The following is a 72,089-nucleotide window of genomic DNA, read 5'->3' as shown; positions in this document are numbered from 1 at the left end:
TCTCTCTGCCCAACAGAAGTTGGTCCAATACAAGATATTACCTTACACACCTTGTCTCTCTAATATCCTGGAACTGACACAGCTCCAGAGCACTTATCTTGTTTATGATTTTCTGAATGAGGGAACTTGGGAGAAACGCATACATCAGACTCTGACCCCAAAGTAATAGAAAGGCAGCCAACATGGAGTATGTCTCAGCCTGCTCCTGAGCAAAAATTCTGGCACTTCTTGTTATTGCTGGATGCAAATAGATGTCATCAAGTTCCCCCATAAACTGAAAAGCTGTGTTATTATGTCCTTCAAAAACCACTCATGCATCTGACATTTTGACCTGCTCTGATGGGCTGCAAAGGTGTTTTGCTCCCCTGCTACATTGATTGCCATTGGGTGAACGTCATGATCTATCCACCTTCCAAGGCTCTTCACCTCCGTGCATAACTGTAGAGAATGATTCCGCTCCTTGTTTGTTCAAATAACATAAACCAACATATTGTCTGTTCCTACCTGAACTACCTTGTGTTGGACCTCTGATCTGTGTTGGACCTGATTGCTCTCAGCTCTAATATGTTCATATAAAGACTAACACTATGATAAATGGATGATAAAAGGAACTAATTGGCTACAATTGGCTCTAGACACAGAGGCCGACACCTGAGAAGTTCTTTCTGTGGACTGTGTCACTGGACTTCTCAGAGTTGGAGGAAGACTATTTTTTTTTCTTGGTGGAACTATCTGGAGCTGATGATGGTCTGTGCATCGTCTCGGGACTCTATTCTCTGCCAGTTCCAGCTGTATTTGCCAACACCACTGCTAACAGAATTGCTTGTAGGCTACTCTGTCTCTTTCTTTGCTCTCAGTGTACATGTAGTGCAAACTGAACACTTGGAAGGTGAGTGTCCTGCACCTAAACATGACAGCCACCTAGCACATGTATCAGACACCAGAAAACCCCCAGACAAGATGCACATCTTTTGAAACCAGGTTTCTTCTTTTGGCTCCATTAAGTAACAATTATACTATTATAACTAACTGTAATACTAAACTATCTGCAGCCTGCTTAACAACTAAGATGTAAGCCAGCTAACTAATCATGAAACTGGGAGGATGCTGGAGCTCCACACAAATCACTCAGCCGGTCACAGTTAGAAGGAAGTGAGGTGACTGGATTGCCACGCCCCTTTTACATCTTCACGCTGGAACACTCTATGTTCGCTGAGGGGAGGGACATGCATGCGTGTGCTCCAATGGCTACTGCTAGCTAATGCTCTGCCCGTCAGGTTTCACCAATCTGGAGCATCCCAGGAATATACAAGGACACTTGATTTAAACACTGAAATCTCTTTTTTTTTTTAATTAATAAACTTATTCTTGTTTTATTATAAATTCATCTCAGTCCTGTCAGAGTCAGATGTGCATCCTCAGCTGAGTCAGACAGACAGACACATTCTGTCTCTTTGGAGACAGCTAACTTGGTAACTTCAGCAAGAGTCTAGGGAAAGGGGCTGGATACTGCAGAGGAACGCTCTTTGGGGTGTGTAGGGAACCGCAGAAGACTGTGTTACGGCCTAGCTAGGGTAGTTCCGCTTTCTCGGCGGCCGGTCACTGTAGGACACGGCACGCCAGTTATGACTTGCTTTTAACCGGTTAGGACCAGTTTGCATGGCCCTCGGCTAAAGGGCAGATGCCACCTGTGGAAAGTCCCTGGCCTTTGGCCAAGGGGCAGACACAGCCTGTGGAAAGCTCCTACTTGCTTATGTATGAGTTGTATTTGTATTCTGTATATATAGTTGCATGGTCCCAGTCCCGCCCTTGAACTCCATACCAGGCCGATCTTCAGTGCGCTGGGTTCCCCGCCTCTGTGACAGCAACGCCAGGAGTCCCCGTTGCGGGTGTGTCACTTTACCTTCATTAAAGCCAATAACTCACAGTGTGTGTGGGCCTCGTTCTTGCAGAGCACCCTGGGTAGGCCTGTAGCCTCCCAAGAACGTTACAGGGTGGTTCAAGAATTGGGGACACCAAGAGTTATCTCCAAGGCAAGGGACTTGCAGAGCCCTGAGATGTTTGTTGGGCTGGCAGCTGATGCGCAATATAGCAGCAGCAGCAAATCTCTCTCTAGCTGAGGCAGAGAGGTAAACAAGGTTACTCACCGTTCTAACGAAGTGTCGCAGCACCATTTGGGCTACTCGTGTCTTTTCATTCACTCAGAAAGCAGTGCTGCCCACCTTTCCTGGGTTATGCATGAAGAAAATTTCCTTATGATGAACCTAACCACCCCTGGATGTGGCTGGTGCTCCACATCAATTCAGCTGAAATACCCTTTATATTAAAACACTGACCCCCTCAGGGAAGCCAGTTTTATTAAGACATTAGGGTAGTTCAGCAAATCACACATTTGCAAACAATTTAATTAGAACTCCATCGTATGAGCAATATGTTAGAGCAACATCACATCCATAGAAGGAGAATGTTAATATCCAGGTATCTCTGTAAAGAGGGGAAGTAGGCAGGTGACAGAGGAAAATTATTTCCCCATGCTTATTCCCCCCAGCCCCCAGTTCCTCACTTCTTCTTGTCAATTGCTGGAAATGGGCCATTTTCATTACCACTACAAACAGTTCTTTTTCTCTCCTGCGCATAATAGCTCACCTTAACTGATCACTCTCCTTATAGTGTGTATGGTAACACCCATTGTTTCATGTTCTCTGTGTGTATATATTTCTACTGTATTTTCCACTGCATGCATCTGATGAAGTGGGCTGTAGCCCACGTAAGCTTATGCTCAAATAAATTGGTTAGTCTCTAAGGTGCCACAAGTACTCCTGTTCTTTTTTTAGAGGAACTTCAGCATACCAATATTCTATTCCCAGCTCAATCATTGACCCTTTGTGTGACTTGGGGAATGTTACAGCCTTCCAATGTCTCAATTATCCCCCTTTTACAGATGGAGAAACAATATTTACTCACCTTGGTAAAATGCTTTGCACAAACATCAATAGGTGAATATAGCTTTGAGCTCTAAGGATAAAAACCCTATATAAATGCTAAGTATTATTAGTTTAAGTTTGCATAGTTTATTGTACCTATTTGGAGGTGATCATATTTCCTGCTAGGTTACAGCTTTTTAAACAATATGCAGTTTTCAAGATGTTGCCTAAACAGGCACTATCCTGCACAAACATCAGTAGGTGAATATAGCACATTCTCTGCATGCTACATTTTCTTTTCATTTGGTTTCACCAAATTCGCAATTAAAGCAGGACACCTGATCACACTGACTGACCTTCCCATGATGAGAAAAACTTGTGATGTGCCTCAAGATTCATCAATAGAAGTTCTTAAGGGGACGTCCATCTCTAGCTGAGAAGAGAGCAACTATGTCAGTAACCATTCTGATGCCGCACTATGTGAAGATATGTAGACTAGACAGAGAATGATCTTGTGAGAAACAAAGATGGCTGAAACCAGAGATGCTGGAAAGTAACTTAGGCGTATGTAAGGCACAGGCGACAAGAGTAAATGGATGCAAGTCACACAATTTTTCCATTCGTGAGTGCCAATCGGAATATGGGCTATTTCTAGAAATGAACCACATATAAATTTTAAAAATGTTAGGTAATGAACCTTGCATTGGTCTGTATATTCATTTCCATAAATGAGGGAAATACCTTATCTACTTTTACCAACGCCTTATACACACAAGCTAGAGGATTGCACAGCAAATCAGCCTAGGTCAAATGAGAACAAAAACAACATTTCTTCTGTGATCTTCAGCATAAGATTGCATCACATTTTTCATAGACATGGAAGAGAATCTTAAGTTGGGTATTAAAATTCAAGGGCAGGTGCTGTCTGGCCTAGGGCATACATCAATTAGAGACATGAAAAGCAGCTGATCAGTTGTTGAAAATGCTTTGTTACAGCAAAGACACATCTGCATCTCTCTCACTGGTGCCATAATGGCTTTGAGGTCTCAGTAACTCCCATTAACATTAATGTGAGAACAACAGATGAGCAATCGAGATAAAGAGGTGGCAGTTATATGGCACCTTCCAGCCCCATCCATCTAGGTCCTTATCAGGCACTCTCCTCTGCAGTATCTGAGCTCCTCCAAAAAAAAAAAAAAAATAACACAAGGAAGGTTCCAACCAGTACTTTGAATTTCTCCTTCCTCCCTCAAAAGTTACTGGAATGTTTTGTCCCTTTTGTGTGTGTGCATGTGCATGTGCACATGTAAGAGAGAGAGTTGAACTCCTCCTCTTCCTCCACAGCCTTTTTTTCAGTAGCTCTTGCTGTCGTTTTGGACAAGTTAGGCTAAAGATGTGCATCCCAAAGGATCTCAGAGCAATTTACAAAACTGATTTTGGGAATGTGGACTTTGATTAGGTTGCAGGAATAGGCCCCATATTTTATCTTCTGCTGAAGTACAATCCACCATTAGGAAGACAGGGTGATTGTACAACACAACAGCTTAGAATAGGATGTAAACAATATTTTATCCAGTTTTAAACTATAAGGAGACATTTAGGCAAAATAGTACTTACTCAAAATGGAATGTTTCCTGGAAGCCAGTTTGATAAATTGTGTTGTGGAGGGATCTTTAACAAAAAATAATCAGGAACTTGCTTGTACATACCACCCACAAGACTACACCTCTGGTAATACAATGATCCATAGTACCGTGCTGTGGCCCTTCATTCCAGAGGGTCTCACATGGTGGAGTGTCAACCATCTCCATCACTAAAATCCAGACGCCTGCAGGAAGTGGTTTTCCTTTAAGATCTCTGATCCAAGTATTGACTCTTTGAGGCAGGGACCATCTTTGTCATGAGCTTGTACAGTGCCTAGAACAATGTGGCCCTGGGCCATGTCTAGAGCTCTTAGATGTTACCACAGTACAAATAATAAACAACTCAGCTTAATCTATGCCTATAGTATTGGTTAAGAACACAGTGAGGGGGAGTGACTGCAATGTTGTTTGCTAAAGATAAATGTTGATAGTTCTGTATAGATAGGAAGCAAAGTGGCCTCAAAAGTGGAACTATGAAATACAAATGAAGAACTTCTAGGGCTTCCTGTTGTGTGACTGGGCAAAACTCACAGAAGGAAGGGCCTAGGTGTGGCCATCTGACATATGGCAAACAGCTCTGTGAAGTGATGGTGTTGGATTCTGGAGATGAGTGGAGGTATTCTGACTTAACAAGATGACTTGTGGAATAAGTCAGCAGGATGTGACTTCTCAGCTGCTATGATGGAAGAGAGGTGGGCTTTCTATGCTTCTTTCATGGCCAGGACCAGCTGGAAAAAATTCCTTGTGCTGGAGCCTGTTTCTATCCATGATTTCCTCCACTGAGCCTCAAGTTTTTTTTTTCATTCCTACTTATGCTGTTACAGGTCTGAAAACAAAGGAGATCTGGGAGGCTGATAGGGAGGGAGCTGATGCTTTAATGCCAAAGAGTGGGAGTGGCAAATGAGCAATCATATTGATTTACTAGACCTTCTATTCCATGGCTGTTTGGTGGACTAGAAGGACTTGCAAGGAAGTTTTGGAATTTGACTGTATCTAGGAGATCCCAGGAGTAATCCATTGTTGTTGCTTTGTGCCTGAAGACCAGAAGGATTCTGATCTCATCCCACAGAAGAAGGGAAGTCCAGCATAGGGACCACAGTTGCCAACTTTCACATGGTAAATAAGCACCCCGACTTTCACAATAAGCCAAAAATCAAGCTAATCCCATTTCAAAACAAGCCAGTCCCTAAGAACTCCAACACTGTGTGTGAATAGATTCCCTCGGCGTGCAGTCTGGGACTGTGATGGGTCCGCTATGCACCCCAATTCTCTCTCCCCTAGCCCCCGCTTGACCCCACCTTGTCCCTGCTTGCCGGGAGCCGATCAAAAAAAAAAGAAGCAACAAGCTACAAGCCAAACAAGTGTAACCCTTCTGCCTCTCTGAGTTGGCAGCAACAAGGGCCGGGTTCAGTATCCAGGGGTTCCATTTCAATAACGCAATGCAAAACCGGCTTGAGCTCCCACCCAGTGACCTGGGACAATTACGTACCACCACCCCCAAGCGCCTCTAGGAGGCAATACTTCCCCTCTTGCAAGCATGGAGACTGAGTGTAGCAAAATCCTTTTAATAAAGGAGGGAAACAATGTGGCATTATGTTGGCGAAAACACCACAAACAGGATTCATAACACAAACCATGAGCAAAAGACCCACCTCCAAGTGAGTTTGGCAATGTCCTTTTCCCCTCAGGGTCTTAAGTCCAAATCACACCAAAGTCCAACAACCCAAAAGTCTCTGTCCCTGGTCAGTGCCGCCCCAGAGTTCAAAAGTTTATCTGCAGAGTTTTACCCCCCTAGCCTGGGTGGAATTGCAGGTGGGGCACATGGGTTGTTAAGGGGCGCCTTACATGGGCCAAGGCCGACTGCCCTGCCTCTCCGTGGAGTTATGCTGCAGCCTTCACCATGAACAGCTCTGCTCCACCAGCGGCTCCGCTCCTCCAGCCGTCCTGTGAGCCACTCCAGCCATCCCCGCCAACTGCTCCGCTCACTGTTCTGTGGGCCGCTCCAACTGTCCCACAAGCTGCTTCGCTCCGCCAGCTGCTCCATTCCACCAGCCGTCCCATGAACCACTCCAGCTGTCCCAGCAAACTGCTCAGCTCCACTGTGCTCCACTCACCACTCCAACCATTTTGCAAACTGCTCCGCTCTGCCAGCTACTTAGCGATATATCTTCAGGCTCCCCCGCTAGTTAAAACAGCACTCAGTGATCTCAGCTAAGTAATTTTAGCTCTTTTAGTGATTTCAGCTTGTAGTAGGGGAGCTCCAGTGCTGGTGCACCATTAGTCCAAAGCAAATTCAGCTCAGCAGCCTCAAGCTTGAGTTCTAATGGAATCAAAATTAGCTCTGCTATTCAACAGTGGAAAGAGGGAAGAAGGTGCAATTGGTGTGCCAAGCCCTCAAAAGGGGCCTATACCATCAGATATACACTCCTGTCCCCAACCTCTCTTAATTCACTGGGTTTTGGAACCCACATCCTTTGTCCAGCGAGTGATACCTAGTTGATGGTGAGACCCTCTGTAATAAAACAGTCTCATAGTCCTTCATTCATATAATCAGGGTAACAACACTTTATTCCTCCTACCCCAATAACCGAGAAATTGGGGATCCCACAGCTGTGAAAGTGACCATTTTGGGCTGCCGTGGGCTCATGCTAGGCGGAGTGGGTGTGCCTATGCAAACAAGATCAGTCCCCTAAGTTCTTTTCCACGCTTGCCATAATTCACCACCAGATGTCAGGATAGAGTTCATCCTGACTCTGCTTACACAAGCAACAGGCTACAAGCAAAAACTAGCCAACAAGCAACTCACAAGCCAATTAAGCCAAAAACAAGCCCAATTTCTGTGTTTTTTTCGTGGGTTTGGCATGTCTGATAGGGATGTGTTTCTTGCATTCCCTATATTTATATAAAAGCTGAAAAACTGGTTCAGAGTGAGCTCAGCTGCATGCCTATATCCAGAGACTAACTGGGAGAAACCTAGGGTGAGTATTGTGAAGAAGAAATTTTGGGTCATTGCATCAGAAATATTGTCAACCTGGATGCTGAAGGTTCCCAGGATAATGCATTTTAGTAACTTCACCACCATGCCAGACAGTATCACAATGTTCTCCCTTCCAGAACCCTTTGCTTTCTGCCATTCCATAAGTGAGCAGGATGCACATGTTGGACTTGTCTCTGGATTCAGAGTAGTTGAAAGTGCTCAAATGAATGTGCCTCCAAGTGTCCTTTCTTGCGTTCGAGTTTTTAGGGGTCTAGGTCTGAGATGCAGTGAGTAACCTGGCTGTCTGAGATGAGTTAGCACCAAGCCTGCAGCTCCCATCACATGGGCCAGGTTGAGGGGGGGGTTCTTTTGTGCTAAAGTTCTGAATAAGGGTCCTCCTAAGCACTGATCTTACTTTGCTCAGTAGGACCTTGAAATCCTGGTGTTTACGTGTCCCTGTTGCACACCTACATGAAGTAGTTGCTGCCTGACTGTATATGATTGGCCACAGGTGTCTAGTGATATGTGTTCCGAGTGCAGGTCTGCCCTTCCTAGGAGTGTTTATTCTGGATAAGACTGGGACTGTAGAGAAGTAGTGTTGGGTGAGAGTTAGTGTTTGGGAGTGTGCCAGGTGTGCATGGCTCAGTTAAGTACAGTTGATCTGAAAAGAGGTTGGTTTGGGGGGCATTCTACAGAAAAAATTGCTCCAAATGATAATTTTCATTAAAGTTCTCAGTGAAAAATTTTAACTTTTCAGCCAAAGGATTGAAAGTGAAACACTGGCTGAAAACTGAAATATTTCAATTCAGAATGGAATGTTATGAGCCCACAGTTCAGGTGCATTATGCTCCCATTCTCCTGTATGGGAGAAGCTCCCTGGCCAGATTGCATTCAAAAAATGAACATCTGTTAAACTCCATCTCAGAGGACCTAATCAAAAACCTCTTGAAGGCATGGAAAAGACTCTCATTGACTTCAGCAGCGTTTTGGATCTGACCCATGGTTTCCAGTGATGGCTGGAGCAGGTGTAGAGAAGATCCTAAGGGCAGACCTGCTTCCCTATAATTTATTATTTGAGCGTAAAAGTTTAATGTGCTTGCTTTAAAAATTAAAATGGGGGGTTTTTTTTGCCTTCTGAGAAGACAACAGCTCATAAATCAATAAATACTACAGCCTGCACCCCTGAAGTATATTTATTCATGAGCTGTTTGTCTCTGCATACACCCAGGAGGAAAAAGTGGCTTTAATAATAGACACCATTAAGAAAAGATTTTAAAGAAATTAGGAACATTGTACCAAAGTTTTTGGGCTTGTGGCATAAATTTGCTCATGGCTAGAAGCCTAATGTGTTTAAGACTGACTGATCCTACTTTAATGCAATTTTTTTTTATAAGGTTCTTGCGTTCCTGGTATAAAAACCTATGGTACCAATAATGATTTTAACATGCAGGCTTCCCCTTGGGATAAAGCTGATTTGGCTTTGCTATAATTTGTTTAGCATAACCTTTTGGATTTTTTTTTACACTGTATAACTAATGAGAATATGGGCGCAATGTCTGATTACATATGTCCTCAAAGAAAGAAAAGCAGGATTGTTGTTTTTAAAGAAGTAGTAGTTATAAGTAAGGAATTCCCACAGTTGAGTGTCTATGCCTTAAGTAGTACAAATTTTATTCCCTTGGGTGTTTGGTTGCTTATGTTTTACTTTGTGCATTTAGCCTTTCTGTATTATCCAATCCTAATATAAAATTTGAAAGAGAATGATCCAGGCTTAGTTGTTCTGAAAAAACAAAAACAAAAAAACCCCACAGCATACGTAGCCGCACTCTTCTTGGGCTAGTGTCACAATTTACCTTTCATTGTCATGCAGCTTCCAGACAAACAACCATGGCAACTGCATCTAGCAACAGATTTTAATTCAGCTTTACATATTCATTAACTTTCCATCTTAGTTGGGATTCCACAGTTTTGAAAGATTATGCCTTGCTGGATGGCGGTGGTTCCATTTTTTTCTTCTGAAACTGCCTGTGCAAACAGAGCATGTGGCATTTTTAAATTGGGAAGATCTTAGAGTAGTGTAAGTATGCTACACACATTAGACTGGAAAGAAGGGAATTTTGATGGCATGGTAAACCACTCTTGAGGGGAAGAAAAGACATTGGACCTTTCCTGTTCATGCAGGACAGATGAAAAAAAGTCAGTTCTAACTATGACAAAAAAGCACTGCACGGTTCCATGTTTTGTGTGTATCAAAGATTCCCAAATCAAGTGTGCTCAGTTTACAGAAAAAAGAGTTGTTTTCTCTGTCTACCAGCCCTATAACCTCACCCTGTGATCTGAGAGTCAAACTGGTTCCCCTTTCCTTCTCGCACACCATCAGCAGAAATGATTCTGCAAGCCAAATTAGACCTTCAGTTACACCTGTGTAACCCTAGAGCCCTCAGGTAAGCTTACATAAATATAACTGATTAGAACTTAGTAAACAATTATGTTACTGATGCAAAAAATATATCTATAAATCGTTAAATACATCATCTCATATTCTCTTAACTGTCAGCACTGCAGGGCTAACAGGTGTACAGAACAGTAAAAGGATGATTTAGGTCAGTGAAGATAGCAGCTATGCAGCATTGGTAACCCCATGCTCTCAAATTTCTTGAGTCAGAATAATTAGAATGTCTTAAAAATCATGAGATTTTAAAACAATAAATCTTCAATCTTTTATTTACCACTGGTATCTCAGTCTTTAAGGTTCACATTTTCTCTGCACTCATGATAGCTAGAAACTTGCTTTTCTTTTTCTGAAAAAGCTGATATTCTCACATATTAACTAACATGACTCCAAGAGCTGGGACTTTAAGAAACACATCAAATATCACAAGAGTCAAGTGTTGACAACACTGCCACTGCATACGCAGAGGGAACAGATCTGAGGAGTGAAAAGGTGCCATTTTTACACAGTCATTTTAGAGTAATTCTACGCAAAAAAGTGTCATCTAAAACAGTGGTTCTCAAAGCCGGTCCACCGCTTGTTCAGGGAAAGCCCCTGGCAGGCCAGGCCGGTTTATTTACCTGCCGCGACTGCTGGTTCAGCTGATCGCAGCTCCCACTGGCTGTGGTTCGCCGCTCCAGGCCAATGGGGGCTGTAGGAAAGGCAACCAGCACATCCCCCGGACCACACCGCTTCCCGCAGCCCCGATTGGCCTGGAGCGGCAAACCGCGGCCACTGGGAATCTGCGGATGCTGCAGGTAAACAAACCAGCCCGGCCCGCCAGGGGCTTTCCCTGAACAAGTGGCGGATTAGCTTTGAGAACCACTGATCTAAAAGACAAACAAAATAAGGGACATGCAGTTTTCTACCTACTGTAATTAAGAAGGATGACAGATAAGTCAGCCCTAGTGGGATTTGAACCTGTGACTCAAGGGAGCCTAGCTATTCCAAAGATGATACTTAGACTATTGTATTCTTATCTAACGTTACTGGTATTACTATTCATGTATCTCCAATATAAAAAAATCACTGTTCTCCCTTTCAGAATCCCTACAATTAAAGCCCTCTATCATAGTAAATCATTTTCTGATTTATAAGTTAGGGTCTAACACACTCCTAGTACTTGTGCAATATTTAACAGACAATCCATCACCCACCCATGCACTCCACCCCCACAACACTAAGGAAGAAGTCTGAGTCAATGGATGAGCCTTACACCATGTCCAGCTCTAGCTGACCAAGGAGAGGATCAAGTTTGAAAATCAAGGGCCCTGCACTACGGTTAGGATTGCCAGGTGTCCAGTTTTTTGATGACATTAAAATCCGGCTGTGGCTCTGCATGGCTCCTGGAAGCAGCGGCATGTCCCCACTCTGACTTCTATGCATAGGGGCAACCAGGGGGCTCTGCACGCTGGCCCCACCCCAAGCACCGGCTCTGAAGCTCCCATTGGCAGGCAACCACAGCTAATGGGAGCTGCAGGGGTGGTGCCTGCAGACGGGGCTGTGCGCAGAGCCACTTCTGCATAGGAGCTGGAGTGGAGACATGCCACTGCTTCACGGAGGTGCTTGAGGTAAATGATGCCTGGAGTCTGCACCCGTGACCTCCTCCTGCACCCCAACCCGAGACAGCCTGGTGAAAATGAGAGAGTGAGTGTGGGGAGAGCGAGCGACAGAAGGAGGGGGGAATGGAGTGAGTGGGGGCGGGGCCTCAGAGAAGGGGAAGGGTTGGAGTGGGGCAAGGATGTTAGGATTACCAACTTTCTACTCACACAAAATCAAACTATGGCCACTCTGCTTTCAGTCTCCAGCTATTTAGACCTACAGATTTTTGGCTCAAGAACCTCAGCTGATCTCAGCTTCTGAGACTACTCATAGGGTGATAAATCTGAAAAGATGGACAGATGTAAGCAAAATATGATATGGGAGAAATTCCACTTAGGAACTGTCCTTTAATAAAATTTCTAGGGAGAGGTCACTAACTCCTTAAAGCCACTGACCTGTAAATGGCATAGCTATGAACTGCATGGTACAAGAAAACAGTTTGTAATCCTCTATTAATCCTCGCCATCAGGGCACATGCAGTACAATTATAGACTGCGGCAAAATCATTTGAAGCCTTTATTCCACAGGGCCATAATTATATCCTGGCCATAATCCTTTAATGCATTAAAGACATACCATAGAACTAAATGAACAAATGAACTAAAACATGCTCTAAGTCAGCCACATAAAAGTGACAGCCGAGCCAGCAAAGCAGGATCTTAAACATGATGCATGGTTAATAAGGAATGGAAAATATGGTATAGAAATATCAAAATCCATAGTGTTAATCTGTATATTTGTCACATCGACAGTTGGGTTCCCTAAGTCCTGGGATGTACAGAATATTAACTGCAGAGCAAAACGTGCCAAACGGCCACCAGTCAATCACATCAAGCAGAGGGGCAGGAATAAATGTCTTGAGGCTGACAGATGTCTGAATAGAAGTTACATTAATTTGACTGCAGTAAATGCTGACCCACACCAAAGTGAAATAAAACTGCAACCAAGCATTTACCCTGAGGCCCCTGTGGATTAGAGTGCAGCCACATCTGTAATTTATATTCTCCATGCTATTGTCAACATCCTCCCACTTTTAGCTCAGTAAACTGAGGCTGACAAATCTTATGCCATTTCTGTAAATAAAAGAGCACAGCCTGTACTACAGAGAGTGAGATTTTGGTGCAATCCAGTATCTTTCATACAAGGTTACAGCACACTATTCACCCAGGGTGAAATTCACTCCTGTGCAGAAAGACAACAGTCTATTCTGCACCACTACAGTTCCACTGAAGCCCTATCAGTTGGATTGCACTGCACAGGCCTCGTGCTGGTTCTCAACATAGGTGTGAATTATAACCCAGACACAAATTCTCAATCTCCTACACAAAACTATAAATCACCATGGAAATTGAGATTAGGCTGCAGAGGGGGAAAAAAATCAATATCCATAATCCATATAAAAACCAAGCACCCGTTCACATCTGTGCAGACTTTTTTCCCCTTATAAAAGTAGCTGCCATTTTGCTGTTGTCCCCTAAGGTAGTGGGGAACCAACGACACACCAAAGCAGACATTAAGGATTATATCAGGGTTGACTCTCACCTTCCAGCTTTAAAAACTGCACCATCCGTTTGTCTATCAAAGTATGGTTTTCATGGCTGGAGAGTCACTTTTTTATTAAATGTTGTTGCAGAGAAGCACAACATGGTCTCCAAGACAGCTCAACATTGCAACGCTGAGAGGCTATCCCACCAATAAGTCATCACTCGCCACAAAGCAGTGTGATGTTGAAAAATTGCTTTTAGGGTCCAAATTAGTTCCTTCTCTCCTCCCATTTACACAGACAGAAGGGTTAAATGTCACTGATCATATTTATTATGACCACTTGAATTTGTCCTGAGTGTGGTAAAAGATCAGTTAAAAAGAAAATTTCCTTTACCCTTTGCAATATATGGGAGATTTTCCATTTTCTTGTTTAAGAATACCTATTAGATCATTAACTCTGTACCCCACACAACACAAAAAATCCAGCTTGCGCTCCTATACTTAGTGCAATGATAAAACTTACAATACCATTTGAGCACGGCACAAATCACACCCTCCCAGCAATTCTGCTCAGATTTGTTTGTATGAGAGGCCATACGTTTTGATTTATCTTCTCTTTTACTTTTACAATAACTGAAGGCAACGTATGTAGGTTCTTAGACTCAATCAGAAGACATTCATCTGACTGGAAGAATGCTGTAAGACATAACTGCCCTTTTAAAATGCTGTCTGTGTATTGGTGGATGGTGGAGTTTTCTCCTCTCACACAATAACGTGCCATAAATCAGTGGAGATTAGTAAAACTCACTTCCTACTGAATGGCATTATGTCCAGAATTCAACATAATATATATCATGGCTGCTGCTAGAGTATCTGGCATTTCCTGCAGTTTGTCAATTCTTCTGTCTCAACACATGCTTTACCTGTAGGAGAATAAGCTGCATTTTGTATGAGTCATTTTTAAACCGCAGACAAAAACTATAGTAAATTGTCACCCAAAAATATTGGACTTGCACTGAGCTAGAACAAAGCTGTGAAAACCAAAACAAGCCACCAAGTACATGTACACTTACAGCGGTGTGTGCAGTACAGACACTGCACACCCAGGAAATGCAGGTATAAATAGGAGGATGGATAGCTTAGTGGTTTGAGCATTGGCCTGCTAACCCCAGGGTTGTGAGCTCAATCCTTGAGGGGGCTATCTAGGGATCTGTGGCAAACAGCAGTGCTGGTGCTTTTTCCTGCCACAGTGAAAGGCTCCAGCAGCGGGGAAAGGCTCTCACATTAGGGAGCTGCCAGAGCCTTTCCCTGTCATGTGTAGCTACACATACCCAAAGCGCTGCTGTAAGTGTAGACAAGGCTACTGTAGGTTTTGAGGCATGAACTGAAAGCATTTCCTGGAATCGTTTTGAAGTAGAAGCAACATAACTCACTTGTCTTTGCAGAGTCACACTTTCCACATGTGGTGCAGTGATTTGAACATTTCTGTATTACCCTGTCTCCTCCCACAAGCCTCACTACACTAGTGCCTGCTCCACGACATATTACCCTACTATTATTGGGCTATGGCAGAAGCCCCAACCAAAATCAGAGACCCATTGTGCTGGGTACCATGTAAGTACATAGTAAGACAGTCCCTGTGCCTAAAGATCTTACCATCTATAAATAGATGAGATGTAACAGGGTCAATGCCCCCTCATGGCCATAGGATGGCCCCGCAAATGGCTCCCAGCCTCAGTTTCCCCTCTTTAAAGAAATCATCAGGATGACTCTTATTTTGTTCAGTAATGCGCCTTCTTGGGGCTAGATTAAAATAAATAAATCATTCTCACAATAAAGTACTCAAGTCCACCCTCCCAGTCTCCCACTGAGGGTCTCCCAGGCCTTCCCTGCCTAGAGTCAGAGTTCCCTGCTGGTGTCTACTCACTCCCAGCACTTTCCTTCATCTCTCTCAATCCCACCTGATACCTCGAGGTTCCCTGCTGCAGTCTGTCATTCCAGCTTCACTCTAATTGTCTCCCTCCCACCTCTGCAGCTCCATGATGTTCTTTATAGGCAAAGCACCCCATACATATCCATTTCTACTAATTAAGCCCCACACTCTGTTGTTCCAGACAAAAGGGTGGAAGGGGAATTGGAGGCATACAGAGGTGAAGAGACCTACCCACAGCCACACAGTATGTTGGAGGCAGAGTGAAACACACAAAACAACAGGGATATGCTCAAGACCATCACAGGGCTGATTCAAAGCCGAGTGGCAGGAACCGAGGCATGGGCAGTCAGGCCTACCAGTCGGAGCTGGAGTCAGGCATCAGAAAAGGAATGGGGTCAGAACAGAGTCAGAGGCCAAATGACCAAGCCAAGAGTCAAACTAGACTTAGAGCCAGGAATCAAGAGCCGAAAGTCAGAACGAGGATAACTGGAGTCAGGGAAGGCAGGAGCAGATCTGTGTCCAATGCAGGACCAAAGCTAGAAAAGCAAAGAAACAGAACCCAGTAACCAGACAAGGATGCAGGGACCGGGAATCAGAAGCGGGTGCAGGAACAAGGCAGCGTTTGTCTCAGCAGCAGGTCAGGGATCTGGCTTGTTGCACAGAGTTTCCTGGAATTCCCTCCATGCTTAAATAGTGCACATGGACCAACTGAAGGTCACAGGGAGTGTTGCTAATTGGGTCTTCTGCGGGCGGCACTTCCTTTGGTGTCCAGTCTCCCAGGGTTTACAGAACATTGATTGCAGGTCTGCCAGAGCTACCAACTGGTGGTGTGGAAGCACCAGTCACCCAGAGCCCTACAGACTCACACACGAGCCACCAGATCCTTACAATGAGAGTCTTTCCATTGTCTTTGGATTAGGCTCCGAACCAGGGGTGGGCAAACTATGGCACACAGGCCGGATCCGGCTAATGGGAGCTTCAAGAGAGGTACCCACAGGCAAGAGCAGCATGGAGCCCTCTATTTCCCCTCCCTCTGGGGCCAGGAGCAGAGTAGGGCAGAGTGGCGCAGGGCCAGGGCAGGCAGGGAGCCTGTCTAAGCCCCAGTGCATGCTGTTGCCACCCCGGAGCCGCTCCAGGTAAGCGGTGCCAGGCCACAACCCGCACCCTGAACCCCTCACCACAACACCCTGCTGCACCCCTCTTGCACCCAAACACGCTGCCCTTAAGCCGCCTGCCACAACCTTCCTGTACCCTCTCCTGCACCCCAACCCCCTGCCTTGAGTTCCCTGCTGCACCCCTCCTGCACCCCAACCCCTTGCCCTGAGCCCCCTCCTGCATCTCAACCCCCTGCCCTGAGCCCTCTCATACACCCTGCACCTCTCCTCCACGCAACCCTGGCCCTGAGCCCCTTCCTGCACACTGCACCCCCTCCCACACCCTGCACTCCCTCCTGCACCCCAACCCCCTGCCCCAGCTCTACATTCATGGCCCTGCATGCAATTTCCCCACCCAGATGTGGCCCTCAGGCCAGAAGTTTGCCCACCCCTGCCCTGAACCCTTGGAAGAATTGTCAGAGTTGAAACATTGACTAAAACAGACCACAGAACCAACAAATTGTCAATCTACAAGGATTGTGTTAGAGTCTAAACCTCTCAAATGTCACAAGCATTCTGTGTGGAAACTAAACACGTGGCAGTTTTTCTCCTTACCATTTCCCTTTCCCTGTTTAAAAATGCTATTACAAAAATCTGGCCATTCAAGAGTGACATAACTAGCTATAACTGTACCACGCAATTTTACCTCAGAGCCTCCATTTACCGTAATAATTTCACCACCGCTGCACATAATTTTAACATTATGTAATGCTCTTCAATTAGGCAGGAGATGATCTATTCCTGCTTGATATCACTAGCAGGTTTAAAGAAGCTTGATATATCATCCATCTCAGCTGCATGTTTGACACAACCATATTTTTTTCAAAATGAGAGAGGACACAGCAATCATAAAGAATGAATTATTTACAGACAGATTAGTACTTCGGGTCACATCAAGTCTTCCCTGATTGTATTTAATTGAAAGTACCACAGTGAGCATATGCACACTATTTGTTAGGTTCATAAAAAAACCTTCAGTGCTATTAAACACTTATAACTGGAAAAGGAGAAGGCTCAGGGGATTGGTAATGGGAGATGTTGCCTTCTGCCTTGAGGGTGCTGGCTCAAATCCAGCCTGAGCTGGATTAAACTAAAAACCATTAGCTGATAACTCTTTGGTGACTAAGTGAAATGGGCTGGTGGTCTCAATTCCTAATTGATAGTCAAATGACCACATTATAAACCACCATCAAAATCTGCACCTGTTAAACCTGTGAGGTATGCAGTGTTGTAGCCGTGTCAATCCTAGGATATTAGAGAGGTGGGTGAGGCAATATCACTTATTGGACCAATGTCTGTTGGTGAGAGAGAGAGAGACACAATCTCTCTCACCAATCTCTGTCTCTCAGTCTGCTCTACACAGCTCCAACTTCTGACAGCAATTCAGGTTGGTTTAAACACTAATACCTAGCTCTTGTAAACTACTACACATCAGTATGGCTCAAAGTGTTTTACAAAGGAGGTCAATATCATTACCGGCAACGGGAGCCCAGAGAGGTGAAATGACTTGCCTGAGGTCACCCAGCAGGCGAGCGGCACAGGGAGTGATAGAATGCAAGGCTCAGGTCCCAAACCAAAGCTCTATCTGCTAGCCCACTCTGCAACTTGTGTCCGTTAGTTTCAGATACACAAAGAACTGGAAACAGAACCAATTTGTCATTCCTAAAGGAGATTCTTCTACAGTTCAGCACTGAAACACATTTGGCAGGAGCAGTGTTTGTGAGTTTGCCTTGTCACTGTTCTTGGTCTTCCTTCTGTGGTTAGGAACCTTCCGTCTCCAGGACGGTGAACTAATTGTTTCTTTTCATAACCACTAAGTTCTCACACACAAAATAAACTTGCTCAAATGGCCAGATATATTTCCTAATTATTTTACCCTTCAGTTTGAGTACCATGTAGCTTTGTCTCAATACCAACTGGAGTTGGTCATTGCCCTTGGGTATGAGGTTCCAAAATAACTAGCATTTTGTGGGATTTTACAACCTGTTGAAAGGCAAAAATATCCAGTTTAATCCAGGCTGAACTCTTACAATGCATCTGTATTCATTTAAAAATGACTTGTAAAAACACCACACAGCTGATGTCTAATTAATGGTCTCTCTACTTTAACTGTCAACACCGGTTTTGTTCTATGAAATCCTATGTTTTATGTTTAGGCTCACTAATCTGCCCCATCACCTTCGTATTGGAGCACCTAACTAAGACTAAGTGTCCACCTCTATCCTCACCTTCCACCTCGGTAGAGACCAGCTGAAGAGACTTTGCTAATAACCTTTAGAATTCACATGTGGGGGCTGGAAGCAGGGCATTCTCAATGGGTTAATTTCAGGATTAATTTCCTCTGACTTTTTGACAGTTCTAATTCATTGACATTCAAGTTCTGGTTCCCAGGCTTTCCATTTACTCGGGTTTTTGCTTAAGGAGGTGACCTGAACTGGGTGGAATGGGAGTTTTTTGCCAAGTTCTTTGAGATTCTAGGTTGATACTTTATCATCATTCTATATCTGATTTAATGTAAGTCATTTAAATAATTACGTACTTACACCTACAGTTTGCAATAGGTGCATCATAAACATGGATAAACATATGGAAAGCTGTCCTGGGAATTATAAACACATCTTTGGCAAACATAAAACAGAGGTAAAGGAATTTATAAGTCAACTACAACAGTATTTGTAAAGACATTAACAGTTTTTATTTCACTGGTGCAAGGAAGCATTTCATACATCACTCACCAACACCAAAACAAAATTTAATTGTCTATAAAATAGCTTCAGAAAATTCAAACATAACAAAAAGTAATACATAGGCTGTAATAAATCTCAAACAATCCAGTAAACTGCTTAAAGTTCATGTCACTCAAACAAAATACCATTTTCTAGCACACGTGACAAAACAAAAAAAAGATTTTTTTTTGTTTTGGCACCAAGACACACCAGCACAAATCCAATACATGCCTCACAATTGGAAACTTATAACATCACTCCATGCCACGGATAGCTCTTTGTGCTTAGAACTGGTCATTTCACCCTCCCAACATCACAAAATTGAAAATAATGTGAAACCTACATTTGTATTCCAAGTTTAGAACATTTATGTACAAAGAAAGGCCCCAATCCCGCAATGTAATCTGTGCAGGTGGACACTTATACCCATGCAGAGTCCCACTGAAGTCAATAGTACTCCACACAGGCACAGTGATCCATCTATTGAGGTTGGATTGCAGGATCACAGCCTAAGTGGGAAAGGCTTAAATCCTTTTTCCTTTCCAGAGGCAGTAAGACAATGTTATAATCACCTAGACTGACTTCAGTACTGTTATGCACATTCTCCTAAATGGAGATTTGCCTGTTACCTAGAAGCTCAGATTTAGGAAGGAAAGAGGAATAGGCTTTAAAGGCAGTTGGCACATAATTGGCTTTCACTGAAATGGTTCTGGGCCACATGTGGTGTACTATGAGATCCAAAAGCTCCAAGAGATGAACGTCCACATCTTGCTTCAGTATTTACAATAACTGCTGCCTTCTTCCATTTCAGAAGAGTTTCTTCACCAGCAAGATATCTGACCTGTGACTTCCATTAGACAAGTGTTATGACATGACTCCAAAGACAGGATTATGATGACAAATACTAGGGCCATATTCTTCATAGTCCTTCTTGGTGTGACATACTTGGAAAAACTCTGGCTAAGAAAAAGCAAAAATAAATCAAAAACATAAAACTGCAGAAACCTGTCAATTAAACTGTACACCAGCAAAGGCTCATCTATGTAACTGTCTTTTTTCTGGATCACAGTGCTTGAAAAGGGTGCTATCCCCTTAAGAACAGAGCAAGCTAGGAACTCTTTGAGGAATCAAATGAAAGTTAATGAGTGGAAATCTGTCTGTGGAAGGGTCTAGTGAAGCCAGTATAAATTGTGCCCAATTTTCTTGTATTTGTTTCTCTTATGATTAATAAGATAGGATTAAGCCTTGAATCCCAAGAGTCTCTGCAATTCTTAAGCCCAAATTTATGGAATTCAGATGATCCCATGTTATAAATGTAAAATACAGGATAGTTCAAAAGTCGGTCAAATTCTGAAGTCCCTAATCAGATAAAACTCATCGGTTCAATGAGGGTTTTTCTCAATTAAAAACTGGGTAAAGATTCTAAGATTTGGCCCAATACGTTAAGTTTCAGTATAGCATGTACCATTTCACCAAAGTGAAAGCATATTAAACTGGGTATGCATATCAAACATAGATTCATAGACTCTAGGACTGGAAGGGACCTCGAGAGGTTATCGAGTCCAGTTCCTTGCCCTCATGGCAGGACCAAATACTGTCTAGACCATCCCTGATAGACATTTATCTAACCTACTCTTAACTATCTCCAGAGATGGAGATTCCACAACCTCCCTAGGCAATTTATTCCAGTGTTTAACTACCCTGACAGTTAGGAACTTTTTCCTAATGTCCAACCTAAATCTCCCTTGCTGCAGTTTAAGCCCATTGCTTCTTGTTCTATCATTAGGAGGCTAAGGTGAACAAGTTTTCTCCCTCCCCCTGATGACACCCTTTTAGATACCTGAAAACTGCTATCATGTCCCCTCTCAGTCTTCTCTTTTCCAAACTAAATAAACCCAATTCTTTCAGCCTTCCTTCATAGGTCATGTTCTCAAGACCTTCAATCATTCTTGTTGCTCTTCTCTGGACCCTCTCCAATTTCTCCACATCTTTATTGAAATGCGGTGCCCAGAACTGGACACAATACTTCAGTTGGGGCCTAACCAGCGCAGAGTAGAGCGGAAGAATGACTTCTCGTGTCTTGTTTACAACACACCTGTTAATGCATCCCAGAATCACGTTTGCTTTCTTTGCAACAGTATCACACTGTTGACTCATATTTAGCTTGTGGTCCACTATGGCAGATCCCTTTCTGCCATACTCCTTCCTAGACAGTCTCTTCCCATTCTGTATGTGTGAAACTGATTGTTCCTTCCTAAGTGGAGCACTTTGCATTTGTCTTTATTGAACTTTATCCAGTTTACCTCGGACCATTTCTCCAATTTGTCCAGATCATTTTGAATTTTGACCCTGTCCTCCAAAGCAGTTGCAATCCCTCCCAGTTTGGTATCGTCCGCAAACTTAATAAGCGTACTTTCTATGCCAACATCTAAGTCGTTGATGAAGATATTGAATAGAGCCGGTCCCAAAACAGACCCCTGCGGAACCCCACTTGTTAGACCTTTCCAGCAGGATTGGGAACCATAAATAACTACTCTCTGAGTACGGTTATCCAGCCGGTTATGCACCCACCTTATAGTAGCCCCATCTAAAATGTATTTGCTAGTTTATAGATAAGGATATCATGCGAGACCGTATCAAATGCCTTATTAAAATCTAGGTATACCACATCCACCGCTTCTCCCTTATCCACAAGGCTCATTATCCTATCAGAGAAAGCTATCAGATTGGTTTGAAACGATTTGTTCTTACAAATCCATGCTGGCTATTCCCTATCACCTTACCACCTTCCAATTGTTTGCAAATGATCTCTTTAATTACTTGCTCCATTATCTTCCCTGGCACAGAAGTTAAACTAACTGGTCTGTAGTTTCCTGGGTTGTTTTTATTTCCCTTCTTATAGATGGGCACTATATTTGCCCTTTTTCAGTCTTCTGGAATCTCTCCTGTCTCCCATGACTTTCCAAAGATAATAGCTAGAGGCTCAGATACCTCCTCTATTAACTCCTTGAGTATTCTAGGATGCATTTCATCGGGCCCTGGTGACTTGCAGGCATCTAACTTTTCTAAGTGATTTTTAACTTGCTCTTTTTTTATTTTATCTTCTAAACCTACCCTCTTTCCCATAAGCATTCACTATGTTAGACATTCCTTCAGACTTCTCAGTGAAGACCGAAACAAAGAATTCATTAAGCATCTCTGCCATTTCCAAATTTCCCTGTCCAATGGCAGAAAAATTGCACAGAAAGGACAATTCAGAAGGATTTTCATAAAGACATACTGTTGAAGCAAGCATGGAACCTCCAAACCAAACCGCATAGCGCATATGGTGTCTTATCACTTGAACTTCAACCAGTTTGGGCTAGAAAGTAAAATGGTTCAAATTTAGTCAGTCATATGATTTTATTTTGCTGGCAAGGGTCTCTTCTCTGAATGAGAGAGGCACACATCTTTACCCAGGGCTGGAAGCTCCCATGTTCCTCCACCCACACTGCAAAGCACACAATCCACACCTTGCTTCAGGAAAGCAGGTCTCAGCGCCTCCTCAGGATTTGTTAATGAATTTCCACGCCCTGAGTTATACCATACATTGAAGAGCATTGCAATGGACACACTCTTCCCCACTAGAGATTAAGTTCTATTATCACTCTGCACCTAGTTTCCATTGTCATTGAGAGAAGGGGCCCTTGAGGCTGCTTGCTAACTTAAGTCTCCTATAAAGCAATACAATAGGTTGCCACTGCACCACCAGGTGTATGGTTAATCACCTGTTTTAATGGTACATACAACGTAATTTTATTAATATGGTGCAGACGCAGCTGAACTCTACATCTGGTTACCCTCATATGTCCCATGCTCCCCAGGTTCTTATGCAAAAATGAAATCTATTAATTAACGCAATAGTTGCTTTAATGCATCCACATTCATTTCACTCACTAATGTAACTGACATATTTGAAATTCTTGTTCACCTTTATTGGACCACCACTGAGTTCTTCGCTAAGTTTCAATCTTGCATTCACTACTCTTTTCAAGTCTCTCTGTAGTCGACATCCAAAATCCCTGAACATTGTGGATCCTCCTGAAAGAACCACATTCTACAAGACAAAGACAACAAACTCTTCCTTGACATGCAAAAGTCAATTTCCCAACAAGAACTGTTCAGAAGCTGTCAAAATATACAAAATACCCCCTGGTTTGCACAGCAGGCCTGCAACTCTGTCTTACTTGGAAGCAAGTCAGTTTTATTGAATTGGTTTCTTTACATTTCACTTTATGCTTGACAAAAAAATGTTAAAAATACTAGCTTTGAACTACATTTCAGGGTTTTAAAACAAGTATGTGATTAAAAAGAGAAAAACAGACATTAAAATGGCATGTTGGAGCTCCACGTACATGCTTATTGGTAGCCATTTCTGCTTACTGTGTTTTTAAAGTTTTATTACCCTCATGCAAAAGCAATATAGCTGCATAAATAAAAGCACATGTATTCTATACTGCATCATCAGTGAAGTTACTGGAGATAATCCAGATAAGGAGTTTTGTTCTTGGTGTCATACCATGACAAACCTAAAGCTTTATTTGTTTTGGGAAATCATAACAACGACAAGTTACATATTTCATTAACCAATTGACCTTTTCAGACCCAGCCCTCCAAGTATAGTTACTGTTGAGTTTTGTGCCACTTCATGATTTCAAAGGTACCTGGCCAACAAACTCTACAACAGAGGGAAGTACAATATCCCAGACTTCCCTTTTCTTTAAGTGTCTTACTTCAGAGGGTCCCCACCTCTACCTGATTGTCTTGTACTGCCACAGGTTTTCAGGGCCCTATTGAAAGCCCACTAGTCTGGTCCTGTGCACTCCAATGGATTGTGTTAAGACACTAAATACAGGACATTTAAAAATCACATGTACATTCACTTACTGTCCTGCAACTCTGAGAATTAATGAAATTGTTTCAGTGCTTTAGAATTTGACAAACAGGACCCTGGAAACTTAAATCCTGTGTATCTAACACAGCCCAGGCAGTGGCACAGCAAGTACCTCTACAAGATGTCTAATCCCTTACTGAAGACATGCTCCATAAGGGTCAGAAAGAAACTCAGCCTGTGTCCATTCAAACTGCTGCAATTGCAAACCAAGGTGCCAATTAGCACTTACTACAATCATTTTTGTGGTGCGGACCACATCTACTAGGAACTTAACTAAATGTGATCAGGCACTCATTTCACGCAGACCAAGCTTCTATCAAATGGTAACAGTTTTTTGGCACCACAGACCTACACTGGAATTCAGCCCATGAACCAGAAGTGAAAGATTCCCTGTACCAATCCTTGGAACTATCTAATCCCCATGTCATTTTCTTTTTTTTAAATAAAGTCCTGGAGTCCATGACATCTGTAATAAACATTCATCTTGCAGGATGCAGAATTAACTGCTTGGGGTTATTTTAATAATGGATAGAAGAAAACCTTGTTTCCCCTTGTAAAATAAGAGAACAGCTTGCTTCTCTGTTTATGATGATAATCTGGGTATTTGTCATAAAATCCTGTTGACAGAAAAAGTGTGACTCGGGGGTTTAATAACATTAACAAAAAAAAGAATGCCATGGAGAAGAAGTCCTTAAAAAGCAAACATTAATAAAGAGTTTGTTTTTTTTTTAAAAAAGCTTGAATCTGCCATCAAAATCAGAACAGCTGCAGCAAATACAAAAATGAAGTGCAGAAAAATCAAGCAAGGTCTGTTCTCTGTCCAGAAGAGTTACTAGCTGCATGTTCAATATGCAAAAGGAAAACTGAGAGGTGGATTTTAAAAAAAAAAAAAAAAAAAGGACCACTGGAACTTATTTGATGACATGGCTATTAAGAAGATGCCATAAAAATCTATTGCTTGGGAGATAGCATAGAGAAGGACAGTGATAATTCAACTGTAGATTTAAGCAAGTTCAACTGTAGATTTCTTGGATGAAGTGAGAGCGATATTGCTATAACTAAAAAATAGGAAAAAAATTTTTTAAGAGTCTTATAGAGCGCATGATTTAAAATGCTCTTCCTAGAAAGGAAGTGTGCGACTAACTACAAACCTGATATCCTCCCAATGCTACTGTTGCTATTACAGCAAACTTTTTAAGGTGGCAAATTACACATCGTTCAGAAGGTACTTTCAACTTGGCTATACTATAACAGAACACAGAAAACATTTCTAAATGACTGTACATGAAGAACATCAGAGGCATTAAAACATGTTGGGAAAATAGTGAAGCATCTCAACTGATATCTGGACAAGCCACATCAAATCTATTGCAGATCTTAATTATTTCTTTAATGGCACATTTGCTATACCAATTTTTTTTTTAAACATTAGACCACACCTGCTAATAGACTATTAGTTAATTTCTCAGAGTTCCTCTGTTAAATGTGTGGCTGCCAGTGCTGGGCCAAACCTAAGACCGCCTTGGCAGAAGACAGCTGTGTTCACATCTAGGCTTCAACTCATTGCCTGAACTCATGAGATCTGTTCTCCCCCAGCAGAATAAAAGCCAAAACTTTTCTGTGCACAAGGCAAAAGGAATCTACATACATTTTTGTCACTCAACCAAAGCATCAGAACCATCTAGAAATCAAGGGCAAAGCAAATTGCCAACACCCTCCTCCTCCTCAAAAAAAAAAATGTAAATACTAAAAAACCCAAAACCCTATTGTCTTGGATATTTTACCAGGTAGAACTCAGCATTACATTCCAAATGCTACTAGAGCAAAAGACTTCTGTGAAGCATGATAAAAAAAGATTGGTCATACTAAAAACCTCAGCATTTCACCACAGTGACATGCCCTGAAATTCTTCAACCTTCTAGAGGAAGCCTGTCAGGGAAGGTGAAGTCTAAATAGCTGTTCTCATCCAGGCAATTCTTTTAATCAAGATTTTTAAAATATTGTGCTTGAACATGGAGAATCTGTAGACTCAGAACAAACCTAAGCAGACCACAGGACCCACTGCAAACACTGTCATGATATCGCTCAGGAGCCAGACAGATCCAGTTAAAAGATCTTATTTTTCAAAAAGATAGTCCTAAACAAGAAGTGGGTTTTAAAAAGTGCTTTTCCTTAAATCGACAAATAACATATACACCACTACCCTGATATAACGCGACCCGATATAACACGAATTCGTATATAACGCGGTAAAGCAGTGCTCTGGGGAGTAGGGCTGTGCACTCCGATGGATCAAAGCAAGTTTGATATAACACACCGATAACACAGTAGGATTTTTTGGCTCCTGAGGACAGCATTATATCAAGGTAGAGGTGTATATGCAAGACTAGCTACACGGGATGGACTGAACAATACAGTGAGCCCCATGTGAGTTTACATTTCAGGGACAACTAGGAAAACTAACTCCACCTCTCCAAGTAGAGAACACATTACCCTCTAAAGCAGTGGGTTTCAATATTTTTCATCTGTGGACCCCTACAAAATTCTGAATCAAGGTACAGACCCTTTTGGAAATCTTAGACATAGTCTGCACACACCGAGAGGTCTGAGGACTACAGGTTAAAAACCACTGCTCTCAAGTGACCGTCAGGAAGAAAAGACTTCCCTTACACTTACATTAAGCAAACACCCCCTGGGATACTGAAGTCTGAGAGATGGTACAGATGAGACATCTCCCAGCCCTTGCTGTACTAGGCTGAACAGGTTTCATTGCCTTTCATATTTACCAGAGTTTCAACTTCTCACTTTCAAAAGCTTGTCAAATGGGTCTCTCCTTCCTATTGATTATCTGAAATAAAACTAGTTGAACATACCACAGAAATTTGAAGCAAGCTGTGCATGATGCACTAATAGGACTTATTGCTGGGCAACAATTGAAAATCAGTTGAAGCCACATGTGACTTGACTCATAGACTTTAAGGTTAGAAGGGACCATTATGATCATCTAGTCTTACCTCCTGCACAATGCAGGCCACAGAACCTCAACCATCCACTTCTATAACAAACCTTTAACCTATGTCTGAGTTATTGAAGTCCTCAAATTGTGGTTTGAAGACCTCAAGCTGCAGAGAATCCTCCAGAATCCTTCAGCAAGTCAATTAATTTCTTTGTCTCAGTTCTCCGTTAAAAGGGACAATATTTATCAGCCTCTCAGAGTTGTTATGGGGTTAATATTTGTAAAGAAGTTTTAAGATAAAGTGATATACAAATAGCAAATATTATGATTCGGATAATTACCCACACAAAGTATTACACATAGACAAAAGGTTAGACAGTACCTTGCTGTAGGGAACATAGTCCAGACTTGAATTTGGGCTTGGATAACTTTATTTGGTAAAATGCTAAATGGAGTTTATACTAAGGAATGCTAAAGCAGCTCTGATTTTAGGCGAAAGGGCACTGGAGTAGGCCATGCACTCATCCTGGGGTTGGCCCCCTCTCAGAGTCCCTTTTGCCCTGTCATGTTTAATGTCACAAGGAATGAGTGGAAGTATGTGAAAGGATAATTGACAATTAACCTTTAATTATATTTAGCAAAGTGAGAATGGGCCTTATTCCATTAGACAGAAGTCTCTTGCCATCTCCTCATACCAGCCTCTTACATGTGCTGCTTACAATGAAGACATCAGCTTATGGTCTGCAACAGATTTTGCAAAAAAAATATCAACTGGAATCTTCTACTATGACCTAAGATCAAGAAACCAAATGATTGGTCCATGACGAGCTATAGCCAACACACTGGAATCTCTTAAGTGGAAAAGGATGGTCCCTGAGGCAAGGAGACACTGAACCCTCTACAAGACTAACCATGCAGAAGGAAAGTGGGGATTCTCTCACATCAACACCTGAACCTGTATCCTGCTATCTTCCCTGGACCAGCCATCCGGAGAAGAAGTGAGAGACTAACCATCAGCTAAGCCAAGCTTTAAGTCTACAACTAACAGAGAGAAGAAAACGACCACCTCCCCTTGCACATGAAACAAACTCAAGTTATTTACAACATCAGAACTAGTTTTTAGCTCAGATCAATCACATGAATTCCAGATGCTATGACAGTGGTCCCCAACCTTTTTCATCTGGCTGGCACCAGACGATGAGCCTTGGAGGACCGTGGTGGCGGACGAGCATCCACCGAAATTCCACCGACAAGCAGCAACGTCAATAGGCATCACCGCTGAAATGCCACCGACAAACTGCGTCATCCAGAGGCATCACCGCTGAAATGCCACCAAAAATCGGTAACACTTCAGCAGCGACGCCTCTGGATGACGCAGTTTGTCGGCGGCATTTCGGCAGATTCTCATCCGCCGGCCAGTATGCGGGTGCACTTAGATGCCCCAGCGGCCACCATGTTGGGGACCCCTGTTCTATGACCTGGTGTACACTTAAAAATTAGATTGACCTAGCTACTTTGCTCAGGGGGGGTGAAAAATGTCATGTCTGGGCACCGTAGTTAGATTGACCTAGCCCCAGAGTCCATGCGGTTAGGTTGATGGAACAGTTCTTCTGTCAACCTAGCTACCATCAGGGGGTGGATTACATAGACCAAAAAGCCCCTTCCATCATCATGGGAAACATCTACGCTACAGCTGCAGCTGTGCTGCTGTAGCGCTTCTGCTTTTAGCAGACTCTTAGCCCAATTTATTAGATAAAAGAATGGCATTCTTCCTTAATTCCCTTGGAAGCACTGAAGTAATTCTTGTTAACTTTATAAACTGATTTAATAATCTTTGTATTGGTGAGCTGAATAAATTGAACTACTGATCTACTGATTGAATTTCTATTGTAACCTTAATTTGATCATTTCATTGTGTTACATTTCATTAGTTTGGGAAGTCAGAAGTAAATTAGATAGTGATTTTTTTAGCTTCATATTTGTTTGCTTATTCTTTTAATTAATCTATGAAAGCAACTACACTGTTTCCTCTCCCCAGACTTCAATGTAGGAAAACAACCTATTTAGAGGTAAAGGTAAATAAATTGAGTCAGAACTGGAGCCATATTTTAATTATTTGATTAAAATCCTATTACAATTACACTGCATGTCAGGAGGATGCCTTGTAATCAACAATGTATTTCTGAACTAAACTTGACTTTTAGACATAAATAAACAGGACTTAAAATTCCCTTAAAAGTACGTTTTCAGTACATACTTAACATTCGGGTATAATTTCCAGCTTGGGTGGACATACCCGCACAAATACACTAAAAACAGCAGCACCTGCAGGCTGCCCTGAGTATGCACCTGGAGTTTCAGATAGGATTGCACTCGGGGAAGCCAGCCTGCCCTACTGACTGTGCAGTCACAGCTTCACTGCTGTCTTTAGCCTGCTAGCACAGGTATGTCTACCCCAACTGGAAATGACACCTTCATCTCCACTGTACATATCCCTTAAGAAGAAGAGAGGCACAGTATGTCAAGCCTGTAACCAGACTACATCAATAGTAAGTTTCCACTCAGACCATAGAATATTTGAACAAATGTCCAAATAAATTAAGACATTACCACAGAATCAATTTAACAATTTGTTAGCAAATTCCAAGATCATACAGATTAATTCAGATCATCTCAAACAACAATAATGTAAAGTTTAATCTACTTTTTACACTACATTTTGTACAAGCAGGCAATCATTTGTTTTGGGTATAGTCCCCACTCACTTATAATTTGTAACAAAGGTGTAGGTGATGTAATTGGTTCATGTACTAATTCTTCATAACAATGAATAGGGGTCACATTCCAGTTGTAACAAACTAAAATGGGCATTGCTCAATCCTAGTCCCCATTTGTCTGAACTGTAAAACCACCACAGAGTTTGGCATAAGCAGAAGCCTTGAAAGGACCCAGACTGTGTGGATAAGTCAAGTCTAAGATACTTTATGCAGCATCTGAACACACTGTACTTGGAGCATGTGTCCATCACCACCATTTTTAGTCATCCATGTGCAATATGTAGTCATACATTTCACAGACTGCTAAGGGAATGCACATCACTTTTCACTGGATGAGAACAAGTGGAGGCTGGAGCTATCGGGAGATCTTTTCTCCTCAGCACAGGGAGATAGCAGCAGCCATCTTTAATCTCTTCCAACAGCTGAGCTGAACGCCATAGAGTAAAGAAGTGACAAAGGCTCTCTTAAGAGCTGTCACTGAAGAGGAAGAGAAGGGTTCCTCCTTAATGCTCCTGCAGTGGCTGTACTATGGTAACAATACTGATAGGATGGTGTGCCCCATGCTGAGTAGCTGGAAGAAAGATAGAAATAAATTGCTTAACTTCTGTAGTCAAAACTCAGTGCCAAGAGATGATGTGACATGGACCTAATGGCCCCTCCTGCCAGCCTCCCTGCTCTGCACTCCCATTAAACTGCCAACTGTGGATTTTCTATTTGCTAAAGCACAGATTAGCGAGGTTCTCAATAACATTTCCAAAGCTTCACATAGTTTTGGAAGAACCAAAAATGCAGAAAAGAAAACTGATGACAACTGAGCTGAGAACCACTGCAGAATAAATCCTCATTTGTAATTCACAAATCACCATATTTGGTTATTGGACCTGAAAATATCCACAGTATGATGGTCAGACAGTGCCACCTACCTATCATTCAGTGCATTTTTTTAAGCAACCTACAGAAAGGGTTTTAAATGATATATGTTAGAAGACTTCAGAGGAAAATTTTCCATCACCCATAATTGTTCTTAACCCTCCACATTCCAACAGATATGCACAAGAAGAACTCCTTTGTGCCACATGCAGTGGAGAGTATCTTCCAGCTTGGGGAAGAGACAGGACTCTATAGTTCAGAATCAGAATGTGCTACCAGAAGCTGTCAGGATAGTTCAAGCTAGGAGCTAGAGCTCGTCTCATAACAGAACACAGATTCACATCTAATGCTGATCCCATAGTGCAGCAGCAGTAGGGTGACTAGACAGCAAAATGTGAGGGAACGTAATATAACAGCTGCATCCATCCCCATTAAAGAAACTTTTATTTTCATCTCATCTCATTAATACTGCCCGAATGTTACTAATGTATGTCACCAAAAACTGTTGTAATTGGAAGGAAAGGTTGGCCCATAAGGGAATCTCTGAGAAGTGATCCACAATATGAAAAAATTTCACCCATGTGTGTCATCTTATGTGTTGGCACTGGCTTCAGACAGCACCTCTAAGCCCATATTCGTCCCTATCATCTGAGTGAAGGGCAGTGATTCTTGAAAGTCCTAAGATCTCTGCTCACTTAATTTTTGTAAATGTTTTTAATCATTCTTCAGGCCCCTATCCTACATTATTACAAAAACATGGCAGGCTAGGTGTAGTTCCATCTGGAGCCTTCTAACACTGATCTTGACATGACAGGAGGCCAAGGGCACTGCCTGCACTACTCCAGAATTCGGGAGCAAAGAATCACTGCTGAATGTCTGATCCCTACCCCAGATTGAATTGGGTTGGCATGTCAGCCGAATGTGTCGATTCTGGTAAAACACAAAACTAAACAAAAAATGCTTCAGTCCATTCATGCCACACCATGATGCAGTGTCTGCAAGAAACATGTCCTGTGACATTTTTAATAAACACACCACAGATGGTCCCAGCTGTAGTGAAATGCTATATTGTCATCTATTGGAGTGACTTGCTTACTGACTTGTAACTCTTTATTACTCTGCCACATGTGAGCAAAGTCTATCATTAATTTAGGCTACAAGCTACTGGTGTGTAGTGCTTGTGTAAACATACTCATGTTGTCACATATCGAGCTAGAGTAAGTATAAATAGCGATGTAGCGGTGGGAGCGTGGGGAGTGGTAGTAAAGAGACAGCAGAGCCGTGCCGAGTACATATCCTTGGTTTCAAGAAGTTTTGTATTCGGCAGGGCTCCGCTGTACCTCTGCTGCCACTACTAGTGTTACTGTGTCTACACTATTGTTTATACTCTTGCTAACTCAGTGATGGCCAGCTCAAGTATGTGCATGTGAGCAGTGGAATCACATCCCTAGCTCGTAGCGTAAGACAGCCTTAGAAAAACCATGTCTATTAAGTCTAACTTACATAAAGATATTGGCAAAGAATCCTGTGGCACCTTATAGACTAACAGACGTGTTGGAGCATGAGCTTTCATGGGTGAATATCCACTTCGTCATGTAGTGGAAATTTCCAGGGGCAGGGGTATATATATGCAAGCAAGAAGCAGGCTAGAGATAACGAGGTTAGTTCAATCAGGGAGGATGAGGCCCTCTTCTAGCAGCTGAGGTGTGAAAATCAAGGGAGGAGAAACTGCTTTTGTAGTTGGCTAGCCATTCACAGTCTTTGTTTAATCCTGAGCTGATGGTGTCAAATTTGCAGATGAACTGGAGCTCAGCAGTTTCTCTTTGAAGTCTGGTCCTGAAGTTTTTTTACTGCAGGATGGCTACCTTTAAATCTGCTATTCTGTGTCCAGGGAGATTGAAGTGTTCTACAGGTTTTTGTATATTGCCATTCCTAATATCGGATTTGTGTCCATTTATCCTTTTCTGTAGGGACTGTCCAGTTTGGCCGATGTACATAGCAGAGGGGCATTGCTGGCATATGATGGCGTATATTACATTGGTGGACGTGCAGGTGAATGAACCGGTGATGGTGTGGTTGATCTGGTTAGGTCCTGTGATGTAGATACGTGGGCTGGTGTAGATATGTGGGCAGAGTTGGCATCGAGGTTTGTTGCATGGATTTGGTCCTGAGCTAGAGTTACTATGGTGCGGTGTGCAGTTATGGTGAGAATATGCTTCAGGTTGGCAGGTTGTCTGTGGGGATGGATGCAGCTGTTACATTACGTTCCCTCACATTTTGCACACGTTTTTCCTCCTCTTTAGATATATGATTTTTATATTAGTCAGTACCAGATCTCCACAACTGCCAGTAGCCAGCATTATTCTACTCTTTCCTGATCATGCTGCAGCTTGGCTCCAGCTGTATGTTCAGTATCTCTCCAGTTTTGATCATGATTGACTTTACACCAAACATGAAGCCTTTGCACAGATGCTGAAAGGGTTCTGGGTTTTTTGACTTTAAAGTTTGGATGTCCAAAAAATCCTTCTGTGTACCCTAGAAGAGCTCTAAATGAGATACACCCAGCAGGAAGAGTAACTGTTTTCAGGGTGGATAGATGCTTTAGCATTGTCCAGAATCACTGCAGTATACCCCATGACTTCAAGCAGGTGGGCTAACTCACTGGCCTATGCACCAGAAAACACTTTCCAGCCACAGGATTTCCATCCCTTTCCTTTCTCGGTTCAATTTTATTTCTTCAGATTAAGCTGTTTAACACAAGTTCAAAATATAGATTATGTCCTTTTCTCCTCAGCCAAGGTATTTTGCAGAAGCCTGCCTACCTACCGCCTACAGGATACGCTACACGGGCTGTCTGCCTGGAAGAAAGGTGAGCATCTCTGCTTCCTTCTCCTTCCTAGCCTTCGCCCTGCAAGCCATCTGTCTAAGTCATATAAACTGGGTTCTTTCTCCTGCCGTGAGGGGCCTACTTGACACAGCTCTCGCAACTGAGCTACTTGCAGGTGGGAAACATCATGACATGTCAGTTATGCTTATACAATCAAGGAATATTTCTGGTTATGGGTCACATAATTCCATTATCAGAGGGGTAAACATGTTATTCAAATCACAGGGAGGATGGTGCTGTTAGGATGGTATATGCTCTTTACTCTAAAGGGGAAGGTTTCTATCACATAAATAATTTCCTGCTGGACATTCCCACACTTCTCCTAGCTACTCCTGGCCTTCAGTTTTACAAGGACAGTCACTATAATAAGATCTTTTCATTGGAGTTTCCTTATCTAAAAGGCACCTCAAATATAAGTGTCCAAGAATTAAAATACTACTTCTGGTAAATTGCTATAAGCAGCAGTGATATTCAAAGGGTTTGATTATACAACTGACTATGCTGTATATAAAATTCATGAAGTTTGCTAATTTAAGCCAGTATTTAAAAAAAATAGAAAAAGCCTCAGTCGAGATCTGAGATTTCAGGTAAATTTTTCTTGTTTTAGTTGATGTTTCTGAAAAACTGAAAGATTTAGATATTATATATCTTCACAGGAAGAACAAAGGATTAGGCAGTTATTCACCTATTATTGTGCTTCTGTGCATATATTAACCACAAGTCTTCCAGCCCTCTCAGACAAGACTTACTGGTATTTATAATTTCCACAAGGTGGTGCTCTTGCATCAAGAATTATATTGCGCTTTAAAAAAAAAAAAAAAGGTATTGCTAGGGCACTGTCATTCTTACCTCAGGATGAAAGAAAATTTCAGGTCCAAGAAACCTTTCATAGCCAATATCTATAATGAATTTATTTTTGTTGATTGCATTGATGCCTGTGTACTGTTTGATCCATTTTTGTGGATCTATATCATATTTGGCAAATTCTTTTACTATGTCAGGGCAAACGTAACAATATTTTTCCTGTAAAGAAATACCCTGCATTAAAAGTTACCTAAATTGATCATACGTAATTATTAAATACACTGAGGAATATTTCAGAAACACAGTGAAAATTACTTAAATGGAGCATCAAAAGCAAGGTCTAAATCTATCAACCTAGGGTTCACATTTGGTAACTACTGTTCTTACAATTCTAACTTTATTCTTAAGTAACAGAGTGTTCAGGAAAAATCCTACATAATCAATTGGCAAGGCCCCCAATCCTGCATTAAGAGATGCACAAGAGCCCATTGATTTCAAAGGGGCTCCATACTGGCAAACTCCTTAGCTTACATGGAATGTCACTGAAATCGCTGGGTCTCTGCAAGCAGAGGGTCCACCTGTACACATTTCATTGCATGATTAGAATTAGGTGATCATCCCAGTAATATTATGCAATATATGCAAGACTCAGAGGTCCAGGTTTTGGGGGGAGAATTTTCTTAACTAGCCTAGTCCAAATTTGAAGCAAACTCTAAAGCCTGAATCAAATCCAAATTTCACCTTTAAAACAAGTACATATTAATTCTAAAGAAAAGTCTTGCTTGATGATTATTCATATTTCTCTTTGTTTCCCCTTTACATCTTTTCCCCCTCATTTTGTGAAGAACTTATATAGAAGGGAAATTATAGTTAGACAATTCCTATATTTGTATATGTTAAAAGGGCCACTGGTTAAAAAACACAAAAATCTACCTCTCTTAAAAGAAAGGTAAATTTCACATCAAATTTTTACTTTTATGGCTTTTGCTGTCTCCATAGACTGTTCAGGGCGAATTCCCACCTCTCTCTCCCTTAGGATCTGCTGAATGAAATATGTAATATCTCTATCTGCAATAGGGATATGTTTGATGCAACTTCTAATTACATAACCTTCTGCCTATGGAAAACAAATGCTTAGAAAAAGCTGGTGTATGAAGTACCAAAAGTTAACAGAAGAATATAACGTTCATTTTTACCTAGCAGCTTCTTGGATTTTTTAAAAAAAACTAAAAGTGAAACTTTGGCACCTTTCAAAGTGACCTCAAATTTGTAAACCCTGATGATGCTAAGGCCCTTGATTACTATTTGCAGAACTGATGCTGCTGCTTAATATTATCTAATACAAAAATCAGCAGTGAATGTTAAAAAAAAAAAAAAAGTAAAAGGTTAATTTTAAATGCATTCTGAAGATAGAGACGTTCCAACCATGAGGTCTTTTTCAGGAAAGATCTAAAAAGGCAAAAAGTACTCATGAGAAGAGAAAGCAGGTATCCTGCATGAAACTTAAAAATGGATAGAGAAGAACAAAGGTTACAAAAATACCGAAGAAACAACAACAAAAACTATTAAAGGAAGGGAAAGTGACCAAAAAACGCAGTCAGGAAAAGTGATGTTTTAAAATGCATCCTGAAAAAGGCAATAAATAAAGACAAGAGAAAAAGGAACAGAGTAATATATTGGCCATAATAGTAAATACAGCAATGACTATTCATATGGCAAGATTGTGTTGTTTCTAGTAGTTCCCATTTTAAGTTCCATATAGCACATACTGCAGGGTATAGATAACTACCAACATGCAGTAAGCTTAAAAATGTTAATGGAGCCCACAGCACTGTAATATATTTCAGTACTTAGATGTCATTCAGACACATTATCTGTTTCGCAAATATACTGGATGCCATAATTGGAACAGAAATTAGAGTGCATAAATAATGATTACATCTTTGTATCCTGAGAGGTTTAGGCAATTCGAAATGGACTAGCTGCTTGTGCTGTGTTTATATAAGCTTGCCTTTGTTTCACACAAGCAACATGTACTCTAATTTTTTTTTTACAACAGCATGAGGAAATACCCCATATTCGAAAGATAGAATACTATACTAATGTCTAACCAAAAACTTTTTGGATATGGAACTTGCACAGAAAAGTGCTACACATTCAGGCAAAGATGAAATCTCTCCATCATGTGAGAATATCCACTACACAGACCAATTTTCCAATTTTGAGCAGTATTAACAAATATTGGTCATGGGAAAAATTTGGATACAGCAGGATGCATGGGCAGGATTTATACAAGAATAAGAATCTCCAATAGGCATATTGACTCCCTTTTCATGGCCTTCATGTTGGAAGATGGGATACTGGGCAAGATGGACATATTGGTCTGACCCAGAATGGCAGTTCTTACTGACCTCAAAGAGAAAGAGCTGTAATGGTATTTAATGAACTTGGATTTCAATTTTTTCCAAAACCACAACTACTGTAATCACATTAAAAAACCTCATTTGAAAAATGCTGACTTTTGTATAAATATCACCACTATAAAGTTTAAAATTTTAAAAATCTGATTTATAGTTACATATCCTCTATTGCATACATTTCTAATGCATTGTCTATATTTTGGTCCTAAAATTAATGACAGTGTCCCTTTAACACATTATATATACACATTCCTTTTCCCTAACCTCCAATACCCCTCCACAGTGTCACAATTAATATCCATAAAATCCAGAAAAAATAAAATTGGTCTATTAACTGAAGACCAAGAAAACTTTCACAGTCACACAAACAATTTTAGGTCTTAAACTGCATCCTACCACAGGAATTACATGTGTTACTCCATCACCACTGTCAATGACTATTCCTGTTAATGTACGTTCACCAACCTGCCGTGAAATCCAAGATGCGGCTAAGGCCAACACTGCCTAGATAAGAAACAAAGTTAATATTTAGATATGGATAGAACACATTAACAGATAATCTTAGAAGATCCTGCTTCAAACATTTCAGGTATATGTTTGCAGAAGACATACATACTCTAGCTATATCGTACTTTAAAAGTATAGATTCATTTTGTTCACCTGAACAGCAATGTAAAGTCCTGGTACGTTAAAAGATTCAAACATGATTTCTGCAAGATACTCTCTGTTTTCTGGAGTGTTCAATGGAGGTTCTGTCTGTAAAGAAAAGTCACCTTATTAAATATCTAATGCAGTTCAGACTTTTATTAAACTTGTCTCCTGATGCAGCAGTAACCCAATTTTTAAGTTTATGAGTGCACGCAAGAATCCCAAACCAGTCCCAGGTAAACAGATCTGATCCATTTACTCTTTGGTGGGCAGACACAGGCCCAACCTTCCACAACATGGTTGTTAACATTTCTTTGAAAAATTACAGATGATTAGGGGAAAAAAGTTTGGTTTGACATGTGAACAGAAATGACATACATGTACATGTGAGCACAATGAGTAGTATGACTTTGACATATAAGTACATGTAAGGAGAAAACACATCCAGAGTAAGACACTGATCCTGCAAACACTTGTGCAACTGCCTCACTTTCCTATTGCAAGTGGTCCCATTGATCTCAATAGGACTACTCACCATAATAAAGTTAAACACAGTGTATGTGTGTTTGCAAGACTGGTGTATAAGGGATAATCTGCATTATGTACAGGGAGCAGACTTAACGTCTAAGGATTCTTCATATTGCTGCTACTCCTACCTGGGAGGGGATGAATTACCAAGGAAAACAGATGAAAGAATGTACATTAATTTTAAAATAAACTAAAATTAGATTACATGGAATCCTGCAAAACAAACAAGGAAATCTGGTTGCATACAGCTACTTAGCGTAATAAATTACAACCATCTTTCCAAACAATTCATATAAACAGCCTGATGTTTAGTGGTGAACAAGTTTCAAGGTTGATCCAATTTGGGACCTTAACTACTTAACAGAGGTCTTTATTTAAAAAAAAAAATCCAGCTATGACTTATGTATTCTTTATATTTATCTCCTCCTATGCAAAACCACTGATTTTTCAAAGAGCATTTTGTATTAAGTAACTAATTTCATCTTCAACAGAAACCTTTCACAGAAGGTAATACATAATGTGCACATGATTGCTAACATACAGCATATTGCTAAGTGACATTTCCCCCTATTTCACTGTAATGCTTTATTTTGTTTGACTGAAGTCAGCCAATTATTTTAAGCTGCATTTGTAATTCAATCAAGCCATCCAAAGCTTTTAAAAAAAATAAAGCTCAAACCAAGAAGCCTGTTTCAGAAGTGTACTGGAAATTGGCTCTAATGTGATTTTACATATTATTTCTACAGCAATAAAAAAAATGAAAAGTTACAAAAGTCTTCTAGGCTTTATATACATAACAAAACCTACTTGTGCTTGGAATGTTATCCACCACAATTATACCATCTCCCATTTGTGAAAGCATTTTCTTACCCAGTTCTATTACTCACCATTAAGAAGTAATGATCTTCAGGTTCAGCGCGAAGATACTTAAAAATTACTTGCTTCATGAATCTGTCCATGAGATCCCAGTCTTCAACAAAACCATGTCGTATGGGCCACTGAAGCAAGAGAACATTTTAAACATGTCAGTGTATGAGCTAATAGGTAACAATACAATGAACATGAGAAGCAAAATCCTAGTATCTTCTATGAGAACTATAAATACTAGCCTCTATAAACATTGTCACTGTTCTACTTTTAAAAGAAAGTCAATAATTTTTAGGTCATCATCCTCTCCTGGGTGTCTCATTATGATTCTGTTTGTGGATAGAGGACTGGACTGGGAGTCAGAAGACCTAGGTTCTATTAGTTCTGCCACTGCTTTACTGTGTGATCTGGGAAAGGCACTTCACCTCCCTGTGCATCAGTTACCCCATCTGTAAACTAGGGATAATGATACTACTTATCCTTCGTAAGCATTCTGCAATCTATGAATGATCAGAGGTAAGAAGACAAACCAAGACTTCAGTATTATGTTATTTTAAATCTATTATTTTAGTTCCTATAAGCAGGGGCTATCTTCGCATTTTGTTTAGTGCCCAGCACACAGTTGGTGCTTAAGCTAATATATAAGAAAGTAATATTGGATATGTATTTTATGAATATTTAACCTACACCTTACTTTATTAATCCTCCACAGAAAAGGGTCCTTTAGAGGAAAAAGAAAAACTGACTCTCAGAGAAGTGGACTTATAGGATGACCCTGTGCACAGGCGCCAGTGGCCAGGGGACATGTTCTGACATTTCTCAAAGTAAACTGATCAGCACCAAAACAGTCAGTAATTTTATCATTAATACAAGTCTCATGTAATTTTCAGCAAGAGGAAATAAAAAGATTTGGTATCTATGGCCATGTCTACATCTAAAATTTTGCAGCGCTGGTTGTTACAGCTGTATTAGTACAGCTGTATAGGGCCAGCGCTGCAGAGTGGCCACACTTACAGCAACCAGCGCTGCAAGTGGTGTTAGATGTGGCCACACTGCAGCGCTGTTGGGCGGCTTCAAGGGGGGTTCGGGGAACGCGAGAGCAAACCGGGAAAGGAGACCAGCTTCGCCGCGGTTTGCTCTCGCGTTCCCCGAACCACCCTGCAAACCGCAGGGAAGGAGACCTGCTTGTTCAGGGAACGCGAGAGCAAACCGCGGCGAAGCTGGTCTCCTTTCCCGGTTTGCTCTCGCGTTCCCCGAACCCCCGAGCAAGCAGGTCTCCTTCCCTGCGGTTTGCTGGGTGGTTCTGGGAACGCGAGAGCAAACCGCGGCGAAGCTGGTCTCCTTTCCCGGTTTGCTCTCGCGTTCCCTGAACCACCCTGCAAACCGTAGGGAAGGAGACCTGCTTGTTCGGGGAACGCGAGAGCAAGCTGGGGAAGGAGACCAGCTTCGCCGCGGTTTGCTCTCGCGTTCCCCGAACCACCCTGCAAACCGCAGGGAAGGAGACCTGCTTGCTCGGGGAACGCAAGAGCAAACCGGGGAAGGAGACCAGCTTCGCCGCGGTTTGCTCTCGCGTTCCCCGAACCACCCTGCAAACCGCAGGGAAGGAGACCTGCTTGCTCGGGGGTTCGGGGAACGAGAGAGCAAGCTGGGGAAGGAGACCAGCTTCGCCTCGGTTTGCTCTCGCGTTCCCCGAACCACCCTGCAAACCGTAGGGAAGGAGACCTGCTTGTTCGGGGAACGCGAGAGCAAACCGGGGAAGGAGACCAGCTTCGCCGCGGTTTGCTCTCGCGTTCCCCGAACCACCCTGCAAACCGTAGGGAAGGAGACCTGCTTGTTCGGGAAACGCGAGAGCAAGCTGGGGAAGGAGACCAGCTTCGCCGCGGTTTGCTCTCGCGTTCCCCGAACCACCCTGCAAACTGCAGGGAAGGAGACCTGCTTGTTCGGGGTTCGGGGAGCGCGAGAGCAAGCTGGGGAAGGAGACCAGTTTGATTACCAGAGGCTTCCTCAGGTATGCTGGGATACCTGCTTATTCCACGGAGGTCAAGAAAAGCACTGGTAAGTGTCTATACTTGATTACCAGCGCTGGATCACCAGCGCTGGATCCTCTACACCCGAGACAAAACGGGAGTATGGCCAGCGCTGCAAACAGGGAGTTGCAGCGCTGGTGGTGCCCTGCAGATGTGTACACCTCCTAAGTTGCAGCGCTGTAACTCCCTCACCAGCGCTGCAACTTTCTGATGTAGACAAGCCCTATGAGTATCAGCTACTGACATTACTAGTGAAAAGAAAGTGCATTATATTAATGGACCATCCTCATCAACCGTTACTAAAGCATTGGTAAAACTTTTTTTTTTTTTTTTTTTAAAGAGGCCAACCAACCAAATTCGCACATGCTAAACAGAAGCCAACTAAATTCAATTCTTTCATTCTGCAACTGCAATTACTAGTATACGTAATGATAGCAAACTTCAGGTAAGTGTTTATTTCAAATCTTCTTTACAGGCATTTAAACCATCTACAATAAAAAAAATACAGAGTCAATTCAAAAAGATTTCTGAAAGATGTTTAAAGCTTCATTATATATTCTTACTTTCGTAGCATAGGTAGGTTTATCTATGGCTTCATCTCCTATGAAAAAGTCTAAATCATCAACTCCCTTCAATACTCTCCTCTGGGCTTGGTCACCTACTTTTGCTGACTCTCTGATTGCAATACCTAAATAAACAAACAAACAATCCATCACAAAAGAATACATTAAAATGAAACTTTTTCTAAACATAGAACAATGTGAGGTGTTAAGTATTCCCCTTTCCTGCTTTAAATAAAGCAAGCAAGGCTTCTTTTCTCGAAAACAAAGACTGGCATGTAGGAAGTGATAAGCTGACACACTAATATGTATGGGTACACTTTCAGTGCAGTGCAGGAGATTTGGTCACTTATCTCCAATTAACATGAGTGAGAATTGTGACTAAATCCCCTCTCTCTCACTCACACCACTTTAAAAATTTCCCCTATTACCAACTACAGCACTCAAGAGAACTGTGTATTTTTGATTTCCAATCCAGCAGGCACTCCTGAAGTGAGGAAATGACGGGTTTTTCTGGGTCTCAATATACCAGGCAAGTTGGAGAATTAAGAGAGGGACGAAGAAGTGGGAGCAAGAAAAAAATATTCGAAAACATTAAATTACTGAGCCATTATTCTGGCTGGTAGAAAAAAAAATCAATTTGCAGCTCTACAGAGAAGCCTATTGAGACATTCATGCTTGCTTTTAGCAGGCGGCAACTATCACTAAAATCACTAGCAGAAGGCTGGTGTAGACAGAAAGATTAAGCAGCAAGAAATCTAGGGCAAACTATAAATAAAAACAGAATAAAATGTTGCCTGTTTATTTACAATCTTGTTTTAGTAAGCCAGAATCACACATTCAACCACTTATAATGGAGAACAAGCAGTCTGTAGAATAATCACTTAAGAGTACTTTTAATAGTATTAGGACAAAGGACTTCTTCAGTTTGAAAACTTCTTTCAGAAACATACACCAGACCCCCACAAAACATTCCAATTGACAAAAGCAGGATTTACATTAAATTAATAGTTATTGGAAATATTTTCTACCATATGGTGAATACATAAACCTATTTAGCACAACACATACATATATCTTTATAAACTCTTTCAATTTAGAAAACTGCTTTAATACTTAAAACTATGTTAACTGAACTACATAGTTACTGCACTATAGTTCTGATAGAGAGTGCTTCCCCAGTTAATTCCTTGGACATCTGGGCTTATTAATTATTTCCTTACCTTGTAGCATCTATCCAAAAAAGTCAGCATTCAAGGCAGGCAAAAAAATACTGTGGACATTAGAAAACTAGATGTTTTGTTAGATTAACTGAACAAAGTCCCATAAACCTTTTCAAACACAGCAGAAGCATAATTAGCACCTCAAAGTTAAGACAATATGTAGTCCGTACAAAGCTTTTAAGCATAAGATACAAGACTACAAGACATTACTGAAATAAAGGACAACTAAAATCAGTGGAGTTTAGAAAGGTATCAAATTTAGATTTGAACATTTTTGGTGTTAATATGGATCAATAAAAAAAATAGGTAGCAAATCCAAATAACGAGACTATTTTAATATGCTATGGGCACAGCATGTATGCACCACAAAAAGTAGTGCAGTATATTGCCGATTCTTCTTCGAGTGATGGTCCCTATGGTATTCTATTGAGAGTTATGCACATGCGCCACTCCTCCAGAGCTGTTCAAAGTAGTATTGCCTGGCGGTCCGCACATGCGCTCTTGTATTGCCTTATGGTTTCGCCTGAGGCGATAAAGGGTGGGGAAGATCGTCCATGTCTCCGGTTCCTTTTCACGGCCACGTGGTCCAAGTTGGAGCTTCTGCTACCCTCTCATTGTTAGTGATGCAGTTATTTTCATTCATTAGATAAAAGTTAATTGTTTTTCGTTGTACTTTGGTAATTCATAGTATTTTTTATAATTAAGGATTTGGGATGCCACTTCATCAGTTCTTCTCCCCAAACAATCTCTCCTCCCTTTACCCGCACGCAGCTCCCAGGTCTGGGTACTGGTTTATGCTGAAGATGCCAGGATTCAAAGTCTGTGCTGCCTACCCTCGCTCGTTTTCCATCAGCAACGAACACCAACACCGTTTATACTGTTTGGGGGAAGGCCACACGGCAATATCTGCCTCTCCTTCACAGCCTGTACACAGGAAGGCTGAGCTCTCCACCTCAAGAAGCATCCTGTGGGCCCAAAGTCGGATACTGGCCAGGAAGCCCCGCCACCCCCCAAACATCAGTCTGAGCAATACAAGAGCACTCCCCCTACCCTGGAGATCCAAATCAACCAGTATCCATGCTACAGACCCCACGTTGGGGCCTAGCCATGAAAGCATGCACATCCCAGTTTTTCCTACTCTTCTCCTCCCTAGAAGTGAGAAATAACGTTGAAAAATCAACTCTGTACCTTATTCGGCCCCTGGAATTCATAGGAGCTCACATCAATTCAACCTCTGCCTGAGCTTATCTGCCACAAGGCAGATTCCAGAGCATAGTGGAGCAAATAGCACAGATAAAGTCCAATCCTTCTGTCTCCACCAGGTCTTACCTCTCCATCCTAGGGCACATGGCAGTGTGTACATACATCACCTCCTTTACCCGCCTGCACCTTCACTGTCTACAGCTATGGCTGCAAAGAGTCTATTCCCTTATGCACCATGCTCAACTTTCCACCAGAAGTCATCTCTTCTCTTCAATGGTGGATAGACCCAATACAAGTCTGCTCTGGGATGCCCTTCCTCCCATCCTCGCCGACCGTGACAGTCACAACAGATGCGTCACTCTCAGGCTGGGGCACTCACACTGGAGATCACATGACACAAGACACCTGAACCACACAAGAGGCCAGGATGCATATAAACATTCTCAAACTCAGGGCAGTACACAAAGAATGCCACAAGTTCTTATAAGCTATCCACTATTGCCACGTCCTCATCACGTCAGACAACACCACCACAGTATATTACATAAACAAACAAGGGGGCACGAGGTCCCCAGCACTGTGTATAGAAGTGATTTGCCCCGGGAATGGTGTATCGAACTACATATCCTTTTATCAGCAGCCTACCTGCCTGGTGCCTAGAATGTGATTGCAGATTCTCCCAGCAGAAACTTTGCAACTGACTACAAATGGGAGTTGCACGACACAATCGTGGACATCTTTGGTCCCTGGGGTACACCAATCAGAGACCTTTTGGCATCTCACACCAACACCAAATGTATCCAATTTTGATCCAGGGGAGTACTCTGTGCCCAACTCACTGGCAATGCTCTGGTCATGGAGTGGTCAGATCAGATGAACTATGCCACACACACACACACTCCTACCCTACTTCCTCCATAAACTCTGGAAGGAGAAAGTGACAGCCATTCTGATTGCTCCATTCTGACCTTGCCAATTCTGGCTCCCTCATCTTCTCTGTCTGTTGAAACAACCTCCACTCCTGCTACAGACATTTCTGGAACTTCTGACACAAAACAATGGCAGACTCAGGCATCCAGACCCATGGACACTATAACTGACAGAATGGGTTTTGGATGGACACTTCCATGAGTACGGGAATGCTCACTGGCAGTGCAAGATATCCTCTCCAGTAGCCGAAAGGCCTCCACAAGGCGATACCACCAGGCAAATGGACACGCTTCACCTCCAGGTCAGATTGGCAGACACCTGTGGGGGGGCAGGGTGTTCGCCTTCCTCTGCAGCATTGGGCCTGGATCACTTGCAAATTTAAACTAATGTAAATGGTGAATTCTCTATAACTTCAAGTCTTTAAACCATGATTTGAGGACCTCAATAACTCAACCAGAGTTTAGGGGGCTATTTTAAGAATGGCCGGATTAGGTTCTGCAAAACGAACAGGAGTACTTGTGGCACCTTAGAGATAAACAAATTTATTTGAGCATAAGCTTTTGTGGGCTACAGCCCACTTCATCAGCTGCATAGAACTGAACATGTAGTGAGGAGATATATATACATACGGAGAACATGAAAAGGTGGGAGTTGTCCTACCAACTTTAAGAGGCTAATTAATTAAGAGAAAAAACTTTTGTAGTGATAATCAAGATAGCTCATTACAGACAGTTTGACAATAGGTGTGAGACTACTTAACATGGAGAAATAGATTGAATGTGCAGGAAGTCAGACTTGATGAACACAATGGTCCCTTCCAACCTTAAAGGGTACAAGTCCTGGGCCCAACAGCAAGATCTTGCCCCTAAAGCTGGCTCTCAGCTCTATCCGAGTGCATGCAGCAGCCATTAGTACTTTCCATCCTCCAGTGGAAGGGCATTCCATTTTTATCCACACCTTGACCACCCAATTCTGGAAGGGCCTTTTAGTAAATATCTGCTCATTCAGCCCATTGCTTCCCAATAGGTCCGTATCTCTTTAGTGAACTCACTCTTTGAACCGCTGGCTTCCTACCCTCTCTCTCTCTCTCCTCTCCATGAAAGTCACTTTCCTTGCTCCCTTACCTCAGTGAGAAAGGTTGGTGACCTGGGAGTCATGATGGCAAACCCCCCTTTTACCATGTTCCATAAGGCAAGGTCTCTCCACAACTCCTTCCCTAGTTTCTGCCAAAGGTAGTTCCAGTTCCACCTCAACCAATCCATACATCTGCCTACCTTCTTTCCAAAACCACATGCCTCGAATGAGGAACAGTGGCTTCATTCCCTAAATGTGCATAGGGCGCTAGGACAAAGCCATTCTGGCAGTCTCTCAGACTATTTGTCATCATAGCGGAGAGAATTAAAGGATAGGCCATTTCCACCCAGAGAATCTCTAAGTGGGTCTCAGAGTGCATTACGCGTTGCTATCACTTGTCAAGGCTCTCCCCACCAGAATGGATACAAGCCCATTCCATGAGAGCACAAGCATCGACAACAGCTGCACTCCATGACAAACCCCTTGCAAACATATGTAAGGCGGCCACATGGAGTTCGGTACACACCTTTTCCTCTCATTATCCTCATTTGGTGCAGAAGCGGAAGCATAGAACAAAGGACCATCTTCCTCACACCCTCCTCCTATCTAAGTACTACTTGTTAATCACCCTCAGCGGAATACAACAGGGACCATCACTTGAAGAAGAGGAGGCTACTTACCTGTAACTGGGGTTCTTCAAGATGTGTGGTCTATCTGTATTCCAATCCCATCCTCCTTCCCCTCTGCCACAGCTCTGTAGGTCTACAGTGGAGAAAGAACTGAAGACATGGCCAGTCTGCCCCACCCTTTATCACCTTGGGTGAAAACAGGAGGCAAGACAAGGGCGCATGCTGAGACACTGTGCAATACTACTTTGAAAAGCTCCAGCTACAGGAGCAGGTGTATAACCCTGAGTGGAATACAGATAGGGACCACACATCTCCAAGAACCTCCAGTTACAGGTAAGTAACCTCCTCTTATCTGAACAGCGTGAGGGTTATTAATTTTATTCAGACAATTGAGAGGGCAGGAACCATTCAGCTGCAGGGTGCCCTCCCCCACAGCCAGGAGCTCTTCTTTTTCCTCACAGTGCTGGCCAGGGGTCTGTACTCTGCCCCGCAAGGACTGCAGCCTCTCCCCACACTTTGCACCTGCAGGGATGAAGTGTCATCAGCCCAGCAGCAGCACAGGAAGCTCTCTGCAGCTCCAGTGTCACAGCCCCACTGCCATGACAGGGGAACTGCAGAGGGCTCCCTGCACTGCTGCAGAGCCAGTGATATCCAATCCCTGCAGGTACAAGGTGCAGAGAAGGCTGTGGTCCTGGCAGGGCAAAGCAGAATCTTGGCCAGGGATCTCTGCTCTGCCCTATTAGGACTGCAGCCTCCCTCCCTAAATCTTGCACTTGGCTGGGGTTGGGTATCACCAGCCTGGAGCAGCACAGGGAGCCTTCTGCAGCTCAGCTGTCACAACCCTGCTCTCTGACTCCCATGACGGTTGGGCTGCAACAGGCTCCCTGCACGGCTGCAAGAGCCATTCAGCAGCAAGGTGGCCTCCCTGGCAGCTATGGGTTTGTCCTGCTCCTCCTCCTCCTCCCAGCCTGGCTAGGGGCTCTGCTCTATTATCCAAACTGCCACATTATCAGAATCCCTTCCCTGTTCCCCCAGCATGAGATACATGAATTCTATGCCATCTGCAGCATGTATCTCATGCTGGGGGACAAGGAAGGGATTCTGATAATGTGGAGTTCAGATATATAGGAGTATACTGTATACGACTCCCACCCAGGGACACTGTTATTTAATATTTGGTTGGGTTTTTTTTACTCTGTCTAGAGTCCTAGTCAGCATAAAGATGGATACACATTGCTTCCAAGTGGTACCTGCATTTCAGTACTTAAATTGACAAGAGGCCTCCCACATACTACCCAAACTGTAACCACAGAGTCAGGTAGAGAGGAAGTACCTTGTATTCTGTCTAAGCCAGAGTCCTGGAAGAAAAACAATAGAGATAGGAAGGAAATGGTACTAGGTACTTTTCATCTCAGTCATAGCAACCAGAAGCTGATTTAATGAGGAATAGTCCTGGCAAACTGCAGGAAGGGGTTTTCATTAGCTATACTCGAGTCAAGGATGCAGATATAGTAAATATGGAAAGAGACCTTGGAAGATTGAGTTAAGATCTGAAAAGCAAATTATTTATTGCTCATCATTTTTGTGAATAACTTTGTACATCAGAAGCTACGGCAAAAGTTACTTACATGATGGAATAATGAACTGTGGTTCCGTATTTCCTGCATAGCCAAGTTTTGTGTACCTAAAAGAGTTATCAGTAGGTCTTTAGATGCATCAAAAAAAAAATCAGTTCATTTGCAAACTCAATACTGACTATACAACGTAAAGACACTAATAATGCTTCTTGCGGTGTGAAAGCCAAACAAGAATATGGACCATCTACATTGTTAAGCAAAGTTCTGCTCTGAAAAATGACTAAATGTCACATAGTGGAGTTCCATATTTATGCCCAATTATTTAAGTATCAAACATTCTCAGTTTACAAGTGAAAAAGTATTTTTTCCCCCTTCTGTCTACTCAATTTTGGTTTTCTCCATCTCACTTATCACCTGGAAAGAAAGAAAGACAGAAAGACAGAAAGACAGAAAGAAAAAAAGAAAAAAAAAGATTCTGCAGGACATATTATTCTGTTAAGAACGTAAGAACAGCCAGATTGGCTCAGACCAAAAGGTCCATCTAGTTCAGTATCCTGTCTTACAACAGTGGCCAATGCCAGGTGCCCAAGAGGGAATGAACAGAACAGGTAATCATCAAGTGATCCATCCCCTGTGGCCCATTCCCAGCTTCTGTTCTCCAACATCTGTGCAACCCTATTGTCATTGACAGGGTTAGCAGAATGACTACTCACAGTTACCTCTCTAAGCTCGTTCTGTGTTAAGTTTATTCTTCACTTCAGTTTATTCGACTAATTCAGTTCAACAACTGGTTCATTCAAAGTTAAGAAACCAACTGGGAATTGAAACAGCAAGCAAGCTTGTTTCTCTCTTCCTATCTATGAATAAAAACTAGGTGTGAGCGGATACCCATTACTTCTAGAACAGAGGTGGGCAAACTACAGCCTGCGGGCCACATCTGGCCTGCAGGACCATCCTACCCACCCCTTGAGCGCCCAACCTGGGAGACTAGCCCCCTGCCCCTCCACGCTGTCCACCTTCTCCTGCAGTCACGCCACCGCGCGGGCAGCGCTTTGGGTGGTTGGGTTGCGTGTGCCTGCCAACCAGAATGACAAAATGGGTGGCAGAGCTGCCAGACATGCTGTTCTGAGTGGCATGGTAAGAGGGCCAAGGGGTTGGATAAGAGGCGGTGGGTCCTGGGGGGCAGTCAGGGGACAGGGAGGTTGGATAAGGGTCTGGGGGGGCCCGTCAGCAGGCAGGGGTGTAGATAAGGGTCAGGGGATGGGGGGGTTGGATAGGCATGGGGTCCTGGGGGGCCTGTCAAGGGGCTGGGGTGTGAATACGGGTCAGAGCAACCAGGGGACTGGGGGCAGGGGAGTTGGATAGGGGGTGGGGTCCTGGGAGATGCATGAATCTCTATCAAAAATTTTGAGTTAGGATACTTTTCCATAAAAAAAGAATCAGGGGGGAACATCTAGGTCAAGCTTTATAAATATGGCATGTAAGGCCTGGACTATATTAAGGACTTGTTCCTGTGGGGGACACAGGGGCTGAGCTACTTGGTACAAGAGACTGGCAAAGTCACCACAGGCACTGGGACCCAGCCTCTGACTCTACAAGGCACCATCAGCTATCTCACCAGGATCACCCACTGAACCTGCCTGAGTAGTCTCATGCTCCTATTTTATAGCTTCTCCTTACCTGAGCTCTGATTGGCCCAAATTATGAATATTTATAACTCCACCCACATGGATACTTACTATCCAGCCCATGGAAAAATACTGATCTATCCAGTAACTACCAGCCCTTGCTTCTGGATGGTTCTAGGCACTTCAAGTAAATGGCCTTGCTCTGCCTCTTTGCAGGTATATACAGACAGCCACACAAAAGCAGAAATCCATAAATTTCTCAACTGCCTCCCTCTCTGTCTCTAAACAAATAAAACACTGCAGGGCAAAAGACATGTGAGTCACACAAGCAGAAGTCTTGGATTGTTGTTAGTTCTTTTGTTTTTCTGGAGGTAAGGGCGGGGGGGTATGTAGCAAGGGAGAAGGAGCAGAGAGTGTGCAGCCAGAAAGGAGCAACACTGTTGTCAAAGCAGGACACTGTGGGAAGAAGGGACAACATTCTTCAGAGTGCAGCCTCTAGTGTTGATTTAAACACCTGGGAATTGGAGGAAAAAACAGTCAGAGCTGCAGGTTGTAAAAGAGACCATCCAATGCACTGTCTTCTGGGAAGTTTTGGAAATGTATAATGGGTCCAAAACAAGTTGTGTAAGGATGACTGGGAGCATGTGATCAACTTCCAAGTGTGCATGGTCTCCATCCCATAATGTCACCTGCATCCCATAATTTTTGTGCCTTCTCAAAATCCCACAAACCCACATGGCCCTCCTTACCATCTACCATCTTCGACAGAACCATGGAGCCTGCACAGTTCTGCACTATCATCATGAGCATTGCAAGCAGAGGGCATATAATCTTGCAGTATTTGCAAAGCCACTAGAAAAACCAAAACAGTGGGGAACATGACAATTTCTTGGAGGACAGATTGCTGTTGGACATAATGAGAACTAATTCAAAGCTGTTGGTTGCATACACGGAGCAGCTGCAGATGGTGGAGTGCCACTTCTGGGCCCAAGAAATGACCCATCATAACGTAGGCTTGGGATGACAAGCAGTGACTGCAGAATTTTCAGATGCGCCAATCAACATTCCTGGATCTACACACAGAGCTCATCCCAGACCTCCTGCACAGCAGCACAAAAATGAAAGCTGCACTGACAGTGGAGAAGTGAGCGGCAATCGCAATGTGGAAACCTGCAACACCAATTGCTACTGGTCCATTATAAATCAATTTGGAGTCAGGAAATCCATCCTGGAGGCCACTTGCATGCAAGTGTGCTGAACCACTAATCACCTCTGCTATGTCGGACTGTGACTCTCAGCAATATGAGCAACAAAAGTGGATGGATCTGCAAAAATGGGATTCCTGAACTATGTTGGAGTGACAGATAGGGATGTGTGTGCCGTTTTGATATCAGATCATCTTGCCACAAAGCATATCAACAGAAAAGGCTACTTTTCTATGGTTATGCAAGCACTGGTGGATCACTGGGAGTGCTTCATTAGTGTGACATAGTGTGAGCTAGTCAGGGAAGATAAAGGACACAGGACTTCTCAGAAAGCTGCAATCAGGCACTTTCTTTCCCAACTAGTAGATTACCACTGGGAATGTTGGAATTGTCAATAATGATCCTGGGAAACCCAGCCTACCTATTGCTCTCCTGGCTTATGAAGCTGTGCACTGGCTATCTCAACAGTACCACCATCTGTAATGTCTACAACTTCAGTCGTCTGCTGGTATGACCCGCAATGCTGCAACTAAACATATGTCAGTAAATTACTTGTATCAAAAAAAGGAAAAAAAGGCTGTCTTTGTCTAGTAAAACCAAGGATAAGTTCATAATCAGGACCAGCAAACTGCAACATGACTTCATTTTGACTTCAAGATGAAAAGATCACTTGGTTCATTTACGCAACAAATTTTCCTTTTCATCTTGTTCAGAAGGGACATTTCGTTGACATGGTTCAATCGTTATGACCAGGATATACTAAACCTGGCAGAGCAGACGATGGTGTAAGGTTGCTGGATACAGCGTATGAAAAGGAAATTGAACAGTGTGCAAAAAACATTGACAGGAAATTGGTTAACCTGAGTTTTGATGGGTGGTGCAATGTACACTATGATTCAGCAATATGTGATTGTGTGACAACAGAATATGGCATTGTCTATCTTACAGAAACAACTGATACTTCAGGAAATGCCCATACAGCAGAACACTTAAAGAAGTAGCAGTCAAAGCTACAAGAAACTGAACAAAAATTCACATGTCAAGTGCATAGCTTTGTCCTGCACAATGCTGCAAATGCAACAAAAACTAGAAGAAATCTAGAAGATAATGAAGAGAATCTGACACTTCTAAAATGTGTGTACAGGGCTTATTTGATGCATCTTTCTGCTAAAAACTGAAATACAACTCCCGAAATAAAGGAAAATGTTGCTGAAATTGCAAAATACTTCCATTACAAACACTTTCTTCAGCTCCACTGAAGAGAGCAAGTGAATTGAAACTAATTCTCCCACAAGAACTATGATGGAATTTAGTGGTTGACTGTTTTGAGCTACTTATTAAGAACTGGCCTATTCTGATGACAATTTGTGAAGAAAATTGAGAACAACATAAATGAAACTAGCACAGCCAAAGCAGTGAACATTGGACTAAACAGAAATGTAGAAGATATACTGAATATACTGAAACCTATTTCCATGGCCTTGGACAAACTGCTGAAAGATTGCTGCTGTATTGCAATGCTGTTGAAATTTGGAAACAACTTTGAAACATTGGAGAAAGAAATACCCGATAGCACAGTTAAATTGCAGGCAGTAAAAAAGCAGATGGATCTAGCATGTACTCCGCCTCATTTTCTTTTGATTATCATCAATCCAGGGTAGATGCCTAACCGCTGAAGAAGATGCTGCTCCTGTGACATGGGCATCTAATAATCACTCATCAATAGTGACAGCCATAATAAATTTCAAGGCTGGAGGTGAACCATTCAAACACTACACATTTGCTGAAGTTTAAAAGAAAGTCACATGACTCTACTGATAGATATTACTAGCAAAGCACCTGGAACCAGAAATAATATTTTCTTCATTCATTCAAAGTTGAGAAATAGAACTGGGAGTTGAAAAAGCAGGAAAACTTGTCTCATTCTTCCAGTCTATGAATAAAAATGAGGAAGGAGGGGACGAGATCTAGACAAGTGAGAATTTAAGCTCCAGTCACTTTCAGTTAGGCATATGTGAAAATTTTCCAGGCTGACCTGAAATAATCTGTTTAATTCACTGACTAAAGTTAATCCCTCTGTTCCTTTAGTAATCATTAGTTCTAAATGTGAAACATGTTTTGAAAAAAAGTGTAGTATCCAAAACATTTATGGTTTTGTTTAATAAAAGTAAGTGTTATATGCTGGTTTGTGTGTTTAATTAAATACCATCTTCATGTAGCTTGACACAAGTCAGAAGCAAAAAGTTAATTATCTAGTAAATAAGTAACGTATCATTCACCATTTTGTAACATACTAAACATGAACAGTTCATAAGAATCTGAAATATTAAGCTATATAATTGCTTAAACAAGTGTATATAGTTAAAATGTATTCCCCCTCATATAGCAAAAAGATGTACTAAACCTAGTGTAAAGGTGCTATTTAGTTGTAAATCCACATTTTTAATGGTTATATCAACTAATCAGAATGTGCCTTTCTTTAGCAAATAACTGAAATACAAATGGAAAAAGCTGATTATAATCAATTATTTAAATCAAGGCTTTCCACTTGGCAATTTAAATCACTTCATCCTACTTCTTTACCTCAATTTCCTGCATCAGTGAAATGGTGATATTCACCTACTTCATAGCAGTGACAATTAATGGATAAATTGTCTTGACAACAGAATGGAGAGTATGAAGAAATCATTACAAGTAGGTTGAGAGAGTCAGAAAAATTCCTTTTATATCCGATCAACAGAGAAGAGAAACAGAAGGCCCTGGAAATGGGTGCTTCAATGTGGAACCTAAATCTACTGCATTAGATCACTGGTTGCTATCTAGCTCTGATCAGTAGCGAGCAACAGTAGTTAACATCTGAGACTACAACAACTGGCTGCCTCATGCACAAGTGTCCACATTACAAAAGTAACAACAATGGGTATCCTGATGATTGAATTGCCTTCCCCCCGCAGAGGTGCTCTCCCCGCAAGTCAGGATAAAAGCAGACGGAGAGTGCAATGCAGGTAAACTGCACTCTTTCCACACAAAGCTAGAGAGCTGCACTGTCAAGTACTGTCAATGCATAGGCACATTTAAAATCTTACACTCTCCATAGAGCCCACTACAGATAGCTCAAACACTGTTAGACTACCCTATAATAGAAAGTGTTTTCCTCCTTACCACATAGCAGCTTAAACAATAAATGTCCCTTTATGGAGTATGTACTGTAAAAACTCATTAACCGTCAGTCTGTTTAGCTTAAGAAATTAAATCAAATTAGCTGTGACCTTGCCTGTTAGATATTGCCCATTTCAAAATCTTTTCCAAGATCCAGCCCCAATTTTCAATTATACAAAAGGATCGTACTTTTATATTATCTGGTCTCTTTCAAACCTTTTCAAGGCTAACAAGATAGGGATGATACAATTTTACCTGGACATATGCTATAGCTCTAATTCTGAAGTGGATATTTACTAAGGCTTCAGAGAGCCCGACAATTTACTAAGGCTTCAGAAAGGTTTCAGTTACAGTCCCTAAATGGGCTGGTTTATGAACAAAACTGACTCTTTATGATTAGCGCCATAAGAATTCGTTTAATGTTTTATGATGAAGCCTGTAGTGAATACCCAACTAAGTGAGTGACAGAACCATGCTTCTACAGAGTATGAATAGGATCTCAAGAACTCTGATATTTACCTTTGTTTTTTGTTAAGTGGGCTTTGCTCAAATGCCTGCCACAAGAACAAGCGAGGCTGTAATCTAAAAGATCTCTGTTTCTCTGATTTAGAATTACAGAATCACAGAATATTATGTGTGGTTGGAAGAGACCTCAGGAGGTCTTCTAGTCCAATCCCCTGCTTGAAGCAGGACCAACACCAACTAAATCATCCCAAACAGGGCTTTGTCAAGACAGGCTTTAAAAATCTCTAAGGATGGAGATTCCACCACCTCTCTAGGTAAGCCATTCCAATGCATTACCACACTCCCAGTTAAATAGTGTTTCCTGATATCCAACCAAGACCTCTCCCCCCACCTTAATGTCATCTATGAACTTGCTGAGGGTGCAATTAATCCCATCATCCAGATTATTAATAAAGATGTTGAACAAAAACGGCCCCAGGACTGACCCTGGGGCACGCCACTTGATACCAGCTTCCAACTAGACATCGAGCCATTGATCACTACCTGCTGAGCCCTACAATCTAGCCAGCTTTCTAACCATTTTATAGTCCATTCATCCAATCCACACTTTTTTAACTTGCTGGAAAGAATACTGTGGGAGACCGTTTCAAAAGCTTTGCTAAAGTCAAGATACATCACATCCACTGCTTTCCCCATATCCACAGTGCCAGTTGTCTCATTATAGACAACGTAGGGTAGTGGTGGTTGGAGACTCTCTGCTGAGGGGGACGGAGACACCCATCTGTCGCCCTGACCGTTCATCCCGGGAGGTATGCTGCCTGCCAGGGGCCCGTATCCGAGATGTTACAGAGGCTTTGTCGAGGATTATCCAGCCTTCTGACTACTATCCCATGCTACTCATCCATGTGGGCACAAATGATACTGCGATGTGTGACGCTGAGCAGATCAAGAGTGACTACAGGGCTCTGGGAGTACGGGTTAAGGAGTTTGGAGCGCAGGTGGTATTCTCTTCGATTCTTCCTGTTGAAGGTAGGGATCCGGGCAGAAACAGATGCATCGTGGAGGTGAATGCCTGGTTGCGAAGATGGTGTCACCAGGAGGGCTTTGGCTTCCTCGACCACGGGATGCCGTTTGAGGAAGGACTGCTAGGAACAGATGGCGTTCACCTTTCGAAGTGGGGAAAGGCCTTATTGCACACAGACTGGCTAACCTAGTAAGGAGGGCTTTAAACTAGGTTCGACGGGGACAGGTGAGCAAAGCCCACAGGTAAGTGGGGAACAAGACCTGGAAGATGGGTTGGAAACAGGAGGGAGCACGGGCTATAATGGCAGAGAGGAAGGAGGGTCAGGGCAAAGCTGGGAGGCAAGATCAAACCAGTATCTTAGATGCCTTTATACAAATGCAAGAAGTATGGGTAATAAGCAGGAAGAACTGGAAGTGCTAATAAATAAATACAACTATGACATTATTGGCATTACTGAAACTTGGTGGGATAATACACACGACTGGAATGTTGGTGTGGATGGGTATAGTTTGCTCAGGAAGGATAGACAGGGGAAAAAGGGAGGAGGTGTTGCCTTATATATAAAAATGTACACACTTGGACTGAGGTGGAGATGGACATAGGAGACGGAAGGGTGGAGAGTCTCTGGGTTAGGCTAAAAGGGGTAAAAAACACAGGTGATGTCGTGCTGGGAGTCTACTACAGGCCACCTAATCAGGCGGAAGAGGTGGATGAGGCTTTTTTCAAACAACTAACAAAATCATCCAAAGCCCAAGATTTGGTGGTGATTGGGGACTTCAACTATCCAGATATATGTTGGGAAAATAACACCGCGGGGCACAGACTATCCAATAAGTTCCTGGACTGCATTGCAGACAACTTTTTATTTCAGAAAGTTGAAAAAGCTACTAGGGGGGAAGCTGTTCTAGACTTGATTTTAACCAATAGGGAGGAACTTGTTGAGAATTTAAAAGTAGAAGGAAGCTTGGGTGAAAGTGATCATGAAATCATAGAATTTGCAATTCTAAGGAAAGGTAGAAGGGAGTACAGCAGAATAGAGACAATGGATTTCAGGAAGGCGGATTTTGGTAAGCTCAGAGAGCTGATAGGCAAGGTCCCATGGGAATTAAGACTGAGGGGAAAAACAACTGAGGAAAGTTGGCAATTTTTCAAAGGGACGCTATTAAGGGCCCAAAAGCAAGTTATTCCGATGGTTAGGAAAGATAGAAAATGTGGCAAAAGACCACCTTGGCTTACCCTTGAGATCTTGCGTGACCTACAAAATAAAAAGGCGGCATATAAAAAATGGAAACTAGGTCAGATCACGAAGGATGAATATAGGCAAATAACACAGGAATGCAGAGGCAAGATTAGAAAAGCAAAGGCACAAAATGAACTCAAACTAGCTATGGGAATAAAGGGAAACAAGAAGACTTTTTATCAATACATTAGAAGCAAAAGGAAGACTAAGGACAGGGTAGGCCCACTGCTCAATGAGGAGGGGGTAACAGTAACGGGAGACTTGGAAATGGCAGAGATGCTTAATGACATCTTTGTTTCGGTCTTCACTGAGAAGTCTGAAGGAATGTCTAGTATAGTGAATGCTTACAGGAAGAGGGTAGGTTTAGAAGAGAAAATAAGGAAAGAGCAAGTAAAAAATCACTTAGAAAAGTTAGATGCCTGCAAGTCACCAGGGCCTGATGGAATGCATCCTAGAATACTCAAGGAGTTAATGGAAGAGGTATCTGAGCCTCTAGCTATTATCTTTGGGAAATCATGGGAGACGGGGGAGATTCCAGAAGACTGGAAGGGGGCAAATATAGTGCCCATCTATAAAAAGGGAAATAAAAACAACCCAGGAAACTACAGACCAGTTAGTTTAACTTCTGTGCCAGGGAAGATAATGGAGCAGGTAATCAAAGAAATCATCTGCAAACACTTGGAAGGTGGTAAAGTGATAGGGAATAGCCAGCATGGATTTGTAAAGAACAAATCATGTCAAACTAATCTGATAGCGTTCTTTGATAAGATAACGAGCCTTGTGGATAAGGGAGAAGCGGTGGATGTGATATACCTAGACTTTAGTAAGGCATTTGATACAGTTTCGCATGATATTCTTATAGATAAGCTAGGAAAGTACAATTTAGATGGGGCTACTATAAGGTGGGTGCATAACTGGCTGGATAACCGTACTCAGAGAGTAGTTGTTAATGGCTCCCAATCCTGCTGGAAAGGTATAACAAGTGGGGTTCCGCAGGGGTCTGTTTTGGGACCGGTTCTGTTCAATATCTTCATCAACGATTTAGATGTTGGCATAGAAAGTACGCTTATTAAGTTTGCGGACGATACCAAACTGGGAGGGATTGCAACTGCTCTGGAAGACAGGGTCAAAATTCAAAACGATCTGGACAAATTGGAGAAATGGTCTGAGGTAAACAGGATGAAGTTCAATAAAGACAAATGCAAAGTGCTCCACTTAGGAAGGAACAATCAGTTTCACACATACAGAATGGGAATAGACTGTCTAGGAAGGAGTATGGCAGAAAGAGATCTAGGGGTCATAGTGGACCACAAGCTTAATATGAGTGAACAGTGTGATACTGTTGCAAAAAAAGCAAACATGATTCTGGGATGCATTAACAGGTGTGTTGTAAACAAGACACGAGAAGTCATTCTTCCGCTTTACTCTGCGCTGGTTAGGCCTCAACTGGATTATTGTGTCCAATTCTGGGCACCGCATTTCAAGAAAGATGTGGAGAAATTGGAGAGGGTCCAGAGAAGAGCAACAAGAATGATTAAAGGTCTTGAGAACATGACCTATGAAGGAAGGCTGAAGGAATTGGGTTTGTTTAGTTTGGAAAAGAGAAGACTGAGAGGGGACATGATAGCAGTTTTCAGGTATCTAAAAGGGTGTCATCAGGAAGAGGGAGAAAACTTGTTCACCTTAGCCTCCAATGATAGAACAAGAAGCAATGGGCTTAAACTGCAGCAAGGGAGATTTAGGCTGGACATTAGGAAAAAGTTCCTAACTGTCAGGGTAGTCAAACACTGGAATAGATTGCCTAGGGAAGTTGTGGAATCTCCATCGCTGGAGATATTTAAGAGTAGGTTAGATAAATGTCTATCGGGGATGGTCTAGACAGTATTTGGTCCTGCCATGAGGGCACGGGACTGGACTCGATGACCTCTCGAGGTCCCTTCCAGTCCTAGAGTCTATGAGTCTATGAGTCTATGAGAAGGCAATCAGGTTGGTCAGGCATGACTTGCCTTTGATGAATCCATGCTGACTGTTCCTGATCACCTTGGTCTCCTCTAAATGCGTCAAAATGGATTTCTTGAGGACCTGTTACATGATTTTGCCAGGGACTGAAGTAAGGCTGACCCGTCTGTAGTTCCCCGGATTCTCTTTCTTCCCTTTTTTAAATAGGGGCACAATATTTGCCTTTTTCTAATTGTCTGGGACCTCCCCTGATTGCCAAGAGGTTTCAAAGATAATGGCCAATGGCTCTGCAATCACATTAGCCAATTCCTTCAGCACTCTTGGATGCATTAGATCTGTACCCATGGACTTGTGCATGTCCAGCTTTTCTAAATACTCCTTAACCTGTTCTTTCACCTCTGAGGGCCGTTCACCTCCTCCCCATACTGTGTTGTCCAGTGCAGTCTGGGAGCTGACCTTGTCTGTGAAGACGGAGGCAAAAAAAGCATTGAGTACTTCAGCTTTTTCCACATCATCTGTCACTATGTTCCCTTCCCCATTCAGTAAGGGTCCCACACTTTCCCTGGCTGCCTTCTTGTTGCTAACATACCTGTAGAAACCCTTCTTGTTATCCTTCACATCCCTTGCTAGATGCAACTCCATTTAATCACAAATGGGACAGGCATCAAGTGGGAACCCCACAAATAATCTCATGGTCCTATTTCAACATACTGAGACCCAATAGTCTGACAGACTGAATGTTAAGACAAAATATGTATATGTTTCCGGAAGCTTTAAATTATTCAGGATCAGTTTCTCTAAAATAAACACTGACCCAAATTCAGAGAGTCTCTAAATTGGTGTAATTTACACCTCCTTCACACTCCCAGAGTACATAATTTGGACTCCTCTATACTTACTAGACTCATCTCACTTGCCATATTACAACTTAATATGAAAAAAAATCATGTTTCAAGAACCTCTTTGGACTGGAATTTGAAACAGCTTTCTCCCCCAAACGATGCATCAGAGGGGGCCTGTAGGGTAACTTAGAATGCTCAACAAAAATGCACAGCTCACAATCTTGCAGGCTTACTAATGTCCTTGACTGAATTTCTCTGCTAAAAAATATCCTATGGATCTTGAGGCATAGGCTTTACCCAATGGAAAGTAGATTTCTGATTAAGATAATTATCTCAAGACAATAACTTTGGATATTTTATTTCTTCTTCACATAGGACTGAGAAGACAACAAAGTCATAGTTATTTCCTCAAAACCTCAGTTCTTTTACTCTTATTTTTTCTAAATTTTCAGTTTATGCCTTGCTTTTTTTCTCCTCTGTTACAAGATAGTAGAATTATGCTAATGCAATGTCCTGTGATCTGTAAATTGAGGAATAAATCCTGCGATGCTTATAATTACATCTTAATTTCACAAAAATTACAGCATTTATTGCCAATGAGATAGAAGCCTATTGGAAACTCTCTTGAGCATATACAATAGCTCAAAAACCATTTAAGAGGACCAAGATGCTTTTTAAAAAAGGCATTTAAAGGACCACTGTTATTAAAAGTTACACTTTTGCCTGAAAAGTATAACCTGTTGTGACAAGCAACCCTTAAGCTTAATAGGAAAAAAGACATTAGAAAAAGTATATTACATGCAGAGAAATAGATATCTTTTTTCAGTTGTTTAGCTTGGGTATAATCAATGTTACTGATTCCCATATAGGGTTAATCAACTTTCTTGTGTGAGTAGAGAAAAACTTTTTTAAAATGGGAAAAAGTGGATTGTAAAGATGACAGGACAACTCAGAAATGGATACAGCACCCTGAACTACTTTTAACTCATTTTTTTAAAATGACTATATTTCCGATTCAAATTCCAACCCAGGAATTGACTTTTGGAGCATAACACCTAAAGCTATATAATCTAGAAGTATAAATGCTTAAACTCAGGTGGCTTACTTTATCCACCTCAATACATGGCTCACCGATATTGCTTCCACTTTTATAGTAGTAAAGTCAAAACTCAAGATAAACCTTGCTATTGAAGCTCTCGAATTAACTCAGTTCTTGCTGCTTTCTGATTCAGGTCTCAGGGATACAACAGTTCTTGTAATTTTAAACAAGTTTTGGAGTCTGTGATAGTTATTAATCTGTTACTTAATGCCAAAAGCCTTCATGAATGCCTTGCTAAAGCAGCTCCCACCTAGGCTGCTTCAGCAAGGCATTGTAAAGCACCTAAGGCTGCAAGGGTAGGGGGTGACAGAGCCCCCCACTGGTCTGAATTGTACTCTAGTATGTCACACCCCCCACTGCAGAGGAGTAAGCTAAATATCAGTGAATGATTTCCATACAAAAGTTTGAGTTCCTTGTATTTTCTGAGACATTATGGTCAACACAGCTCACATATTCCCCAACATTTTGAGAAGTACTAAAAAAGAAGAGGGAGTAGAGATCAAATAAATGCTTAAACAGGGTTAACAGAGGGAATAATATAAAGTTGGTGTGTTATGGCTGTTCAAAGATTATTATGGAGTGGCAGTAGATACTTCGATAATTAGAGGTGTATCTGAATTTCCACTTTAAGCCCAATTTTGGACTACCACTTCTTCCCCCAAAAATCCACAAACAATGTAATATCTGCCTCGAAGCTAACAGATGATATTGGGCTAAAGAAGGATATTTTTAACAAATGTGAAATGAATTTAAAAAAGGGGGTCCAGAATTATCACACATGCAAAAAAGAGGTAAAGTTTTCTAACTTACACACGCACACGCACACGCACTTTGTAGCAAAACTGTATGATACAGATTTAAAAAAACAAAAAACACACACACACACACACACAATTTACTAGGTCTATCTAGTAGCAATCTAATACAAATGACTAAAGATTAGGCAATAAAACTAGTTTTGAAAGTTGAGAACAATTTAAATAGTGTCAGAAAGGCAAATCAGCTCTAATGGTCTTAAAATAGATAGACCTTTTCCATGTGGAGATTGATGTGAACACGTAAACTGATTACTACGTAAAATCATCCATGGAGAAAGGATGATTTAGTCCACGAAAATGAAGTTAGTCAGACAAGCTGTTTGCAAACTAAGACATTTTAAAAAGCAGTGGTCACCCCAGATAGAAAATACTTCCTACCACATCTTTGTTTGCAAATGAAGATCAATGGAGAAATAAATCAAATTGTTTTTTAGATTCATCTTTCTGACAAGGGAGATATGCATCCCCGTTCTGCTGCCATGATAAGTTCCCAGCTAGCCCACTATACCCACTTCCTGCACACCCTATAATTCCAAATGTCCACCAGTTAAGCAACTCTCCGAGACACTGTGTGTTTCCTATGTACAAACCACCTAGTAGACCTACTTACATGAGAAGAACAAAGGTTAATGCATGGACAAAGCATCAGACTTCAGTGTCAGAGAGATATATGTGGGAGAAAATACAAAATCTGTGTAGTGCACATTTTCAGGATTCAAGATGCAAAAAAGGAAAGCATCTCTCCAGAGCAGAATAAAAGTAGTTTGGCTAATTTAATTATGAATGTCCGTACCTCCAAATATTTCAGGTTCTTCTAACTTTAACCTTCACTCTGAGTTCCCCAGAGAAGGCTTGGGGGATAGGATTGTCTTTAATGTTAATCAACTGTTTTGTTCTAGTAAGGACTTTTATCTTTCAGTTATTGTTATGCACTCCCAAACATCTGCATTTTAAAGTTTTTCCTTGGTAATTTGAATCAATTATCTGAACCTTGTATGGGAAATGTATCAAGTTAAATAGCATATCCCAAGGGTGGCCAACATGTGGCTCTTTTACCATTATGGAGCCCCCTACTCCTCTGTCCATCCTCTATCTACCAGACTGGGGGGGGGGGCACGGAGCTTGGGACCTCTGCCTTGCAGCAGAGTGGCAGGATAGGGGCTTCTGCCCAGCAGGGAGGAGGGTCACGGGGCTTTAGAATGAGTGGGGCTGAAGCCCTGAGCTCAGTCAGGCACCTCCCATGAGGCTGAAGCCCCAAGCCCCAGGAGGTGTGCCCTGGCTCTCGAACTTCTGAAGATTGTTGTATACTGCTTGGAGGGTCAGTAAGTTTCGCCATCTCTGGCGTATCTCTTTGCAATTGGACTAGAACCAGGGGAAGCCCCAGGGCTTTCCTATACAGCCCCAGTGCCTTAGCTGAAAGTATCGGCAATTTGAGAGATACCTATCTCAGAACTGGAAGGGACCCAGAAAGGTCATTGAGTCCAGCCCCCTGCCTTCACTAGCAGGATCAAGTACTGATTTTGCCTCAGATCCCTAAGTGGCCCCCTCAAGGATTGAACTCACAACCCTGGGTTTAGCAGGCTAATGCTGAAACCATCCCCATTGGCCTGGAGCTCATCTATCAGTATCTCTAGACTAAACAAAAAAAAAAGTCTTAGCTTTTATGATTGAGAACATAATTTTCCAAAAGTTAAACAAACACAACCAATGCAGTGTTGTCTTCCTGACTCTGCTGGGAGACTGATCTCAGTCGCCAAGGTGTTCGCTGAATAGTTCCTTGGGGGACAAGATCTCCTCCCCTCCTCAGAGCACTCTGGCACTGAAGCTACTATATGTTTGCTACTCCAGCCTCAGGTTAATAGCTTCTGTGCCTTCCACCCATGACACAAAAGGAATGGCCAATAAATCTCAGCAAAAAGATAGTGGTTCCACACGATGAGCTTCTTTGGCCAAAGACAAGTGGTAGGATCTGTTCCTCAGAGAGGCAACCTGCCTCCTTTCACATCTATGGGCTGTGAGCGCTGAAGCTGTTGTGTTCATGTTACTCTCCAATGAAGTGCTTATCTAGAACTTTCCCAAAGTTTCATTCATCTCCTACTCATCATCACAGGCAGCAGGCAAGATAAAGTCCCAGAATGATCTGGAAAAACTGGGAGAAGATGCCCAATACCCAGAAAATACTATCAGTATAAAAGAGCTAGCTTCCCAACTGTTATCCCTTTGCTAACTTAGCAGCAAAGAGGCCTGTGGCACCGTATAGACTAACAGAGGTCAGTTAGTTTCTAAGGTGCCACAGAACTCTTTGCTGCTTTTACAGATCCAGATTAACACATCTACCACTCTGATATTTTGCTAACCTAGTCATTTTGAGTAATTAATTCCCATATTAACCATGATCCATTAAAGATTTTTAACACAAATTAACGCAAGGGTCCTGGTGCCATGGAGATCATCTGCAGGGGGAGGGAGGGAGGGTGTGTGAGAGTCTCCAGACTATGAGACAGGGAGCTAGAAGTCATTTCCCAGGTGAGAGAGGGAGGATGCCTCCCGAGGGTTAGGAGTCGGCTCCCAGTAAGGAAGGGAAGCAGAGGGAGATGGTTCCCTGGCAGAACGGGCAGGACAGTAGAGGAGATTCCCCAAGGGCAGAGAGAAGATGGTGAATGAGGGGCTGGCTCCCAAAGGGTACAGGGGGGCGAGGCTGGGTTGGGGTATCATGGGGAGCCCGTTCCCAGGGAAGAGGGGGCTGCGGGGAGGGCTGGGGAAGCCCATTCCCTGGGCGGGGGAGCTGCGGGCAGGCCGGGGGAAGGAGAGAGCTGCAGGGCAGGCTGGGGGAGCCCATTCCCGGGGGGGCAGGAAGAGGGGAGCTGCGGGGCGGGCCAGGGGAGCCCATTCCCGGGGGGGGGGGAGAGGAAGAGGGGAGCTGCGGGACGGGTCAGGGGAGCCCATTCTCGGGGGGGGGGGAGAGGAAGAGGGGAGCTGCAGGGCGGGTCAGGGGAGCCCATTCCCAGGGGGGGAGGAAGAGGGAAGCTGCGGGGCGGGCCGGGGGAGCCCGTTCCCGGGGGGGGGGAGGAAGAGGGGAGCTACGGGGCAGGCCGGGCTGGGCTGGGGGAACCCGTTCCCGGGGGCAGGGGAAGAGGGGAGCTGTGGGGCGGACCGGGCTGGGGAAGCCCGTTCCCGGGGGGGGAGGAAGGGGGGAGCCGCGGGGTGGCCTGGGGGAGCCCGTTCCGGGGGGGGGAGGAAGAGGGGAGCCGCGGGGCGGCCCGGGGGAGCCCGTTCCCGGGGGGGGGGGAGGAAGGGGGGAGCCGCGGGGCGGCCTGGGGGAGCCCGTTCCCGGGGGAGGGGGAAGAGGAGAGCCGCGGGGCGGGCGGAGGGGAGGCCGATCCCGGGAGGAGGAAGAGGGGAGCCGCGGGGCGGGCGGAGGGGAGCCCGTTCCCGGGGCGGAGGAGCTGCGAGGCGGGCCGGTCCTGCCCGCACTTACCCGGTGGCCTCCGTCTATCACGCACGGGAGCAGGAAGCTCGCCATGCTCGGGAGGCGGCACCACGGACCCTACACAACCATCCAGGCCGCCCAGGCTGAGCCTGTCCCGGCCGCTGCCTGCCCCCGCCGGCTCGCCCGGCCCTCACTGCCTCGGCGCGAGCAACTCGCGCACCATGCAGCCGGCAGACAGCACCGGCTTCAGGACGCATGCGCCGCGCACGCCCACGCCACGTGATCCGGCTCCCTTTGGGGGTCCTGCCCGCTGGGCGGGCCGCGTCCCTACAGTCCCCGGGACCCGTCTCACGCGCCAGCTCCGACCAGTGCCCCGATCCCAGCCGTCTACGCAGCGCCCTCTGCACCCCAGTGCCAGAAACGCCAGGGAGGGAAAGACAGAGCCCTCCGCTGCTCTGCACTTTACAGGACTGGAGCCTAGTGCCCGGCCTGCCACCCTATACAGGCCATGTCGCGCAAGGGCCAAGCTGCAGCTGATCCGATCAAAAGCATCTGTTTCAAGCAGTTAGCTCTGCAAAGGATGCAACAGAGATGCGGAGGTTCCTGTGACTGTAACGTTCTGGGTGCCGACCCATTTCGAAATAAACTCTGCCGCCTTTTGCACGTGTCAGTCAATATGAGGTTTCATAATCAATTTCTGGCATAGGCACTAACCCTCTATTAAATCATAAAAATCTTGTCCTGTGTTTCTTTAGGTGTAGGTAGGTACCCTACAGTACAACACTCTCCAATTGAACCCACAGTATTTTAATCACGTAGGTGACCAGATGTCCTGATTTTGTAGGGACAGTCCCAATTTTTGGGTCCTTTTCTTATATAGGTTCCTATTACTCCACCACCCTATCCCAATTTTTCACATTTGCTGTCTGGTCACACTAATCACAGGTGGTATTTGGCACACTAAGAAAAGTATAACACTTTCCAAAGCAGTCTCATCTTCCATGCAAAGATCTCAAGCTTGAAACAAAAATGATGAATTAAGTTTCAACACCCTGGTCAGCTAGGGGGTTATTAGCCATCATTTCACAAATGGGGAAATGTCTTCTACCCATGATCATATTGCAAGTCTGGTAGAGCTAGAACCCACATTTTTCTGACTCCTACTCTCAATGCTTAGCCACAAGAATCATAGAATATCAGGGATGGAAGGGATCTTGGGAGGTCATCTAGTCCAAATTCAAAACAGGGCTAATCCCCAGACAAACTTTTACCCCAGTTCCCTCAATGATTGAGCTCACAACCCTGGCTTTAGAAGGCCAGTGCTCAAACCATTGAGCTATCCTGCCCCACCTTCCTTCTGCTAAGAGTATGTATTTCTATTACTCTTCAACCTCCAACTCTATGCAAAGGCTCACATATTAAGAGGATTGGGATTTATATTAAAAAAAAACAAAAAATTGCTCTCCAAGTTGTAGGAATTCCATATGTTCAGCTGATAACAAAAATTACGCTATGTGTGTGGCTTATTCAGTCACTTAACACAGACTGAGTGTATGTCTGCACATAAACAACTGTAGCACTTTGGTTAAGACGCTACCTATATTAACAGGAGGGGTTCTCCCACTAGCATATCCATCTCCCTAACAGGCAGTAGGTACACTGATGGGAGAACTCTCCCATCGACTTAGCACTGTCTATACCAGGGTTTAGGTTGGTTTAACTGCATTGCTCAGGGATGTGGATTTTTCACACCTCAGATGATATAGTTATACCAACCTAATTTCCTCATGAAGACCAGACCTGAGAGTATGCACTTGGTATGCTTGCTCATGCCATTTTTCTCACAAATGTTGGAAGATATGCTCATACACCATGACATGATGGAAGCCAGCCAAATTTAGTTTGCTGGGAGGGCTGTCTTAGCAATTTAAGCAGTCAGTATAAAATATCTATACTCCAGAACTACAGATTCAAAGCCTGATCGGGACCACCCAGCCTCCTTTGAAAGTCCGTCCAAGGCATTGATTAAAGATCAAATAATATGAGAATAGGGATTTGTCCTACTTCATTGACTAAAATTTTCTCTTCCTCACACTGTTGTGCAATATATAGTGCAGGGCTGAGAAAAAGCAGTTATGCACCCATATGGGCACCTCTGTAGAGATACTATCCTTTTCTCTAGAATCTCAGCATTCTTAGTTTTTTTAAGACTCTGTTACGGTTGTGGAGAAAAACTTCAAAAATGTGAACCAAATATAACTGATATAGCGATGAGTCAGCAGAAAGTCTGGAACAACTGTGTCATTGATCTGTGACAATTTAAACCTGCTGAGGATCTGCCCCATGAGCTCTGAGCGGTAAGAGCTGCCTCATTCATCTCAATGAGGTATTACCCAGTGACGACAATTTAAATGCCAACATTGTTAACTATTTAATTCCTCATGGAAGAATGGAGGGGGAATATCTCTGGTCTGGTCAATTTACTGTAAGTTAAGTCTTCTTTTGGTGTCCCAAGTGGCTGGGATTTGGGAGATACCACTGCTTCCCCTTCATATCAAAGAGCCAAAACCAAGGCCCTGTAGAGCCCAGGGGCATATGCATAGATACACAGATTTTAAGGCCAGAAGGGACCATTTTGATCATCTAGTCTGACCTCTTGCATAACACAGGACATAAAATTTTACCTAATATTCAAACTGCATCAAGGAGGAGCCAGATTTAAAAGAGTAACCAAGCAGTACAGATGATCATATTTTGAATATCTTCAAATCAACTGTGTGTTGTCTCATGTTTGCAACTCACAGGATGGAGCTATTCTAAATAGGTTCTTATACAATCCTCATCACTGTAGTATCTGAGTGTCTTCCAACAGAGTATTAAATCACATGACTAACATTTCTCATGTATTGTTTGTTCTTTCTTTTATCCTCTTCTCAGAAGAAGAATTGTGTGTGTAGAGTTTTGTACACCCTGGTCTGTGTTTATATTAGAGAAGGGCAGGATGAAGAAGTGCGCCTTGCACTTGGAGCAGAAAGTTATGAGGTTACTGATGATCTTTAGTTCCTGTGGGCATTTGTTTCACAGTTTTAGACCAGCCCTCAACAAAGCTTTGTCTCCTACACAAACAAGATTTATCCTTATAGTAGAAAGTTCCACTGTACCTGAGGAGGGAAGTTATCAACAACAATCTTCATCCTGGAGCTTTAGGCAATCTTTTAGATATGCTGGGACCAGGCCATTTAATACTTTGAAGAGAAGGACCAAAACCTTGAATTTGACTCAATATTCTGTAGGAAGCCAGCGAACAGAACAGGTCTGATGTGTTGCTGAGGCCATGCATTACAGCATTATGTACCAGCTGGAGTCTCCAAAGGGCTGATGGTTTCCTGTCCAGGTATATTGCTGTAACGAGGCAGGACTCACCCCTGCGGTGCCTCCTGCTGGTTGTCTCAGGGAATTAGCATTTTGCAGCTCCAGAGCACCTTCTGCAGGCCAGTATCCCACTTGCCGCTGGCCCCATGTCCCTCCAGGACTCCTGCTGCCCCTTGTCTTTGGGGCATTGCCTGGCAATAGCCCCACAGTTTCAGGGTCTCCCCACCAGGGGAACCCCCAACCTTCTATCCCCACCTTGCCTCAATCATGGGCTACTGCCAGTCACCATCTAGCCCCCGTTCACTGGGGCAGACTGCAGTGTAAAAGCCACTCACCATAGGCAAGGCAGGTTTGACCTGTTGTCTCTGCCTACCAGTGGGCTACCCCCTACAACCCCAGTACCTAATTGGCCTGCAGCTTGGAAGGATTCCAGATCAGAGCTCCCCAGCTCCTCTAGCCTTCCCCCAGCCCTGCTCCAATGTAGGTACCCTGCTCAGCTCCCAGCAGCCAGGTAGGTCACTCGGTCGGTCGGTCCGTCCATCCGTCTCAGAAGGCAAGAGAGAGTCTCTACCAGCTTCTGGCTCACTGGCCTTTTTATACAGGCCAGCTGTGGCCTGACTGGGGTGTGGCCACAGCTGTGGTTGTTTCCCCAATCAGCCGAGGCTTGCCGCTTTCCTAGCAGCAGCCCTCTCGCAGTCTCAGCCCTCTCGCAGGGCTGATTTCCAGCGCTTCAGGGCAGGAGTGGGTGACCACCCCATTACAATTGCATAGCTGTAATCCCATAACAAGATGATGAAGGCTTTTATAACTGAGGCCAGGTCACCATATGCCAGGAAGAGATGGAGTCTCCTAGCCACTAGAGATGGTAGAAAGTGTTACTTAGGAATGCTGTTATGTGAGAGCTTAGCAGCACCCAATCCAAGAGTACTCCTAAACTAAGGATGGAATTGACTAGTTGTGGGTGTGTACTTTCAAATAAAGAGGACTGTACAGTAGCTGCAAACTCAATGTTTTCCTCTGCCCACAAATATAACCTCTGTCTTGCTTGAATTCATGCAGCTGTTCTTCATCCATGAGCTGATCTTATCCAAGCATTATGCTATTTTGGTCACAGTGGTGTGGTCAGATGTGGTTAAGGATAGCTCAAATTGTGTGTCATGTCACCTGACCAGTTTAGCTGCATGGAAATGTTGAATAGGACCAGGAAGAGAATTGATCCTTGCGGGACTCCACAAGCAAGGGATCTAGTGGCAAAGGTGCAATTTCCCATCAGTGCTGTTTGGGTGCATCCCTCTAGAAAGGAGTCAAACCACTTTAGTGCATTCCAATGGACCCCGGACCCCACTCAGGTGGGACAGCAGAATCTGGATGTGATAGGCTGGAAGAGTACCACCACATATCCCTGAGGCTGTGTGCTGGCAGACTGCCATTCTCCAAAAAAAAACAATTAAAGCAGAGTACTATGAAAAACAGAGAGAAAACTATAATAAAAAGATCTGGACAAAAGGCATCTTGGCATTGATCATTTACACTTTGTTCTAGCGAGTACAGGGTGACAATCCAATTCTGGTAGACATTATCAGATCCATTACTTTCAAGTCATTTACACCATACCCTCCATTTTCACTGATCTGACCAGCAAAGGACCATATTCTTTTCCTTAGTCACAAAGATTCGATTGCAGCTTTAGCTGGTCCAGACTTTTTGTTTTCTTGGTAGCAAAAAATAAAGATAACAGACAAAAAAATTCAAGAAGTAGGTATACAATAGACAAAGTTATTTTCTTGATCAGCTGAAATATGACATCAGTTTGGAGACGTAATTGCAGATATTGTGCAGCTGTCATCATACAATTATTAGGAAAGGTTGTCAATGGTACGGTGTACCACTCTTGCAGGTACGCAGCAGATTCTGGTATTTTCCAGTCAGTGGAAATACAATTGCTGGGAAAACTGATCTTTCCTCCAAGCTGCTGATTGAAAAAGCAGCAAGACAGCATAAGTAGCAATGCAAGTAGACACCTGTAGAGTACAGATCAAGTTGTTGGAGATTTTCTTTCTTCATATCTATCCATCTACATATAAATTGCCATAGTGGAGTAGACCAATGCTCCATGTTGTCCATATCCTCTCTCAGACAGTGGCCAGTGTGACGGGTTGTCACACCCAGGGTGCAGTATGGGAGCTGTGGGAACTGCTGTGGACTCTCACTTCCCAGATGGGCAGGCCTCTCTCACACTGCTTTTGCTGGAGATTCAGCCAACCTCACCAGGCCCCGTTATCACCCAACATGGCAGCAGGTGGCACCACCACACACCCAGCTGAGTTACCTGAGTGCTTTATCTACACCACTCAAGGACATAAAGCGAATTTCCCAGCTTCTCAGCCTTGCACTCCTGCTGAAGTATAAACCCAGAATTATACCATTTTACACTTCACAGGGATTTGTACAATGTAAGCTCATTAAAAAAGTTTGCTTTCCCCTCAATGTGTGAAAGATATGCACAACAAACTGGTGTTACCCAAGCTGAGATTTTCCCCAGACATTTCACTTAAAGGCACTCTGGTTTAGATAGAACATAAAACAAGTTTATTAACTACAAAAGATAAATTTTACATGATTATAAGTGATAGCAAACAGATCAAAGCAGATTACCTAGCAAATAAAAATGCAAACTAAGTCTAGCATACTAGATTGATAGGATTTGAATTAGCAATTTTTCACCCTGACTAATGATACAAGCGGTTCACCAAGTTTCCATACACAGGTTAGAAATCCCTTTAGCCTGAGACCAGCACTTACCGCAGTTCAGTATTTGTTCCTGAGGTGTTTCCAGGATTTCTGTGTGGACAGTGAGGCCCAGTGATGTCACACCCCAACTTATATAGCTTTTCCATATGGTGGGAATCCTTTGTTCCAAGCTCAGTTCCCCAGTTCAGTTTGTGGAAAAGTACAGGTACAAAAATGGAGTTCAGTGTCATGTAGTCTGGTCACATCCCCTTTCATGGCTTGCTAAGTTATAGCACCCATTATCCATAACTATCTGGACTGACTGGCTCACCAGGAGGGGGATAAGCTTCTCCTAAGGCCTACTGTTTCCCCTAATGGCCCATTACCTTGAATAGGCCCTTCATTACCAGCTGTGTAGACTGGATGCATTTTGCCTAGTGGGTGTCACCCAGGTGTAACCGCATTTGAAGTACAGATATATAGTCAATATTTATAACTTCAGATACAAAAATGATACATGCACACAAATAGGATCATCATTTTCAACAAATTATAACTTTTTCAATGACACTTCATAAGACATATCTTGTACCAGATGCATCATAATTATGTTATACTCATATCATAATAATATCACTATGACGAATATGGCATGTAGTGTCTCAGCCAGGACTTAGATGCTTAGAGGAAGATCTATAAATCTTCTAAACAGGCAGTTATGGAATAACCAGCCAATATGGGAAGTTTCTTCCTAACTCTATAACTTTGTAGTTCACTTATGCCTTGAATCAAAAGGGGTTACATCCCTTATACTATTTTATGCTATTTAATATAACTGTCTTGTTTTATAAATGTCTAATACCTTGCTTCAGTAAGGAACTTATACTGTTTCACTCTTACTTAGCTCTTGGAGTCAGTGTCTTATGGTAGCAAATTCTACATGTTAAAGATCTATTGTGTAATTGTGTAAAAAAGTACTTCCTTTATCACTTTTAAATGTGTTGCCTTTCAATTGCATTGGATAGTCTTGTGCTATGAGACAGGGTAATAAAAGCACCTAATTTATTTTTTGTATGTCTTTCATGATTTTATATACCACTGTCATTACTCATATTTGTTTCATCAGGAATTCAGGGCCCCATTGTGCTAGACACTAGCAAACACTTATTAAAATGACAGAACTACCCCAAAGAACTTTCAGTCTATCTTCATGGACATCTTTCAATGCCTCTACTAATTTTCATTGCCCATTTCTGGATCCCTTCTATTT

General features: G+C 42.8%; 1 protein-coding gene across 6 annotated transcripts; it reads right to left on the bottom strand.

The window, feature by feature from the left end:
- Positions 1-18,887: 18,887 nt before the first annotated feature.
- Positions 18,888-64,962, bottom strand: ACTR3B (actin related protein 3B). 6 transcript variants are annotated; one of them, XM_030550071.1, is made up of 10 exons: positions 64,766-64,898; positions 41,216-41,340; positions 38,646-38,756; positions 37,243-37,338; positions 36,979-37,086; positions 35,136-35,279; positions 34,208-34,381; positions 22,906-23,031; positions 22,216-22,296; positions 18,888-19,891 (listed from the first exon to the last, which is right to left on the bottom strand). In XM_030550071.1, exons 3-10 carry the CDS (start codon positions 38,715-38,717, stop codon positions 19,757-19,759), a joined length of 936 nt encoding a protein of 311 aa, XP_030405931.1. In that variant the 5' UTR covers positions 38,718-38,756; positions 41,216-41,340; positions 64,766-64,898; the 3' UTR covers positions 18,888-19,756. The 6 variants fall into 6 exon arrangements, with proteins under 6 accessions (XP_030405931.1, XP_030405934.1, XP_030405932.1 ...); XM_030550074.1 differs by lacking the exon at positions 64,766-64,898 and adding an exon at positions 47,900-47,955 and having other exon boundaries at positions 18,888-19,895; XM_030550072.1 differs by lacking the exon at positions 64,766-64,898 and adding an exon at positions 47,900-47,955.
- Positions 64,963-72,089: the final 7,127 nt, after the last annotated feature.

This window comes from Gopherus evgoodei, chromosome 2, assembly GCF_007399415.2.
Source record: "Gopherus evgoodei ecotype Sinaloan lineage chromosome 2, rGopEvg1_v1.p, whole genome shotgun sequence".
In the NCBI taxonomy this organism is placed as follows: Eukaryota; Metazoa; Chordata; order Testudines; family Testudinidae; genus Gopherus; species Gopherus evgoodei.
Note: the sequence above shows the minus strand (reverse complement) of the source record. Positions and strands in the feature narration are given on the sequence as shown.

Bases quoted from the DNA above. Each gene is read 5' to 3' on its own strand.
- ACTR3B (XM_030550068.1), bottom strand. From the start codon at position 64,810: ATGGCGAGCTTCCTGCTCCCGTGCGTGATAGACGGAGGCCACCGG. The intron at 38,757-64,765 runs GTAAGTGCGGGC...CTCTTGCTTCAG, and splicing joins TGATAGACGGAGGCCACCGG to TGGCCCATACGACATGGTTT. The intron at 37,087-37,242 runs GTGAACAAAATG...TTTCTTATCTAG, and splicing joins GACTTTACATTGCTGTTCAG to GCAGTGTTGGCCTTAGCCGC.